The following is a 72,089-nucleotide window of genomic DNA, read 5'->3' as shown; positions in this document are numbered from 1 at the left end:
TTGAAGTCCAGTCTCTGTCATAAAGTACAAAATAATACCTTTTAAATGATATATTGGTCACTACATATAAAGGTACATTTTTGAAGTTATGGTCAAAAGAAGCAACATTTTTTTGTTATTTTATTCTCTTTATTTTTCTTGACCTTTAATCGCAAATATCTCCATTTGGCAAATATGGACTTATTGGTTTTTGCAAACAAACTCTTCATATGCTGACATAATATTTATCAAAATAAAGCGTGTTCCTACAAATGTGACACGATCATTATTCTCAGATACTCTTGTAAAAATTTCCAAGGACTATGGGTGATTTCTGAATGCTAGTGAACACGATTATTTCAGCAGATCGGTGTGCATTTATAATTTTGGTGTATTTTTCATTTTTTTAATTGCTATATTATGGAGTTTGGGTCAAAGTCTGTGATTTTTTTTTTTAAACTGTGCATAATACTAGTAATATCAGATTATGGAATTTGTTTAAAACATTAATTGAAGGAAACTTGAATGAAGAAAGAAATGCTGGAAAAAGGTGTGCGTATTTGAACATTTCATCATTCAGAGGACAAATGAGTGAACAGTTCTTGTTATTATTGCCCACTGTTGTAGTGAATTATTAAAGCAGACCACAAATTCTAACAGTTATGGCATCTGAGATGAGTATCACTACATCAGAATCTACTCCAGTTTACCCTGCTGTGCAACTCGCCTGTATTGAACTGTCAAAGATTTTTGTGCCGCATAACGTTTCAAATTCCCCCTGATTTATGCAAATGAACTAGGGCACTGATTTTTTAAGAGCTCACGGCAGCTTTGGTGAGGCTTTCTTCGTGCTCTGCCACGGTCTGTCAGTACATGTACCACAATATTGCATCACATCAGACATCTTGCAATATAATGGCACGCTCAGATTATTATTTTGAGCTTATCACTTCACAACAAAGAGATTCTGATCTGCATGTCCGCACAAACTAAAGCCAGTCAAACTTGAGAGAAAAAAAAGTCAGACTGCTGATGGTATGCCAGGAGCTCCGCTTTATTGTGTATGTGTGTGTGCGTGTGCGTGTTTGTGCAAGCATGTGATATGTAAAGGCAGATACAATATATAAAGCATACAGTAGGTTTAGGGTTGCTCTTTTTTTTTCTTTCAGCAACCTTCAATAAGTAAAATACCTTTAATCTTACTAGAGGATACTACTGAAAAACAACAACAACAATTTTGAACCCTTGGACGGTGTAGGTAAAATGTCACATTTCTAAACAGGTTGTTGATGCCAGTGGTATTGTCGGATAAAAAATAGTCAGACATAGACACACACACAAGCACACACAAACACTGTGTGATATGTATCATTTTGATGTCAGAGGTAAAGTCATGGAGGTGTAAAAATGTCACCTAGATAAAGTGTAAGTGACATGGGTCAAGATGTCTTAAGGTAACAATGTTAGCAGCAACACTTTGCCAGAAGTAAGCCTATGGTCCTTCATGTACATTTACAGTTCATTGATCTTGACCTTTACAAATGACCTTGAGGATTGACCTTTAATCCCACTCGCACCAAATTTCAAAGGATATATTACTCTAGTTCATTGCTATTCATCACACCAATTGACATTGTCACTGGACTTTCCTAGTGGCAAAGATGACAAAATGCTATAGGTATGAGCTAAATTTTGGTGACCTTTAGCCTTGACCTTTGCCCCTCCATCATTTTAGCCATGCAAGTACAATGAAATAGTTTATATGTTTGTATTCTTCTTACTAGTATCTCATCACATAGCCAAGAGACGGTTCAAATTGATATGATGGCTAGAAAATGAAATCTTTAATTAGAAGTATTGACCCTTAATCTTCGGCTTTGAGCTCATGCACCTACAGTTGTATCATTTCACACAAAAAAGTATCACTTTCATCCATCTCACCAAATAATTTTTGCCACTAGACATTCCCAGCTAAAGTTATGACCAGTAAATGAAATTTTTAGTCACAGGTCATTGACATTTGACCTTGAACTTTGCCACTGGACATTTCCAGCTAAAAATATGACTAGCAAATGATTTTTCAAGTCAAAGGTAAGTGACATTTGACCTTGAACTTAGTCCACCATCATTTCATCCACCTGGGAATAAAAATGTTAGATGTACAGTACAGTTACATGCTCATACCATGTGATTTCTCTAAAGAACATTTAAGGACAAATTGAATGATTGACAAAATGCATGACATTCAGTCTCTGTTCATGTTGCACACTGGCAAATATAGTTTATTCATAGTTTGCAAATATTTACAACTGGCCAACTGTAGTGCACTACCAATTTGTACAAAGTATTTGCATTTCTTACAGTCAAACATACCATACAGCCAAACCAGGCATACACAAAAAAGTACAATTCAAGACGCAAATATATTACATTTATTTTCACACTATCATTTTCTTTTCATAAATAGAAAGAATTAGGTATAAACACATGGCACACACACATTGATAATATTTATCATGAGTACTTTTTGAATTACGAAATCTTCTGCATCAAGGCTAGGGCAATCCATGAATTTGCTATACACAATGCTAATCATATGTATGTATGAAATTGAATATATTTTGACGATGAGCAGATGATTCTGATGTGTTACATTCTCATGTAAGGTGAAGGGGGTGGGGTTGGATACAGGGAAAGAAATCAATCAAGGTAGAGTATCTTATAACACACTGACAGTAAAGTTCATAACCTCACCCCCCCCCCCAACAAATACAACAAGAGATATGAAGATATCCTAGCACTTCAGTGTCTGCAGTATGTGCAACAGAGATACCATATATCAGGCAAGGTTTTCAATATTTTCCCTTTACTCTAAATCATCTGAAATCTATGACAGACACATATCTTTTATATTGTATGAATACTTTGAAATTTGCATTTATTCAATGATACTCTATAAACACTAATGTAAATGCAAATGTTACCCCCTCCCCCCCCCCCCCCCAAAAAAAAGCAACAACAGTCAGAGTGAAATGAACATCTACGGAAAGATTACTTTCTGACTCAGCACTGCTTGCAGACATCATTTTACATAACATCCTCAACAACAACACAAAATAACATGTAACCCTTCATGCAAATTGCATTCACAGTGAAAAGTTATACATCTGATTGATTCACAGTGCATAAAATACATGGCATGCATTCTTAACCCATTGAGGACGAGCTGATTGTGCTACATAACATGCATTTCCCATAGACACCTACTCGAGTGTAATAGGGACTAGTCTTCAACGGGTTAAGATGACACTACAGACATGTGACCACGGCAGCGCTTTGGGGAGTTTTGTAACAGGAAATCACCAATGGCTCTTTGACGGCGAAACATTCCGTGGCCTCAGCTGACCCATACTCACATTGATTTACTTTCATTTCACTCAACTTGATTAACAACGGCAATAAACCAAACTGCTATTGGGGGCAACTCTCACTTTAAGTGCACTTTGGGAAGATGATAAGTCACATTCTGGACCGAGTTTACTTTTCTCCGACATCACGTGATTTTACTAAAGATTAAAAAAACCAAGTATTATTTATGGTCGCAAGTCACAATTGTAAGAAACAATCTGATCGAGTTGCACTGAGACATTGACTTCTGTCACCACATGCAGCTTTGAAAATCATTGTCATAGCTTGCAAATACGCACTATTCCATGGGAGTAAACACATGAATCAAATGTCAAATGTCACAATCAGAGTGAAAGCCTTTCCAATGACCTAAGCTAAAATGAAACCTCCCCTGTGTACAGAGTGACTAAAAGTTGCACTTTGTGATAAAAAAAAATAAAAACTCAAACTCAAATTTCATCTTCATTGCATACTAAATTTGGCAAATCATTTTGTTTTTTAACTGGACAATAAAAAAAAATAGGAGGAAACCTTAGTCTTTACTGCCAAAGGCATGCGACAATGCATATATATCAAACAGCCAATTGTGCATAGCTTTATTTAAACTTAAACTAACATCTCTTGCTCACTTTAAACAGCTTATGTGAGCTCTCGATGAAAGTGAGTTGATTAAACAACTGTCAACACATGCCCACACGCCAGATCATGAGCTCTCGATGAAAGCGAGTCCATGTAACAACACATGCCCACATGCCAGATCTGAATGTGGTGTTTGAAACTGACAGATATCATCCATCAGCACACAGCTAAAAGTGATCTTATTTTGCATAACCTCCCCAAAAAGAGTCTGAGAAACCTGCTCTATGCTGCCTTCTTCTTCAGATAAGTCACAAATAAATTGCTATTCCTAGGACTTTGCCTTTGTTATCATATGTTTTGGGCAAGTTGCCCTTTAAAGGGGGAGTTTCGTATTGGTTGAGGTGAGGATTAAGCTATTACCTTGTGGGGAGGTACTTAGATACCACTCTATGAATTTTTAAGGAGCATACAATTCTAGGAGGAATTCAAAGTTTATTTGATGAGAATCGGTTTTGAAAGGGTATCCAAAATCAAAGCAAAACAAAGTGATTGTAACAAAAGGTGGCTCCCATCTTTTATTAGGATTGCTTTGCTTAGGATATCTCAGCAATTTCAAAATCAATTTTCATTAAATAACTCTGAATTCATTGCAACTGATTGACAAATTGCCCTACATCAACGTAAATAGGCAGAATTGATCAGTGCTTTGGTAGTAGCCATGCCACCATGATTTTTCTATCACGGCTACTACCAAAACACTGATCAATTCAGTGCTTATTTACGTCAATGTAGGGCTATGTGTCAATTAGTTGCAATGAAAACATCTCAACGGAAGAATTTCATGAATTTGAAACTCTGAATTTCTTGTAGTATTATATGAAGAGTTTGTTCGCAAAAACCGATAAGTCCATATTTGCTAAATGGAGATATTTGTGATTAAAGGTCAAGAAAAATAAGGAGAATAATAAGAAAATTTTTGCTTCTTTTGACTATAACTTCAAAAATGTACCTTTATATGTCGTGACCAATATATCATTTAAAAGGTATTATTTTGTACTTTATGACAGAGACCTTAACTTAAAATCTTCAAAAATGGACTTATCGGTTTTTGCGAACAAACTCTTCATATGCTCTATCATCTTTCAGAAGAAATTTCTCATTATCTTACATTAAAAAGTTGGAAATTTGAAGCCCCATCTCAACAAAACTACACCATCCCTTTAAATCACATGATACACGTAGAAGACAAGGGATTGGGGGGGGGGGGGATGAGGGAGATGAGACACTTTCCGTCACTTGACCTGGTATTTCTACAAACTGGAGTGGCAGATTTTGAGCACATAGTGGAACACCCCTTTGTGGTACCAGGAATTGACCACCATTGGGAGCAGGCAAGACCCGCATCGCCGGTTGCCTTCAAATACCCTCTTAGCTCTTGTGAACCCAAAGAGCGGAGATCCACGTCAAGTCTCAAGGGAACCATGATCAAGCAGGTCTCTCATCTCTCTAATGTAGTTACAGCAGAATGTTATGTTAAACTACTGGCGAAAATTCTGTTTGTGTTCTCGCAAGCAGGGCTGTAATGATATCTGCAATGATATCGTCAATCCTCTAGATGTGCTCACACACAGGAGTTATCTTTTTTTGTTTAGCTTTTTGTATTGTTATGCAAAATGATAAAAATACTACTACTACTACTACTACTACTACTACTACTAATAATAATAATAATAATAATAATAATAATAATAATAATAATAATAAAAATGATAATAATAATAAACTACAATAATAACAGTAAAAATAATTATGATAACAACAAGGTTTTCTTTATCCAGGGTAGCCTCTTCAGTGTTGCCACTGCTCTACCAGACAGTCCTGCCATTATCATTAATGCAGATGCTCAAAATGCTTCTACCAGAGCAGGAACTGCATTAGTCCCATTTCTCTTCCCCTTTTACGTAGAACAACAACAAAGAACAATGCCCTTGTTCTTTCCTTAGAATTTGTGACAAAAGACTATCCAAATCCAATATGTCTATTTCATATCGACTATCATTCTTCAATGATGGAAAACATGTATCACTCCTGTTTTGCTAAAAATAATGAAAAAAGGAACACAAAGAATTTAGACAAGCAAAGTTCTTGTCATAATGAGAAGCAAACATTTCTATGAAAATGGACAATCTTACTCGCATTACCTATCAGAGGTGCAGAATAGAGGCAAAAAGGCATCCTTGTCACCAAACACATAGTACCTGGTTAGTCCTCCTGGAGCACAGACATGAATAATCGGAAACAAAGCACAATGACCTTGGACATGTTAGCCTGCATATGCTTTTGTATGAGGCAGGAGTGCTGACGTAAACAAAACTGTTAGGGCAGCAAATTGATAAATGTCTCCACTGTTCACTTGCACTTTTTAGACTGGAATGCGAAGGTGTGACATACATTCCCATGGAATCTACAATGTACCCCCATTCATTTTGATTCTTTGGGTTTATGTGTGGCCATTACCTAATTTGTACCAAATATCACAAGGGAGTATGTAGTAGAGATGAAGAAAGGGTCCTTTGGGTATTTCCACAGTAGAAGGGATCACTCAAAGAATGTTCGGGTTTTTGGTCACATTTTGTCAATCCAAGGAACATACACTCACCATCAAGTTTAGAAATGGTATAAAACGCAGTGTTCAATAGAATTTTAGGGCTGTTCTTATGTTTTCTTATCAGTATCAGGTCATGCCATTGAAAAACTTCAAATTTTCAGTGAACATATTATTTGACCTTCAGTTGTTAATTTAAGATGTCAGTCCAGTGCATCATACATTCGCCCCAAAATTTTCATTTTATGGCAAAGATTCACATAGATTGCTGGTTTGAAGCAAGCTTGGGGCAAAGTTATCTCTCATTAAAGTGTTCGAAAACATCATATTGTATTGGGGTAACCCAACATCACGGAAATGATCCCTTTTACTGCAGAAACACCCACTTCTATACCACTTGATACACATCCAGAATGCAGAGCTGTATCTAATAATGCCATGGTAACAGAGTGACTTCATATCATAAATATTGCTAATTTTTCACCAAGTTTGGTTTTGGCACCATCTGATCAGGTGCCTGTCCCAATTTAAAGGGACACTGACCCTGGACTCGAGAGGGCGCTGTTGGATGGCGTGATGATCGCTGCAATTTTCATTTCCAAGACTGACAACTGGCAATCCACACAGCTTGAAACATAAGCCTAAAAATGACACCAATGATGTGCAAAAACTTCATAAATATTCAAAGTGAAATATAACAGCTGTGTTCAGCAGTACCTCCCAATGAATTCTTTTGTTCATATTTTACTAGGTCTTTTTTTTTTCCAGGAAAGTATTTTCTGTGCTCTGAATGAGAAACATATGATTAAAAAAAAGGCCAGTTGAGAAGATTACCCCAAAAAACAAACAAACAAACCAACCACAGGGATCAGAGTCATGTGATCAACATACAAGTACAATGTAGGATGTTAGTTAATCTACTGATATTCATATGCCATGACTTTCTCTTCAGGTACCTGGTTCTGCCTGTAGATGTATTCTGTGGTCTGCTACTTTTACAAGATGACTTTCCGGTCAAAGTCCCTTCCATGTAGTGTGAGGGTCAATACTTTTATAAATGTAATATTGTGACCCCCTCTAATCAAACTTTTACTCTTCCACAGTCAAAGACAGTGCAAATACCATAAACAATGACGATGAAAAGTACAGAAAGCCAATTAGGCACTCACAGGTTGTCTTTGATGCACCATTGCTGTACACACACAAAAAAACCCCAAATAAACAAACAAACAAGAAATGCAATGTCACAGCATCTTTGTGGATAAGCCATAAATACACCAATGTTCCATTCACACAAGCCTAAAATTACAGTAGCTCTTATTTAAAAAAAAAAAAAAAAAAAAATCAATGCGAACACCATTACCACCTTCTCCCATGTGGATGCAAAAGAATCATTATCTCTCAAAACACGCATCGTGACATGAACATCGATCCGGCTTGCTCTTTTTCTTTTCAAATTCTCGCCGTAGTTTTACCTGTGCGGTATGTGTGAATGACATATGAACATACCACTTGACATGTTTTTTAATCCCATTCTTCAACTTGCCATACTAGGTCTGCACACTGCAGGTCTGGACAGGGACCACATGCTTTGGTTATTGTTAAGGCATGTGCAGTCTGAAGATTCAATATGCGTCATTTGCAGATGAGTTATTTTTCTTTTTTTTTTTCTTCTTTTTTTTTTGGGGGGGGGGGGGGTGTAGCTTTGAGTGAATGGTTGCATTGAAATAGATATTTGCATTGCAATACAACAACCAATAACTCCTGTGTGTGAATGTGGCCTAAAGACAAAGGAGTACATAGGCGTTTTCACATTAGCCCGATAAAAATCCGAGCTCGAGATATTTTTCGCAATCGTAAATTAGCTCGCTATTTCATTTCCTATTCACATCAGCCCAAACATTATCAAATAGCGCGCTAGTTCGTATTAATTATCCTTCTATTTCGGAAATTTCCCGAGTTGGACTCAAGAAATTTTCTCAATCAATTAGCACACTTATATGTATTCACATTATCAAACAGCGCGATATTTCGTGATCGGGTTAATTTCCCAAGTCAGAAAATAGTGCGCTATTTCGAAACATCGGGCTGATGTGACAACGCCTAGTGACTGGGCAGCTACAGTGGAGAAAGTCCAACAACAGGAGGATGCAAGGAGCCCACTTTTTTGTGCCGTGTCGATTGTGCAAGAAATTTCACACACATACCTATGGGCAGGTAATAGAATGGGGCAAGCAGAGAGTCAGTTCACACACACACATTCACAGAGCTATTGTTTGGCTGTACCCTGAATTAATCACTCTGCAAGCAGCCAGTATAAACATTGACTCAACTTGTTGAGGAGTACATGCTCAAACATGTTGCACATGACATCTGGACGGAACAATTATTGTGAAACGACACACTGTTGGAATGTCATTTGAACTAGAAATCATTATAAAACACTCTCATATTTGCCGTCGATTCAGAGAAGTGGTCTCAAAATTTACCCTCATACTTCTGATGGTAAAAAGCTTCTGTTTACCAATCTTTTGAATCAAGCAGATGGCATAAAATCCCCTTTCTCCAGGGCATTACATTTCTTCAGTTTTAGTTGTTGTTTTTCATCCATCTCTTCAATCTTTTTTCTTTTATCAGTAGCTAACGTCCTAAAATAGAACAGCTGTACACTGATGTCACAACTGTATGCAAATCCTGTCCAGTCAACATTATGTGAAATGTGGGATTTGTAAAAGGTTCTCTCAATGACAAGAGTGAATAAATGACAAAGATAGAGGGGTGGGGGGGGGGGGGGGGGGGGGGAACGAGAGAGAGAAAAAGAGACAAAGTTGATAAAGAGAGCTGGCATGCAATGGTTCCTTTATTTACAACTTGTGACTGAGCACTATATATGGAGATCCGTTCTATTTGCCGATCATTGAGAAGGAATAGACCCTCGTAGCATAAGTCAGACTTCCTTGTCTGAAATGGTCATTGGGACCTCTCTGGAATAACACTGCTGTTGCTGGTCTTCAGCCTAGCTGCTTGTCCAAAAACAAAAATCTATTCTTTGAGAGGTTTCAGACCCTGAAAAAACCCGTATGTAAATCCAAATCAAAACACGGTCCAGTCCGTACAAATCGCACATTTATTATCCCAGAGTCTGAAAGCAAGCTTCAATCAAGTATCTCCCAAGCAATGTTCCCAAATCACACTTGGTGAATTATGGCTTGGAGGCATGTTTTGTTTTTCCGAAACAAGTGTAGAGCTAAACTCTGAGTGCACTTTAGGCAGTCTGAACAGTATCAGTTCTAATTCATTATTGAGGAGGACCATCTTAGCTTGACATTGTACGTACTTCTGCTATGGAGCTTGCCTAACTTGAATGGCATAAACATATCAAGAGCTGCATGTTTGAATGGCAGATTCTGCTGTTTGTGTCATTTTTTGTACGGAATGTCATTTGCAGTAGCAGCAGAAAACTTGTTTTACTATCTCATCACCATGTTAAACTGCAAACGTAAACATGTTAAACTGTAAATATGTTACAACTGATTGACAAATTGCCCTACATCGACGTAAACAAGCAATGAAATGATCAGTGTTTTTAGTAGTAGCCATGATAAAAGAAATAAATACGTTTCACAAAATAGACCTATACACAAGATCTTTTGTCAGCCTGAAACCAGTAACTATTACTGAAGGTCTCTGTCATATACAGACATGACATTATTACCTACAACATATTACAGTGTTTCTACTTCATAGGTTCACTGACATCATGAATCAGCTGACATGTGAGTACATGTACGTACATGTAATTTACATTGAGAGCTGTGTTTCAGTACGCATCCTCGTAGCGGAAAGACGAAGTGAAAAGAATTTAGCTGAACCACACAGTCTTTGATCAAGGCAGCTTTATCAAAGCATCTCAAGGCAACCACATCAAATATTTGACACAACATCCAAAATTGTTACAACGTCTGAATGATATTCTCATCGGTTATTTTTTTTAACTTAATTTCCTATTTTTGTATGTTACCGTCTTTTAAACACACACACACACATACCATAGCAAATCATCAGATTTCTCTATCCTTTGGATAAGAATGCATACATTTTATAGACAACAGGCTGAAGTTACTGCATACTAAACCATGTACTATGCTCTCTATTGTTATTTCGGCCGTGGCACACATAATTGTGGACTGCACATTCGACTGCACCACTTTAATTCAATTGAATCCCGTATAGTCCAGGCACTGATTCATTTAGTGTGTCTGACGTCGACTCAACCCCACACTAGGATCTTTCAAAGAAGACCCTAATCTGTCTTTTCCCATTGCAGCACATGGCTTTTGAGGCATCCCGCTCTAAACAGCCCCCCCCCCCCCCATCCCCCCTACCTCCCAATGTTCTTCCCAGGTCAGACTGGCCCTAATGCTTTTTACACTCCTCCCCTGCTGGCAGAACTTGCTGCTCCCTGTCTACTACTCAAATTAAGCCATCCCTCTTTTTCATCTCATCACTCTCTCCTCGTTCCAGTTGGGACATCGCTCTGGGGTTCAGGAGTCAACTAGAGCTCGGCTCAAAAGGGCTTTTTACACTTGCAAATTTTTGCTTAGTCTCGTACCAACGGTGGGGCTAAGGGGGGCCTTAGCCCCACCGTTAGTACCGGACTTTCCTTAGCCCACTTTCTGTTTACACTTGTTTTTGCCAAAGTGGGCTAGTCCCACCGATAATCCCGTACTATCTGGCCCTACAAAAAAGCAGGGACTGGACTAAGAAATACAAGTGTAAAAAGGTCAGTTTTCTCCTTAGCCCAGGACAAGAGCTTAGTACGGGATTTATTGGCGAGTGTAAAAAGCTGAAAAAATTGGTACAGGACTAACGATAGTCCTGGGTCAGAGAAAGTACGGGGTTAAGAAACACAAGTGTAAAAAGGGCTAAAGTGTATGCCAAGGTACAAAGTGGAAGCAGATGAAGATTGGAAATAGAAACATCCCAACAGGTGGTTACTCTTGTACTTCAGGATTTCATTTAAAACTAAATTGGTAGACAGTAACTATTACAGAATTACAGCTCTGGAAGAGACATACATTGTATTCTCTGAAGCTAGATGAAATAACTGACATGGTTTCTAATTAACTTTCTAAAAGATGCTCAAGACTTATTCATACATGATTAAAGGATCAAACAAAACTATAAGTTGCCTAGGAACTTTCTACCTTTTGACATACTTGCAAAGAAAAAAGTGTAAGCTCTGACAATAGTAACTAGCTTGTCCAAATCCCTACAAGCTACTTAAAATAAATGAAAGAGCCTAGCCAAGAGTTCATACGGCAAAGGATAGGGAAATAAGAAGGATTAGAAGATAAGGGTCATTCATTCACAATGTCGGCACATACCACAGTTCAACTAAATGCCAGGTTGACCAAAAAGTCTACACTAATGGGTACAAACTTAATACAATATGTATTTTATAACGTTTGGCTTGGTAACTTTGTAAGTTTTATTATTTGGGCCTGTTTTGTCATTGTTGTCTGAAAGTTTCTTAGAAGCCTATTCCTTGCTTAAGAAAGTCACACGGCTGGACAAATAAAGCTGCATTGATTTTTTACACGAAAAAAAAGAAGAAGAGCAAAACACTCATCTATTACTGTAGAAGTGAAATTTTTTACACGAGCAATATTTGTGCTTGGTTGGTTAAGATGACTTTTATGTGTTTTTAATTTTGCTGAATAATAACATATAGTACCAAGTAGTATTGTATATGTAACAACTACCAAAAAATAAATAAATAAATAAATGGATGCTTTAAGTTTTGTGCTAGATTAATGTTGCAAAAATATTCCACACTGTGAAAATTTTCTCTTTTACAGCATTTCAAAAGATCTGTGAAAAAAAAACCCTATCTTGATTTGTTAAATCGTTTACATTCTATCTGAAAGTAGACAAATGGCTCGACCTTTAAACAAATAACCCCCTTTTCTCATCACTACTGATAAAAAACAAACAAACAAACAGAGAAAAAAAAATAGAGTATACCATAGGCAACTTAATCAGAGCCTTCTAATGGCACATCTTATGGTATAAGACCAGGCACCAAACATACATGCACTTACTTGGGTTTACTTGGGTGTAGAGACGTAAAGTATCTACTTATGTGCCCCTCGTAACATATCTGTGTTCTGTTTGGTAAAATCAGCACTTAGACTAAAGAAATAACCTCCTTTGAGAAACCTCCCAAACGACACTAATATATAATATATATGGCGGATAGTTTTATTATGCTAGGGACATACGCCCTATTGATTGACAGCTTACATTACCTACAATGACAGGACTGTAGCTCTGATGCAGCCCCCACCAGCCAAAAAATCAGCACAGAAAAAAAAAAAAAAATCCAACTATACCCGTTGCCTCACTTCAAATCTATTCCGATTATTTATGCTTGACATATTTCAAGCAACCTATGAAAACAGCATACATTACATGATAAATGGTATATCCAATTAAAAATTTGCTTGGAAAACAAAAAAAAGTACCGTCTTGACGCATAAGCCTTGACACAAGGTGGCGCTGTTTTACTGTCAAAAGGTTTCATTCCTATGACTACAATGAGCCTTTCCAGATTCTATTTCAGAGTCATACAAAAGACAAAGAGGAATACAATTTTACGTAAAGAGTGTGCTGAAAAGTGCATAGTAACTATAATTCCTCAAAATCAAATGTTATGTGTGTTTGTTTGGTTGGCTTTTTTTTGGGGGGGGGGGGTTTACTTATCACTCAATACGTATCACTTCAATTCATAAAGCTCTGAGGTTTTTATGGGAGGATTAGTAATTTGCTTGAATCAGGCAGGTAAATTCTACAAAGAGAAGTCTCATGATTTCACTGAAGTTTTTGCATTTTGATATATCTAGCAACATGAAAATATCCCTCCCTGGGCACAAAAAGCATTTCCAAACCCAAAGTGGGATATATTTCACAGAATCGTCACCAAGACTACAATAATTATACCACTCTGGTTGTGGTCAAAGTGGAATTCCATGTACTTCATACAAAAAGATCACAATCCAGTTTGTTTTAGTTTGTACATGTAATTCAGTGTATCCGAATACAGTAGTTAGGTTCACATGCTGTTCCTAAACTTAAGTTTAGGTCAAAAACTTAACTCTTGATGATTAGCTTGTAGTTTAGCACCGTGTGGACGCACTTGAAACTTAGCAATCTTATAGTTTAGTCGATGAGCCACGAGACATCTTAGGGTTTACGCTCCATCCAAAAGCCATGGGGGGTCCCAACTTGTAGTTTCGCTCCGTGTAGACACAATAATCAACGAGCTTTGAGTTAGCATGACCTTCGCTTCTTGTTGGCTTCCGGGTCAACCTCCAGCTGCGCTATTTTGTATGGGCATAAGATCATAGTGAAGACTCTGCACTTCCGGTATAATCATAGAGCGGGATTCGCTCGTAAGTTGTATCTGAAAGTTTAGGTGCGCGTGTGGACCCGCGTCGTGAATTCACGAGTAGAGCTAATCATCGACAGTTAAAGGGACTGTACAGTACTGGTTGAGGTGAGGATTCCGCTTGTAATGTTTTGCGAGATATTCAGAAACCACTCTATGAAATGTTAAAGAGCATAAAATTCTAAGGGGAATCAAAAGTTTATTTGATGAAAATCAGTTTTGAAATGACTGAGATACCTAAAAATAAGGTAAAGCAATGAGATCCTAATAAAAGTCATGGCCTGTCAATTTTGTTAGGATCACTTTTTTGGATATCTCAGCCATTTCAAGACCAATCTTCATCAAATAAACGTTGAATCCTTTCAATGAAATTACATTCTCTTTTATATTTCATAAGGGGTTTCTCATTATCTCACCAAAAATGTTATAAACCTGACGTTAGGTCTCCACCAAAACTATACGATCCCTAAAGTTTTCGACCTAAACTTCACGTTTGGCAACTGCGTGTGAACGTAACTAATGATAGGATAAAAGAATGTACATTGGTGCAGGCTAACATGCTCTGCTGAGGTGAAACTATTAACCCATCAGCCCTGTCCCCCCACCCTGCTGCCCACTTCAAAAATCACAAAACAGCCAATGGCTATCCTGACATTCACTCATTCATGTGTGTGTGTGTGGCACAGAGCATGACAATGTACACATTTCTTTGACTGGTGCATATCATCATAAAAGTAGGACAAAACGCAGTTTAATGGTATTATACTATTCATTCTTGCAAAAGTTTGGGGAGGGGAGTATGAAGGAGCATTCATGATTCAAGCATGGCACTGCGTTTATTCACAACTGCTTTGGGTTGCTTACGTGCGTAGTCCACATTTTATATATTCTGTCTTCACCACCCATCATGTATTGTCAAAGTTTTTATTGTCTGAAACTGTTTTCATGCATTATCAACTGTAGCAAGCTACAATTAATGATGTCACAGGGTCAGAAACAGTCTTTGACTTTCCTTCAAACATACAAACGATTGAAGGAATAAAACAAAACAGAACAAAAAAGGCCAGATGAATTTGACAACCAACACTGTTTAAACAGGCACGTATCACATGAAAGCATTTCTTGTTATTGTCATGGCGATTATTCAGTGACATGATTGACAGATTGAGGCATTTATTGCATCCATCACAAAAAGGACTTGTGTCACATGACACAATATGGAGGAACAAGTCCTAAAAGGCTCTCTACGAAATAGATGTACACTACAAGGCAGTTTACATGTAGATCATCCACATCAGACAAAATCAAGGTGTGTCTTACAGAAAGAAATGAATGCATCAATTCTGAAAGAAAAGGATGCCAAATTCACCAAGGATGGCAAAAGCCTGGGGTGTGACGGCCATCTCTCGTTTGCACGGCTGGGAAATACTTCAAGCAAGCTCGTAGTACTTGCCAGTCTTGGGGTCAAAGTAGCAGTTGAGGCAGGGATCGTAGAGAAGGTCCAGCTCCTCTTCCCCGTCCGTCTCCCCTCCCGGCCCAACCCTGGCCTGGGACTCGCTGCTACTGGACTTATGTCTGCTCCCATCGCTCAGGAATCCTGCCATGCAGAACACACAGAGAGAAAGACAGGACTTGGTAACTATGGCACTGGTTAGAGAGAGGACGTACTGGATTTTGTCACTGCACCTTGAGCACATTAGTCAAGTGGAATTGGCGCATTATAAGTGCCCTGTATTATTAAGATTATTATCATTATCATTATCATCATGATCATCATGATCATCATCATCATCATTATTATCATTATTATTTCACCACAACTACCACTACTTCACAGGATTCCAATAATAACAATTGGTGTATTACAGCACATACAGAAATCATGATAGTTGCATTTCGTATATTCAGTATAAAGCAAACCGAAGTATGCATAATTTATAACACAAAATAAATGGACGACTACACAAATGAAAAAAATAAGATCATTAAAAGACTGGGGGGGGGGGGGGGCATGGGGTTGATGACCTTACAGGGAGGTTGGATGTCTCTGCAATATACACATTTATCAGTCTATTTCAAGCAGAAAACTCCCCGTCCCAACAAAAGCAAGCAAACAACAAACAAACATAAATTGGTTCAGTTCTTCACATGCATTTTACCTTTTACCACGAAAGGTACTGATGTTACAGCCTACTACATGGCTTGAAGTGGTAGGTGTGGGGATATTTCTTTCTGAGTAAGCACACAAGATTACCTTAAAAACATTTCCTCCCTCCACCCATAAACAACATTGGCATCACTCTTCAGTCTTGTGTACTAGCAGAGTGTGCTCAACAACTCACCAAATCCTATCACTAGTACATGTACATATGTAGTACGCATAATTTTTTCATGGGATGTTTCAGAGTATTTTCCGTGCTCTCAACCAGCCCCCACCCCCCACCTCACTACCACCACCAATTGACTGATGATCACTGTTTCAAAAAAAAAAAAATGAATATATATATATATATACACTGTATATATACATTGTAAGGGGCTAGTTTTGTTTTATGGAGTTGGGTCTCACATGACCATGATGCACAAATGTCAATGCATAGGTCGTTGGTTGAGAATGATAAGGGTATTGGGTTGCCACGAAGGCCATACGTACCAGGCACCTTACAGAAAGTTAACGCCCTTCTCATTCACAACCGACAAGGTGATCAGGAAGACTGTACACTTCTCTGAGAAAACAGTCATGGCACGACCTTCAATCAAGGTGGAAGTCTCTTGTATTGAAATGCACTTGCTATAGTGAAAGTATTCCTGTTTTAGCTTTTTATGTGTAATTCGAGGCACACATAATGTCAGCACTCTGTTGCTTATTTCCTGGAATACATCAAAGTCACCTTCAGTTTTGTTTTTCCCTAAACTTATTATTCCATTTCCAAGCATCACATCAGCATCTTCCAGAAAAGGCAACATTCAGGTACAAATAACTTGCTGGAAAAAGTGGTAGATTCCAATTTTTAAAGCTGCTTAACAGCGTCTGAGATTAACAAAACAAAAATATCCCTGAAGAGGTTTTGCTGCTCCTTTTAAAAATTCACACCAGAAAAAGAAAAGAAAAGAAAAACGTAAGAAAACATGTTCGCATGTTGAACTACGAAGATAAAAAACAATAAAATTGCAAGAACAAGATGACAATGCCACAGTCAGATTTTTGATGATGCTCGTTTCTTCAAGAAACAAACACCAATATACATCAATGTCATGTAATCAGCCCTACAGTGCATGTATAAAGTGGTGACACAACATTTGCTCCTGTGACAATTGCTTCGGTATTTAATATTTTCTCCAAGGACTTCGGGTTAGGGTTAAGGTTGTGATAAGGTTTTAGGTTAAAATTGATGTGAGGATTACGATTAGGGTTAGGGTTATGTTTGAGGGTAGAATTTGTGTATAGCATGTACATATTTCATGGGAGTAATTGACGCAGGAGCAAATGTCATGGAACCCGATAAAGGACATTTTGTGCATATTCTTGTAATATTAAAGCATTAGGCATCCACAAAACAAAGGGATGCATGGAAAGATGGAATGATTATCCATTCTGATTCACAACATCACTCAGCCAGTTGTCACAGGGCTAAAGCTTCACTATCTAACGGAAGTGAATGTTGAATGGAGACCACTGCCTGAATATTACCAGACTACAAAGTTTGAAGTACAACTGTAGTAAATGGTCCCCAAAGGAACAACTGGTGCATTAAATGCTCATTGTATGTTTTTGATGTATGCATGTATGCATCATGGATGTGATTCATGTAATTTAAGTACATTTATGTTTGTATATAATTTATGTACATTTATGTTTGTATATAATTTAAGTGCATACATGAATCTGTTCAGTTTCAGACATTATCAATGCTGTAAAAGTTGACATTTACGAGGTGTTGAAATTTTAGCACATTTTGCGCGACGAGAAAGTAGCGCCAAAATAAGAGTAAGCAAATATTTTTGCTTGCTATTATATTCCAATAATTAATGTCTTCATTTCACAGAATTAAAAACTTGCAAAACTCTTCTTACGCAGCCGAGCATGAAAAATAAGTGGTGCGAAAATATCCCCTTTTACAGTGGTCATTGTTACTGGCATTTGCAAAGCTTGTACAATGGAGATCATGATGTCACATTGTAATTCATATTTAACATAAGAAATACCAACTGTAGCAATTTAATTGCTTAATAATTCTAGCCTGCGTCAAAGCGGAAGGATTATAAAAGAGGTTTGTTCCTATGTGATAATCAAAGAGATTTTTCTCACTACTACCAGAGGGCGAAGTATACAATATCTACTGTCTGTAGTTACGTTCAGACGACAAGCCCTAACCTCCAGGTTAAGCTCTTGTCCCCTAACTTCGATGTGCGTCCACACGACGAAGCTTAACCTCGAGGTTAAACTCCTGCCCCTTTGAGTGTGTTGATTTTTGCGGCTCATGGTTAGAGCGCTAATCCTAAGATATCTCGTGGCTCTTAACATCGAGCTAACCTCGAGGTTAGCTAACTACGAGTGCATCTTCACGGTCCCTAACTATAAGCTTAACCTCGAGGTTAAGGCTTGTCGTCTGAACGTAACTTGTGATGGCATTTGGCTGCAAATGTTACCCTATTAGTGATGGCAGACCTCATTCTCTAGTATACATTTTCACAGTGGGCCTTTAAACTATTGAACTAGTTATTTTTTTAATGTGAGTATGCAGTCCTTACTTTGACTGCTCCTTGGTTGCTTGTATGCGAGCATTTTGTGTTAAGGGGTGAGCCTACTGCCTAGTGTCTCCCCTTGCACTCACAGAACATAATACTGTACAGGGCATATGAATAGCTTGCACTCTAGCACCTACTCACAGCTCTTTGGTGATAATTTATATAAATAATCCGAAAAAAAAATAACAACAACTATATCTTCTTTACCTGGTACGTCTTAAAAAAGCAAAACAAAAAAGTTAAGCAGGGTTGAAACAAAAAGTAAAAAAAAAATCTAGAAAAAAATGAAACTACCAAGTTAGAGTAGACAAACGGCTGCATACATTACCTTGTGCAATATACCCATATCCTTCTTTCATACTTTCTCAATATCTATCACCTAAGAGACAACATGGTCTTCTAGTGTTTTTCCCCCCTTTATTTATTGATATTCCACCTGCCCATAAGAACAACAATATTTGGGAAATGTGCAGAGTCCAGATTTTATCAGAAAGGCAACACAAGGAAATAACTTGAAGAGAATTGAAAGCTTTTGTATTACTTGGAGACTGTGCAAAGGATGCTAATTGGTAATGCTCAAGACGATTAATCCTGCTTTCATGGTACGGAGGATAAGGTTTGTGGCACTGACTCTTGATTAATAGTTTTGTGGTTTTTCATGGTAATGATAATTTTGTTCTCAATCCCACATTTTCTGTGCTTATGGTGACGTATGGATCCACAAATAACACCCTGATACAAGATTGTACTGTATACCCAAAATATTTCATGAGGTTTCTATTTTCCTGAATTTTGCAGGTCAGGTGCTATTTGCGAATTTAAAGACACGCAAAAATATTGACTCTGATCACGACATAAATGTGAGGTGCCAGCATACATTTCCCAATTCAGTACTGTACTCCACGATCGCGAATGTAACCACTTGCCAAAATCGTCAAGAAGTCCCCATTTGCGAAAATTTAGACTCGCTATTATGGCATAGGTCCTACATGTATGTATACAGTAAGTGCTTGTAGACATCCAACAATATTTCTCAGCAAAGGGGCAAAGGACATGACCCCTGCTTCCACTACAGAGTGGGTCTGGAGAGGTGATGAAGCAAGATGAATAAAGCTAACTGGAGAGACAGGGGAAACGCAATGGATGAGAGTGAGACCTCAGTCACACAGTGAATTCTAGGGTCATGACCTTTGACCCCAACACACTGACCCTTCAATTACATGACAGGCAGCGCCTTTGATCTCCTATTAAGGAAGGGGTAACTTGGCAATCAGATCTTTGAAAGCTGGCCGCACTCAAGGTCACTTCATCTCCCTCTCTTTCATTCAGACTTTGATAGAAAAATTGAATCAACCGTGTCCCTTTCTTACACTGAACTGGACAATCAAGAAACAAGGAAAAAATTTCTGAGAGTCGGGCAGCAGTGAGGTGTCAATTTAGCTAAAGCATTTGCCCAGCTCAAGATCTGAAGTTAGCACTGCAGACTTTATGATGGGTCATGGAGTAACACAGATCACAGACTATAGAATAGATAAAACAACAACAACAGAGCATCACATCCTGAATGTACAAGATATGATAGAGTGACAGAAATGATCATAATTCATGTCATAATTCTGCTTATTCGCAGAAATATCACTGGACATGCCACAGGAAATCCAATTGGGCTTTTTTAATTTTCACTGTGTTTGACAATGTATCCTGATCTACACTATCTTTCATGAAAAGAAGGAGGAGGAGGAGAAGGAGAGGGAGGAGGAAGAGCAGAAGAAGAAGAAATAGAAGAAACCATGTTGACTAAAGCCAGGCTGACACTTGCACGATTCTGTGGCACGCATTGGCACGACTCGAGTCGTGCCAGTGCGCAAACTAGTCGTAAACTGGCGTGAACTGTGCGTAGACCCGTCGTGACCTGCATGCCATGTCCGGACGAGAATTTTGAATTGTTCAAAATTTTGGTCACGACTTGCCACGACAAAATCGTGGCCAAAAGTCGTGCAAGTGTCAGCCTGGCTTTAGATACATACACATTTTTGTTATAGGCGGCATCCTATAATGAAAGGAGCAAATGACTTAGATGTGGAAATGAGAGGTGGTAAAGATTTTGGAAAGTTCCTGCAAGAAAAAATCTCTTCTGCATTATAGGAAAAAAATTTGAAATCTAGGGCAAAATAATGAAGGAGCGCTTCTGAAGCTGCAGGTCCGCTTGTTTCAGTGATTTCTCTTCCTATTTCATGACCAATCAGAAGAATTTAGCATCATCGCATCCACATGCATGCACTTCATCACTTCAAAACACTTGGGTTTACCTATCTGCACTCCCCATGTCAGCACTGGTGCCACCTGATTTTACCTTACAGCACATGCTTCCTGTATACATTGTACCTTTGAACCTCTGAAAGTTTGGACATTCACTACTCAAACTTATCAGTGATCAATTTTCTACTGATGGTCTTTGCTTCACAAATTCATCCTAATATTTGTCAAGACGTAACCAGAATTTTTCGTAATTACATGACTGCATCGTTGTTGATATAAATTTGATCTTGCCCAATGACTGTTATTGAATTTCACCCAAAAATCATCTAGTGATTTCATGATGTGTGGTCTTATGGCTTTTCATCTTGACCTTTGACTTTAACTATGAGTTGATGACATCATCACCTCAGCTGCTATGCCTGTGCATGTGGCTGCAACAAATATCACTGTTTGGTAGATCAATTCATTACAACAACTTCAAAATGATGTGCCATCATATTTTCACAATGCTGGTTTCATTATTCCTCTGCAGTATGGCAGACTAATTTGTGAGAGACTGCTGTACAAAATCAGGGAATGATAGGCCACATTCCAAGAAAATGCTATACAGGATGGACAATGCTAAAATAAAGAATGCGGTGGGGGGGGGGGGGGTTCCCCATTAGAGAAGTGAAAACGCTTTAGCTATTGCTGCAAAGGAATTGTATGGGGGAAAAAAAAAACTTATAATACATAAAAAACAACAAAATACTGATCACTGTTTTTAAAAAAAACAACAACAACAGAGAAGTACAGGTCTGGCTAAATGTGCCATGGGAACGGTGTGCCTGCTAAAGTCAGGGAAAGAAAACAGAAAAAGAAAGTTTCGGTGGACATGTGGTATAATATCAGTTTCAAAAACAGGGGTGCAGTCTTACGAGTTTGCCACCTGGTTTGGTTGTCATTCTTGATTTACCGGGATACCGGTGGATTACTTATCGCCACTCATCGCCACATTTTGTTGATACCATCCTACCTGTAATGGTTTGTGATGTGATAAGTGGATGGCTTCATGGGAACTAACGTCACGCTTTCAGCTGAAAACGATGTACAGCTTGATCAAAACAGGTGAATAAAACACATCTTCTTTCTCAATTCAGAACCCCCTTCACTGCCTAAACTACCCCCTCACAGACAAAAAAACAAAACAAAAAACAAAAAACACAGCACAAAACATATAATACATAATGGCAAAAAAATCTGGCTAAATATTCCCTGATGAAATTTCACTCACTTAAATCATTACAGAAACCGATTAAAGGGGAAGTCACTATTCTAAGAAGGCCAGTGACAGTTATCATCATAATAACATTGACTTTCCTGTTTTATCTCTACTCTTCTTTGGAAATCCGCATCCACTGAAACTTGCCATAAGAAACAAGTTATTGAAGATGGTGGAGTGCAGCAAACCATAGTGAGTGTGATTATATGGGTCCCCTATCAGCAAATACAACTGTACAACTCATTACTTATTCCATCCTCACAAGTATGAGGCTTAGCCATAGTTTTGTTAACCCCTTGACGACGGGCTGATTTTGCTACAACACGCATTTCCCATAGACACCTGCTCGAGTATACTTGGAACTCATCTTCAACGGGTTAATAACAGTATTCACTTGGGGAGCTGACTATGACACTCGGAGGAGTGAGTTCCTCATCATCATGCTACCCACAACCCAAACACATGAAATGCTGCAGCCATAAAGTAATGACGTGCTCCTGTCAATAGATGTGGTATATTTCGTGGTGGTTTGCTTTCTCTAGACATTTGATATTCATGACACTGGCAACTTTCAAAAATATTATCTCCTGTGACAAAAATGTGCATTATGTTATCTCCAAGGTGGGAAATCACTGTTCTCCTGAAAATGCTTATTTCTCATTTTGTCACCGTACTTCTTAATCACAAATTCAACCATGCATTACAGCATCTTGCACTATTTGTGAAATATACAGTACATATTATACAATAATTTAGAGAAAACGAAACACTGCACTAGCAAGATCACATGGAATATATCTTTAGAAAGTAAATTCCATCAATGGGGCCCTACCATTATTGCATACTTTGCATATCAAACCTCATGTTACACCTGTTAAACTTTCAGACAAACCTACGTATGTGCAGTCAGCTTACTCCTCTTACTACATATGCATACTTTTATCACTTTGATGATACCAACTAAATGAGAACCTCCCCTTGGCAAGAAATACTACAACAGCTTGCCCCTAGTGACTGTCTGTTAAAAGTATTAAACCAAAACTTTCCTCAACAGCAGACAGTCTGGGACCAATACAGAAATACGTTATTCGTATCTTTTGAGTTTGGCATAGGTACATTCTCTGATTACAGTCTTTGTATGAAAATAGTATCATATAACATTATTTTTGCAAATAAATGATAATGGTGCAGGCCTAGTCTGCATGAGTGAAGTTTACAGAAAAGATTTATTCCGATGTAAACACTTTACTCTTTCTATTCCAAGGTACATGAGTTTTACACTTCACTTTAATTTTCACTAAATCAATGAACAGGCGAGGAGGACTTTTTCAGCAAAATACCCCCCCCCCCCCCACGATTTAAAATAAAATATCACCATCTTGAAGGTATTTAAACAGAGCTCTCTGATAAAGCAGAACTACTGTTGCATAAGGATAGACATCTGAGTACTTAATTAGGTACTTGTTCAAACACAAATAAAATTGTTCCAAGCATGCACATTACAATCTTATTATGGCATTATAGAACAATCAAATAAACGTATGATTGCATGCCTTGTAATGTTTCATAAATGGTTTCTAATTATATCCATAAAAGATAAAAATCTGAATCTCCCATCTCAACCAAAACTATACCACCCCTTCAAGATCTGTGAGTTAGTTCAGTCGGTAGCGCGTCTGCTTCACAATCCTAAGGGCCCTGGTTCGAACCCGAGTCTGTCATGGACTGAGCAATGTTGTGTGTAATCCTACTGTCCCCTCTAGCAAGAGGCAAAACACTCTGTCCCTCAGATAGGACATAAAATGGAGGTCCCGTGTATGAGAGAGTCACAACTCATGCACGTACAAGATCCCACTTCATTCATTCATCGCAAAGAGCAGGGTGTTAAACCCGGTGAAGTGGTCCGGCCTCACACCCAACTGGACCCCATGGAAGACCAGCTTAGCTTAGCTGAATATGGGCTATCCAGCCATCTTCTCAGATGGAAATGAACAAACAAACAAACAAATAAACAAACAAACAAACAACAAACAAAGACTCTGCACTTCCATTGTAATCATCAAGTGGGGATCGCTCGTAAGTTGTAACTTAAAGTTTAGGTGCGCGTGTGAACCCATGTCGTGAATTCACGAGTGGAGCTAATAATCGACAGTTAAGTTTTCGACCTAAATTTCAAGTTTGGCAACTGTGTGTGAACGTAACCAGTGAATGCTCAACCTAGTCAAGACCAGCATTGGTAGGATTGGACTTTGGGCCCATTGGGAATAGGTGATACACTAGGCGTTTTCACATCAGCCTGATGTTTTGAAATAGCACGCTATTTTCTGACTTGGGAAATTAACCCAATCACGAAATAGCACGCTATTTGATAATGTGAATACAAATTAGCGCGCTAATTGATCAAGAAAATTTCTCGAGTCCAACTTGGGAAATTTCCGAAATAGCAGGATAATTAATGCGAACTAGCGCGCTATTTGATAATGTTCGGGTTGATGTGAATAGGAAATGAAATAGCACACTAATTTGCGATCGCGAAAAATATCTCGAGCTTGGATTTTTATCAGGCTGATGTGAAAACGCCTACTGAGAGGTAATCTACATCAACTGGCATTTAGGGCGCTTTGGTCTACAATTCAAATCTGACATTTTTCATATAATTGTTTATCATCTATTCACTGGAGTTTTGTATACATGTATCAACAGTCACTGTCCATTTCCTTTGAATCAACATGGAACCATTTTACAAAGCCGACAACTGTAGCTCTATGAAAGACTATTGTGAGTGCTTTGGTTAGGAGAAAAAAAATAGATTCATGCCACATAACCTTCATGGGAGACATAAGCTGTAAAACATTGATCTCTTTTTCTACATCACTCTGACAACATGCACACAATTCAACAGAACTAACTCCACCCATGGATCATTCTCCGGTCAATAAAGTCAATTACACTAAATACATGTTAATGTGATTCTACTAGGTAAAAAAGAAGCAAGGAAAAAATTTGGTGGGAGAAAACGGCGTTCTCATTTCCTCAAACTTCCAAGAAAACTGGCTCTGAGGAAATGGGCCAAAACAAACTACTAAAAAAATTGGAAATGGAGTATGGAAAAGTATGTTAATTTGGACAAACTCATCAAATTTATACAGTATACCCAGCACGCAGTGTAACTACCAATATGGATTTCAGTAACTCATTCACCACAGTCTTTATGACATAATCAAATCTATGTGTATAACAGTAGCAAAAATATGACCACCTATGATACTTTTGTGCCTTTTTTTGTTGTTTTTTTACAAGCAAAAAAAAAAAAAAAAAAAGAATGGTCCAGGAGCGGTATTTCTACGCACTCAAATGCTTGTGACCTGCCAGCTGCAAATACCATTCTTTGAATGTGTTTCTTCCACAACGTGACAGGTTTCCTCATTCTGAAGCAAACATGCCTTAAGATTACTCCTCACTAGACGTGGGAAATGAGAGAAATCTTTTTCCCTTTTTTTTTTTTTTTTGCCATTGGACCAGACAAACCCTTATAAATCTCAATCTCATTCATTACAAACAGACAGGCACGCACACACACACACACACACACACACACACACACACACACACACACACACATAACAAGTTTTATACTGAGCTCTTTGTACATCAGAAGCTCATATGAGCTCGCCACGCAGGAGTGACAATGAGTTAGTGTAAACCATATCATACAAAACAATAGAAGTTTCTAAGAAGCAATGCAAAAAGAAATTGACACATCAGAATTTGCATACTGTAAAAGTGGATATTTTCGCGCGACTAATTTTTCGCGCTTGGCCGGGTAAGAAGAGTTTCGCGTGTTTTTAATTCCGCGGAATCAAGACATCATGCATTATAGGAACATATGGCAAGCAAAAATATTTGCGTGCTTTTATTTTCGCGCTAGTTTCTGGTTACGCGAAATGCGCGAAAATTTCAACACCGCGAAAATTTCCACTTTTACAGTACATGAAATCTACACTGGTGCATATATCATCAAGTAATCTTTCCCACTCCCAGGGAAAAGCAAAGAGAAGTCCTTGTTGACTATACTTACAGACTGTACACTGTACATGACTGGAATCTTTAACCAAGGAGGTACTAGGCTTTGCCTAGTACCTCCTTGCTATAACTAATGCTCCTTGCCACTGACATAAATTATGATACCATACAACATGATCCATAGCAACAGATATATACAACAAAGGAATATTGCTTTTGCCGCTGGCAAATTAAATGCTCAATCTTGGTGGGGTATCGTTTTGCCAGAAGCACGGCTGTTTGGTTGAGACTGCCTAACGAGCATGGCAGATGACTACAAGTAAAAAATAATAATGATAACAAAAAAAAAGACTATTAGTCTCTGACAAAACAAGCTTGTCATCATGTTCGGATTGTGAGGGGAACATCAAAAGAGACGGTCCAGACACCTGTGATCCTAGTAAGACCATTTCATGCTGGCAGCATGATTGCTGACCTAGATTATCTAATCTTTAATCTTGCTGTTTTCACCATTAAGTCTTCTCTCTTGAATAACACACACTCTCTATCCATCTGGCCACCCATCTATCTTTCTATAGCTCTATGTTTCTTTCTAGTCATCTACACTTTTTCCGCGACCATTCTGCCGCGCAAATTTTTTTGACCGCACCGCTCGCTTACTTTTTGCTTCAAGTCTCGCACATCTTACGACACCATTTTCGCGAAACTCGGACATACCGTTACAACGCTGCACAACCTTTTATACATGCTTGTCAGATCGAAAAGGGCTCAAAAACATGATTTTGTGTACAAAGTCCATGCAAATAGAGTTTTCTGACCTTATTCATAAAGATATGATTATTTTCACTTTCAATGGCTGAAATCAATTAATTTTAGCATAACTATGCTTAAAGGACTGTACAGTACTGGCTGAGGTGGGGATTCATGTTTTGAACATTCCTAAGTGAGATAATAAGAAACATGAAAGAACATGTAATTTTAAGAAGGATTCAACGTTTATTTGATGAAAATTGGTTTTCAAATGGCTGATATATCAATATAAGCAATAATAAAAAAAGGCGACAGGCCACGCCTTTTATTAGGATCTCTTTGTTTCACCTTGTTTTGGGATATCTCAGCCATTTCAAAACCGATTTTCATCAAATAAACTTTTGATACCCCTTAAATTGCATGTTCTTTGACATCTCATAGAGTGGTTTCTGAATATCTCGCAAAACATTAAAAGCTAAATCCTCACCTCGACCAGAACTGTACACACCCTTTAAACTAGGTTCTGTAATAAATTTTGCGGAAAAAAGGTCGAAAAACAAAGAAATACATAAAAAATTCAGAAATTAATTTTGATACCAGATTTTTTCAAGTGCCTTGTTAGGAATACTACAAGGAATAATGTCACCAAAAATTAGGATGCCATTAGCTTTATTTCTGAATTAGATTAAAATTTATGATTTCACCCATATTAATCAATATAAATATAAGAAATTAAAAATTCATTTTTTCTTTTTAGTTTGGTAGATTACGCGGCAGGTAATGTACGTGCCAATTTTCAGGGCAATTGCGCAATCGAGGGCTGAGATCTAAGGGGGGGGGGGAGGCACTGGCCTGGTTCGGGTTAAAGGGAAATTCCAAGTGATTTTTATGTTTTCACATCATGTAGTACATAAATCAACAGCGCCATTTTAAGATTTGTGGAATTTATTGCGGTCCTTGATGGGAGAAACCAATACTCTGAAAAAGAAAATACACAGAACAACAATGATGACATGGGAGGCTCAGATATTTCTTAAATGTAGCAAAGTAATAATTCCATTACAATACAGCTTGCTGAAAAGTTCTCCTGTATAGAATTTATGCAAGCTTTCTTCATTTGTTCTGCTACCTTGAGCTCCACCTCCCATCCATGCACTAAATGGTGAAGCTACCATGCCATCATCCTTGTTCATTGCGATTTGTTATAGATTTTGAAAACATTTTCATTCCTCATCCCAATCAGTATGAATTCTGCAACTCTGTACCCAGTAACTAACCAATTTATAATCGTTCAAATGTAAAAGTCTAAAAATCATCTAGAGGTCTCCTTTAATTCTCTCCCTTTCTCTTCATTTTCACTTACTTGCATAGGATTTTCAGATTGCTTTCATTCTATCTTTCCATACATTCAGATCTATTGTGCATCTGTCTGTGACTACAGTATTCCAAGTATTAGGGAACAATAATAATACACATTTACATGTTTGTATACTGCATTGTTATTCCTGTCAACCTTTCAGAAGAAATGCATGATTTAAAGCGGAAGTCCACATGATTTTCATAATTTCACATCCTGTTGTACATAAAGGGACAGCTACCGATGTATGGATTTGTGGAATTTATTATTGTGTTGCTATTACTTTTTCGCGGCAAGAAATCTTTGAAAGTTGCCTCGAACATTCAATGCGTATAGGTGTAGACAAGAACTTTCATGTGCAATCTAATTTTGCGAATCTTGGCGCTCATGAAATTCGCGACATTGAAATGCACGCGAACATTCCTCCTTTTACAGTACTATGCCAAGTAAGGCTTCTACACTGAAACAACTTTGGACCCTCTGATGTATGCTACATGCAAGTGTGAATAGTGGCTAGACAAGCAATTTAAAGACGAACAGTCCTGGTGACACATATCTTGACAATCCCATTCTAGCCCTAGGGCTGTGCTTTGTCACAAATCACATGACCCCAGCGACCACATGCAGCCACCCTTGCATGATTCCTTCAGAACAACTGTTAATCTGCACCCAGCAAAATGCTGATTGATCTTTGGCAACATTAGCAGCAACAACAACAACAATACATAATGCCTGCATTCCTCGAGTTAAGGAAACAGATTTTGAAAATGTTGATGCTCACACGACAGGAAACCAACAGCATTTTCCTAGAAGTATGTACCTGCAAATGACTTCCATATAATGTAAACAACACATGTACTTCCATACGAGGAAAAAAAATGGTTTAACCATTTTTCGGTGCTACAGAAAATATCAAGCTAGAAAACAACCCCTCAAAATGGTCATAGTTTGTTACTAGCTTCAGCCCCAAACCATTCAGTTAAGATGCAGAGGAGCCCCCATTTGAATGACTCCTTTAGATTCACATTCCTCAGAGACGGTTTCTTTGTGAAGGATTATCAAAAATCCCCCAGCATTTCCAAGAATTTGAAAATTTCAATCTGTCACAACAACATATCCAAACTGAATATCACATTGTTGTTGTCTGACAGGGCTGTATTTAGGTCACCTAATAGCATGACGGACTTGAGATGGCAAAACAACGTATGTCAAAAATTCATGAAAATTGACAATAGTCACATACTTCAGTTTGTTTTAGTGTTAGAAATCTAGCTCCAAAGCAATTCTTGAAATCAGAACGCAGTCCGTTACTGAGATATGACACCCCCTCTCAGTGGGAATTGTTAAAATCTTGTTGGCAAAACAACGTAAGCGGTGATAGGCACGTGTTGTACGTGAACTTGGCAAAACAATATATCTACTGGTGATCTATATGAAATACATTATTTTGCCATCTCACGACCAAGAATACAGAATCAGCATAATATCCCTTTCATCCTCATAAGTGGAAAAAGTAATTGCTCCTCTACTTCCTCTGTATAAACCTGAACTTCTAAAGCACTAATCATTTAGAAAATGCCCTCCCCCGCCCCCCAAAGAAAAGATATTTCCAAGCAAAATTACATCCTGTAACTACTTTTCACATGAAAGAAATACAGCTGCAATTGATGTTTTGTAGTGCATGGTCACAAGTGTGAAAATAATGGACAAGGCATACGGTATGCAACATTCCTGATGGTGAGCTCATAGAGATATTGCATGGTCTTGATGGTCTAAAGTCAGAAATCTAAGGACACTGCAGCACACCATGTTATACCTGTGTTGCTCACACATGCTTAGGGAGCATACTTTCAAAATGATGGATAATTGAAAGGGTTGGTTTAAATTACCTGAGCCGAGCTCGTTGACAGGAGAAAGCTGGTTCTGCTCGTTCTGTAGCTTTTCACTCGGCAGGACGATTGGAGGGCTGAAGAGGTTGGACCAGTCTCTGTGATAAAAAGGAAAGAAATGACCAACTGTGGTTGTAATGACTGAAAACATACTATGAGTGACATATTACCTTTTGGCAGGAGGGAAATAACAAAAAAATAATGACAAGAGGGGCTGCAGGTGAGGTGCACAGCCATGTACTAGACTTCCTTACAATAATACATTATGAAGACTTCATTAACCCGTTGAGGACGGTTTGATTTTGCTACAGCACGCATTTCCCATAGACACCTGCCCGAGTATACTCGGGACTCGTCCTCAATGGGTTAACTACGGCTTGTCAATTTGCAACGTTATAGTAGCATCGTGTTGTGTTATTTTGGTGTCTCCAGAATCCCGCACTGTGCCATGCAACATTTGCCCACACTACCACTCCATTGTGTTTTGCCTCCCTGTCACCCATAGCCATAATAATTGCTGATGACAACAATGTATTGTATAAAAACAATTCAAAGAAAGAAAATGATAACAACTAGAGAAGCACTCTGAGAGCGCAGATCTCTGCTAAGCAGCTCATTTCCACCACTGATCTTGGTCTCCCATCTTGGTCTCCACATACATGCTGAAAATCACCAGATTTCCCAATATAGAAGCCTTTTGTTACGTCATCAACTTCCAGCCGCGAGGTTCACCTCACCCTAGCTGAAACTACAGCATGCACTTTAGCCCATGTATGCAAACCTCAAAATATGTGCAGCTTGCTCTCACAAGTTCAGTGACCCTACCTGCCAAAATATCGAAAATCTTTCATAAAATCCATAAAAATTCCCGATCACTACCAAAATTTAATCATCTGTTCTTTGTGTCACTCTCAACCTTTCCTGTATGTTTCATGCAAATCCATTACCAGCTTTTTGAGTCGTTTGCACAGACAAACAAACAAACCGACAAACAAACCAACTGACTGACAGATTGCCCTACATCGACGTAAATAAACACCTCGACAGAAGAATTTCATGAATTTTGAAAACCAACCAACACCAATGAAGACATAACCTCCACTCTTGGCAGAGGTAATGACATGATGATGATGATGAAGATAGTGGCAGTGATAACAGTGATATTGATGGCAGATGGATAAAAAAGAATGATCAGATCTTTACGGCACCTTCACACCATTCCATGGTGCCTGAGAACTTCACAAGATGACATTACCACTGTCACTAGAGTTTGGCTCATACTTATCATAGTCCCTGGGAGTTTGGGGGGGGGGGGGGGGGGGGGGGGGGAGAAGGATAAATGCTGTCTCTATGTGAGGGGTTAAAAGTTCATTTGGGACTCCCCATCATGGAACTCGCACACCCACAACCAAGAAAAACTTGGTTATGTGATTGCAATGTCGGATCTTCCAGGTCCCACAGTTTAGAACAAAGTACTTTTCCTTTTGATACAATTGATGGTGAACACGGGTTGGCATCACTGGGGGTAAGAATGTGTATCCAGACTTTCACGTGTGCATTTCCCATCACCGTCAACTTGGAAATCCTAAGGTCACTTTTCAGGGTTGTATTTGTTTTGTTGGTAGTGGTGGGTGGTTTCACAGTACATCACACATCTCTTACTTGGATGTTTTTCTAGACTTTCAAACTACAATTGTATGACTGTGTAGGCGAGTTCGTATGCAAACTTTCAGCACATGGTGTCAAAGACAGTAGTCCTAAATTGAATGGCAGCCACAGTCTATTCAGAAAGACTGTTTCAACTTACATTTACAACGATGATCAAAGCAATATTTTACTATGTCAGGGATAGTGGTAAAAGGTTACTGTAAAAGTGGATATTTTCACGCTCAGCTGGGTAAGAAGAGTTTTGCATGTTTTTAATTCCGCAGAATCAAGACACCAACTCGTAGAACATATATGGCAAACAAAAATATTTGTGTGCTTTTGATTTTGCGCTAGTTTCTGGTTGCATGAAATGCGCGAAAATTTCCACTTTTACAGTATCCTCTTTGTGATCTGCCCACAAACATGAACAATCTCTTATCAAATTCCATCACCTCTTGAGAGCATATATGAATGCCGGTGGGTAAGCAAAAAGGGTCACACACTACCCCACTACCAGAACTTTGACTGAGTGTCCTATACTCATTTGTATACAGGTGTTCACAGTCATGGATATCATTGACAGTGCTTGCACAAATATGTCTGAAAAATCTCAAACATCTGATAAAAGTCTGAAGTGCAATAAACTGGACATTTCAATGCACTTGAACTGGGAAAAAAAAATATCTGAAAAGTGGGTTTTGGGTAGAGTAAGTAAAAAATGTCTAAAATCAGATTAAATTCTGAACTCTCATGCTTCTGGGACATAGCAAAGTTTTATGAGCTCTTCAAAGCACTGATGTCTTCTTACCTTGGGTTGGACTGCATGAGGGGGTTTCCAGCAGGCTCATAGTTCATTTCTTCCTGGTATCCCTTGCCTCTATGCAAATTATCCTATGATAGGAAAAGAAAGAAAAGAGGAAAAGGAAGAACAATTTCAGTGGCATTGATGCTGGGGTAGATGACCAGGAAATAGGCAAAAACATTGAAAACTGATGAATTGTAAGCAAATGGCTGAAGACAGCATGACAGTCATACAGAAACAGGTCAGATTGTGTTTTTAATCTGTGACTCACTCTGCCAGGAAAGTTAAGCAAAGCTGCTATAATCATTTCCACAGGCATTCATGTTTTTTAGGCTGAAATAAATAATTTACACTGAGGATGCAAAAGGGACAGAACAGAAATGACTCACTTTAAATACCATTCAAATAATTCTCATGTGATTAATCTTTGCACGTTGCTCCAGTCACATAGCTGAGCCATATGTGGAATATCATCTGCACCTTACAATACTACTACTGAAAGTATCTAACAACTGCAGTTGTACAAAACCATGGAACTACAGCATATATGTTTCAATAAGAATATGATCGCTTACAGTCCAGAATCGCTCCACGAGCCTTAATATCCAACAGTCACATAACTGCAACTTAACTAAGTAGTATGGGTAGAAAGTGGTTGTCGTCTATATCAGTCTCTACTCCAAATCTGTTTACTCTAAGAGAATTTTCACTCCATGGTCAAATTGACTTATAGTTGATTGATATGACTGAAAGTTTCCATCAAATAATTTAGAAGAATTTCAAAGATTCTGAGGTTTGAACTTGGGTGTGATGACGGTTACCACCATATAGGCATATCGGATGAGATTATGGTGTGTAATTGGCTCACAGCTCTTTCAGCTAAGAATAAAAACATCAAAAAGGCTTGTATTTTTGTAACCAATCAGCAATTTTATGCCCCCTTGAAAAGTCAGCATTATCATCAACAGTTGACTAAGAAAAATTCATTTTAAATGTAAAGGATCATCACTGACTCGTTTTAAACACATCATTGAAAATAGAAACATACATGTACCACAAATTGGCTGATGACATCCTTGACTCATTCAGTTTGCGTGGGTGATTTTTCAGAGGCATCACAGTTCCATGCAAACATGTGAAGTTTTGCTGTGAAATTTTGCTGTTTCATGACACTCTATCTGTTAAAGTCAGCATGAATCAACTGTGGAGTTTCTCTTTGAGGCCGGCATGTGATGATCCAACCACAGGTAGGGTTTATAGTACAGACAAAGCAAGGACAATGAGAGAGTGCTGGCCAGACTCACCGGAGGTCTCCACGTGCTGAAGGTCGTGGTCGTGTCACCACTGGAGCTACTCTCGTCGTCGTCGCCGTAGTTGTGGATCTCGAAGCTGTTGTTGGCTGCTCCCTCGTTCCTCTCCTCGTACAGCTCCTCCAGCTGCTGCCTCCTCAGGCTGGCTAGCATGTTGGCCTCCAAGGAGGAGGCCAGCGAACTGTTGTTGGACTGGTACTTCCGCCAGTCATAGTCCTTGAGAGAAAAGAAATCAATCATTCCACTATTGAACTCATACACCAAGCCTGAGCACATCTCATTGGTCCTTAAAGGGGATGGCTAGTAACTGATCAGTGGGAATCAGTGGGAATGCTGGAGGATGATTGTTCCAATCCTTGTGGGATTCACTTAAGAGTACATTATATATCTATAGTTGTGTGAAAATCATTTGCTTCAGAATGGTCTCATATTCAAGTAATGTACAGTTTAATGTTTCCAGGTTAGCATGCCTGGTCAGTGACGGGGCATTAATCTGCACATTACTTGAATATGAGACCGTTCTGAAGCAAACAATTTTCACACAACAGTAGATAAATAACGTACTCTGAAATGAATCCAACAAGGATTGGAACAATCATCCCTCAGCATTCCCACTGATTCCCACTGATCGGTTACTAGCCATCCCCTTTAAGGCCATGCCCTGATTATAGTGATATTATAATTGCTATGGCAATATACAGTGCTCATAAAATGAACTAAATAATTAAACAGCTAAATATGTTCATCTTTGAGACAGAATCTAGCTACAGAAGATCACCAGCATTGGTAACACTCTGTTCTGCCTTTGCAAACAAACAAACACACAATATCTACACATCCACATGTGTACAGGTATGGCAATAAGGACCATGCGTAAAGTTCAGATCTAGGTACACACTGATGTCTGTTTTACCAAGGGAATATAAAGTTGATGCTGATAATAGACTCACATCAGAGAGGCGAGGGTCATCCTTTGGAATCTCCTTGAGGTGCTTAGACCTAATGCTCATCCGAGACAGGGACCCTCGGGGTGGGGCAAGATTCTGGGATGCCCCGCCCTGGCTCTCCGCCAGCGCTGCCAGCTTGCTGCGACGTAGTGTTGGCGACATGCTCAATGCAGGCTGGTTGGGCAGCCTGTCGCCCTCGCCTCTGGAGCTACTTCTGACTGGATCCCTGCCACCATTCTCTACTGCCCTCTTCGGGGAGTGTGAGCGTTCGATCGTCTGCTTGACCTTTAACCTCCCGCTGCCAGGGCGATCATCATCCAGATCGGAGTCGTCACTGAGTTGGGCATTTCGCAGGAAGTCTGTCTCGGGACTTATCAGGTCACGCGATGACCCTTTGGTTGGCTCAAAGTCCTCGCCATTATCAGCTTGGCCAATGTTTGTCGGTGTCTTGCTGTCAATTATTTGCTGCATTTTCATCTAAAAATCAACAAAATTAGAAATAATTGGGAAAAATCAAAGATTAGTTGTATGCGCCAGGTACCGCAACCATCAGTATTTCTTCATATCCTGTCATATTACTTGGCAAACATTCCAAAATAGAATATTTGTCTCTTTTGCCAGTTTTACAGGCACGAGTCATCATGATCTGTGTTCATCACACTGATGCAAAAATGATGAAATCTTAACCACAAATTCTAACGACACAAACTCTGTCATCCCACCATGTGCTGTAATTGGCAAATACTATGTCAGGGCAAAAATCTCCTCCATGTTTGACTTGACCTCAGTAATTAAAGTGAATTATAACAGAAAGAAGATGTGAGGCGTGACATCCTTGTCTACTGTGCATGCATAATAATGACCAAAATTGCTTTATTTGCAAATAAACGAGCAATAAATGTCAAACTTCAAATTAGAAACTAGAAATGTCGCTATGGCGACTGGTATGCCTCCGCCATAATGCATGATTCTCCTAATAGGTCTAGATAGTTCATGTGGACAATGTGTGATTACATTTTCACAAAACTGGCAAAATATTGAAATGACAAGTTTGTCACAAATGTGTTGAATGTTCACCTTCCTTGACCTTGGTTTAATTGGATGAATAGGAGAGCATGTATTTGGGGATTTAAGGACTTTAACTTGACTTTGACCCATTCATTCACTTAATGCAATGAGTAATTTTCATGGTACCGGTATGGAGAAAAAGTGCAATTTCTGTACTGAATAGTATTTGTTACCATGTTCATCTGGCCTTTGACCCTAAAATTCATAAGATAATCACTTTCAGGAAGAACATGCATAGATATGCAGTAAGTTTCACGATAAATTGAGCCACTTCCGAGATATGGAGGAAAAAGTTAGTTCAGCACTTTCACTTGATCTTTGACCTTTTGACCTTTGAGGCAATAAAAAAAAGAAAAAGAAAAAAAAACTCTCCAGAGAATTTCTATTAGGTTACACATGCATACACCAAGTGTAAAAAAAAGAATACTAATCCTGCTGGCATTGCATGAACATGAGGGAAATAGTAAAATTTTGAAGTGTTGCACTTGACCTTTGACCCCTGACCATTGACCCCATGAACCCTACATTCTCTAGATAATCACTGCCAGTCAGTACATGTATATACTATGTTCCATGAAGATACAAAAGATTGTACCTTGAACAATTTTCCAATTTACAGAGAAAAAAAAGAAGTTTTAATACTTTTACTCGACCTTTTGACCTTTGACCTTTGACCTCATGACCCAAACTTTCACCAGAGAATCTAAATTGGGTAATACATGTATACACTACGTTTCAAGAAAATATCTTCAGGCATTGCATAGATATGGTGGAAATAGTGAAATTTTATGTATTTGACCTTGACCTTTTGACCTTTGACCTTGAGCATGTGCACCCAAAAGTTGATAGGCACAACTTCACCCCCTAATACACATACATGCCAAGTTTCATTAAGATACCTCAACAGCTTTTGATAGTTACCTTGTCCACAAAATTCATTACGGACGGACGGAAAGACGGACGGAAGGACGGACGGACGGACGGACGGACGGAAGGACGGACGGACGGACGGACAACCCGAAAACATAATGCCTCCGGCACCACTTCGTGGCGGAGGCATAAAAACCAAACTTATTTTGTATTGTTTGTCTGATTATGTAAACCCTTACTTGTTCAGACAGAGTTTTTTCTTCTCATCAACCCTTTTGGTGCCAGGGACTTTGGACAGTGTGCACAAGGCTATGGGGAATTCTGTGCCAATTGGCATTCAAGGCACACAAATGGGTTAAATCAACTTTCAACACAGATTTGAGCACTTATGAGTCATGTAGAGAAACAGACTTACACTGTGCAGAGTTCTTAATATCAAGTTCTGCTGTAAAGGTTGAAATACATTCAATTACAAAATCAAGAACACAAAAAACACACACAAACACAGACTTTGAAGTTCAGCTGACCTGTAATTTCTTAGGGTCCAGCTGCCTAGAGTTTTCAGCTGCTCGAATTGGGACGGTATGAGGTGGAGACATGAATGTATAGAGATTACCCTTGTCCTTAGGCTCTGCCTTGGATGACCTGCACATAACAAATAATCAGCGAGTTAGAAAGGAAGTCACACAAAAGGATGGTACAGTTTTCTTTTCTTTTCTTTTCTTTTCTTTCATTTTTTGTACTCGGTACCTGAGTATACAATCAACTCTAAACATATTTGTGGCGTGGCATATGCTTGTTTTGTCTTGCTTTGTTGGCTTTTCACTGTTGAAGCAGAAATGGGATTTTGCATCTTATGACACCTGGTTTTATCGCACTCGAAAACTATGACAATGGGAGATATTCATCTTCGGTATGAACTGGCTTTAGATCACATCCTCCATTAAGTTTTAAAAAGTACATCACAGCATTATAAACTGTATAATTAGCAATTACGAAATTGTACAATGCAGCAGCTAGAAAACAATCAATAGGTGAACAGCATTACTGCCTACGTGGTGTATTTTAATATTTGTTTTTTTGTGTGTGTGTTTATACAGGGCTCGACACTAACGGTGGCCCGGTGGCCCGGTGGCCCAGGGCCACCAAAAAACGCACGCCGGGCCACCAAAATTTCAGAAATGAAGATTTTGGTGGCCCGATTGGGCTACCAAAATGCCAAGACAAAATGCCAAAGCAAATGTCGGACGTTTACAAATGTCTGCAAATGCTCCCACTTTATCATTTCAAACATAAGTTTTGACCACCTAAATAGGCATCAACTTTTAAACTAATATCAATATAAGCCTATTTGATAAATCCTAGAACTCGGAATAACGGTAAGATGATTGAATTTTCTATTCATTCATTTTAGACATGGGTACCTGTATCACTTCAGTAATACTTAATATCTATTCTTTTTTATGTTTAATAGGACCTATTTAGTTTTTCTTATGTTTTTATTTATATTTTTTTCGGGCCACCAGATTTTACTTTCGGGCCACCAAAAAAATAAAAATCAATGATTTTGGTGGCCCAGTCGGGCCACCAAAAATAAAAGTTAGTGTGGAGCCCTGGTTTATATTTTCTAGACAAGGTCCCTATTGGCAGAATTTAACACTGACAAAAATGTTGTTTCTCAGAACACAAAAATGTTGTTTCTCAGAACACAAATATGTTATAGATCATCTCTACAGTGAGAAATTATTAACTTTTCTCCTGAAAAGAAACACTTTTTTCTCATTCATATTATGATGATCTCAATCATGAATTTAGGCACTCGTGAAATTGTCTTACAAGTCTCAAGACATCAAATATCATACAGTTTGTCAAGTATATGGCATATACTGTAATTTCCACTGCTACTATAACTCACAACATATCCACATATAAACAGTTTTTTGGCTACTCTTACACTGCATTAGCAAAGTCAGATCTTAATTCTAAAGAAGAAGTGCCATGCTAACATATAAGTCATGAACATGGTATAATCACTATAAGCCAGAAATAAAGAGGAAAATGTGCCTTCATCGACATTCACACATTATATCAGAAGAATGTGACACTGTCCATTCATAGAGTTAGATATTTCTTATGAAACTACAGATGACTACAAAATTATACTCTTTGAAGCATTCACTTTTACAGTGAAATTGATTCCTATACCTGCTTGAAGACACCGTGGACTGGTTTCCTTCAGGTTCTGAAGTCTCTGCTGATATGGCCACTCCTGAATCTATTCAAGGCACAAATAGATATTCAACAAATATACCAAGATAAATGTGTGTCTTTTAGGGATCTCTCACCCCCCCCCCCCCAATATTTGGTGAATTTATTTAAACATAGTGGAAACTATGTGATAGGCAAATTATTCTCTCCAAATACTGAGGATACATTGTATTAGTGAGAGGGCAGGCTGAGAATAACACAAGTTACAACTTGATAATCAGATGTAGACAGATTCACACAGCAGTGACGTTTTGTCATGCTCTTATGCTATATTGCTTTTCACTTGGTGGTGAATGATCATGACGAAGAAAGGCAACTGCACCATATGAAACACTTCAGAGTTTAAAAATTGGATATCAACAGCATGTACACTTGCTAATTTGCCAAAGCAAATGCACTGCATGGAGTTGTTTGGATATAATCTTATCAATTTTAAATACCATTTGTCTATTTTGTTTCTTTATGGGGGGGGGGGGTATATTTAAGATTTTTAAAAAAAATCAGTGGCTGATAATGAACTTGCTGTCAAAGTAACAAATGGTGATGATTATTATAATACTCTGTCTCTATTTCAATTATATATGAAGAAGAAATGAATCAAATTGATATGTCATTGTGTAATGCACCAACTACTACTACTGACCCCTTTGTATCTACTACAAACACACAAGGGTGAGAGACAGGGGACTTTCAGGATCTGTTTCTTCTGCAAGTATTGTTCTGCCAGCCAACACAACTCAAATGGCACCTACCTGAACCACCCAGTCTTACGCTGACATCTGCACCATTCTTGACCACTCTCCCTTCCACTGATTGCACCATAGACATCCTTTGAGCCACAACATCAGCATCCTCTCTGACGGCACTCTTTGAGCCGGGATCCTCCTCGCCCCTCGTCGCACCCTTCTCAGTCATCTTTGGTCCGCCAGCACCACGCTCCTTCTTCTTCCTCCGGGGGATCTTGCTCCGCCCCGATGCCATTCTACCCTGCCTGCTCCCCCCGCCTTCATCAGACTCGGACAGGCTGTCCAATCGAGTTCTCACCCTCCCAGCCGAGTTATTACCCTTCATCATATTGCTCAGACCAGCTGACAGCATGTCTGCCGAATCGCTCTTGCCCGGGTGGGGGTTATTGTCTTTGGCGGCTCCGCCCGATCGGTGCCTGCCTCTCGCCGAGGCAAGGTCAGCGTCACTGGACTCATCGGCATCGCTACGTCCAGCCTCCCCACTCTTCTTGCCGCTAGACGGTCTCACTTTGACCACTCGTCGCGATCGTCCACCAGAGTTTTCCCTGGGAGGATGTGGCTGTCGATCCTCCATGATCCCAGAAGATGTCCAGGTATTGCTCCCTGCCAGGGTGCCTAGAATTAATCATATCAACATATCATCAAAATTTTTTGATGGCCTCCTAAAATATCATTCAACTGCTATCAAAATGTTGTAGAATGGCCTTATATGTGTCTAACAGCAACAAAAAACTCAAATCAAACAAATATTTTCACTGCACACTGGTGTTCCATACAAAATTCATTTCTATGGGGAAATAAAGACTGTATTTTTGTCATATTTCAAAAATACCAGTTTGCAATTTGGTCACAACACAAACATAAAATGAATGATTCTGGCTGTCAAAAGTGCTTTTTGTCTGCCATCAGCACCTTCAAGCATGGCAGTATTGCATAACAAGAGACCCGCGGGTCTAGCGCTCACCTGAGTATCGCAAGTTCACCTTTCACACAGTCACCAATCTAAATTATTCACAGCTCTACCAAAATTTGACCAGGCATTCTCAAGTAGAAGATGAAACTGTACAATAAGGGCCCAAATTTTTTAAGATTCCTTAATTTGGGGGGGGGGGGGGGGGGGGGATTGGGGCCCCCTGGGGCCCTCTGGGTGGGGCATGGTGCCCATTTTTATAAATTGAGATCCTGACCCCCTAGGGATGCTACCTGCCAAGTTTGATGAAAATACATCATGAGGTTTTCAGGAAGAAGATGAAAATGTACAATTCAGGTCCCCATTTGGACCTTCCCAACCAACCCCCCCCCCCCCCCCCCTGCCCCCAAGAGGGGCACCCCTTGATCTCCTATGAACAAACTTGAAAATACAGTCATTAATGTACTCACTCATAGTATTATCTTACCTCTATAACTTCTGATTCTAGAGAAGATTTTTAAAGATTCCTTCATTTTGGGGGTTTGGGGCCCCCCTGGGGGCCCCCTGGGTGGGGAATGGTGCCCATTTTAAGAAATTGAAATCCTAACTCCCTAGGGATGCTACCTGCCAAGTTTGGTGAAAATGGGTAATGGGGTTCTCAAGAAGAATATAAAAATGTACAATTTAGGCCCCATTAGGACCCCTCCTCACCCCCTCCCCTGGGTCCCAAGGGGGGCACCCCTGATTCTGCCATGAACAAACTTGAAACTACAGTCATCAATGTACAAACTCATAGTATTAACTTAGCTCTATCACTTCTGGTTCTGGAGAAGAAGATTTTTACAGATTCCTTAAGTTTGGGGCGTTTGGGCCCCCTGGGGGCCCCCTGGGTGGGGCATGGTGCCCATTTTAACAAATTGAGTTCCTAACCCCCTAGGGATGCTACCTGCCAAGTTTGGTGAAAATGGGTAATGGGGTTCTCAAGAAGAAGATGAAAATGTACAATTTAGGCCCCATTAGAACCCCTCCCCACCCCCCTCCCCTGGGTCCCAAGGGGGGCACCCCTAATTTTGCCATGAACAAACTTGAAACTACAGTCATCAATGTACTAACTCATAGTATTAACTTAGTTCTATCACTTCTGGTTCTAGAGAAGAAGATTTTTACAGATTCCTTAATTTTGGGGGGTTTGGGCCCCCCTGGGGGCCCCCTGGGTGGGGCATGGTGCCCATTTTAACAAATTGAGTTCCTAACCCCCTAGGGATGCTACCTGCCAAGTTTGATGAAAATCGGTCTTGGGGTTTTCAAGAAGAAGATGAAAATGTAAAAAGTTTACGCACGACGCACGACGGACGACGGACGACGGACGACGCACGACGCACGACGCACGACGGACGCCGGACGAAGGGCGATCGCAATAGCTCACTTGAGCCTTTGGCTCAGGTGAGCTAAAAATCCAATAAACAACCTAGGCATGTCCAAAGTGAAATTTTAGCATTTTTCACTTTTCCTTTGACCTTTGATCTACAAGTATGACCCCAAGGCCGAAAACTTAATCAAGAGAATCTGTACCTGGGAATACATATATACACAACGTTTCACAAAAATACATTCAGGCATTGTAGAGATATGGGGGGGGGGGATGGTGAAACTTGAGCACTGGCCTTGACCTTTCACCAGTGTGTGTACCCAAAAGTTGATAGGCATACCGCTCTCCCCCCCCCCCCCCCCCCACACTCCTACATACATATGCCAAGTTTCATTTGGATACCTCAAATGGTGCTTAAGTTATGCTGTCCACCAAATCGAATACAGACTGACAGAAGAACGGTTGGAAGGACGGACGCACAACCCCTCAACATAATGCCTCCGCCGACACTTCGCACTGGCAGCATAACAAAAGCATTGCATTGACAATATGGAGCATATTAGTCTTTTATATCACACTGGCCTCCAAATCTTTTCTCCTGTGGATGGGGAAGAGCTATCTAAAATGTATGGCAAGGATGGCATTCAAGATTTACTCTATCTTTCTGAATCTATATCCTCACCCTTGTCGATCCCATCAGGGTGCTGTATCTCTGTGCCTGGGTCTGACTGCTGTCGATGATGACCATGGACCACAAGTTTGTTGACCTCTCCAGCACTGGGTGGGGCCTGGCCTCTGGCACTGTGAAGGGGGTCTGTAGGGTCACAGTAGGCATTCACAAGCATGTTAGACTATTGTACTTCTACTTTAATACAATGCTAATTAGGGAACCTACCATTTTTTTATCATAATTCTTTTTTTTTTTAGCAATATTCATACTTACCTCATACTTTGAGCTTCTGATACACACAGATTAAACACTTTAAATCCAGCAGCCATGCTAGAACCTGACATACAGTACTAGTAATGTTTACAATCCACACTTATACTTCTTTCCCATCAACTGAGGGACATAATGGAGCAAAGGGCAGCTTGTTACACACATCCTGTACATTGAAGTAGACCATGGGTGCACATTGCCAGGTACACTGTATGCAATGTACTGTACAGCTCTGGCATTGTACAAGCACGGTTTACATGTAAAAAGCTTTACTGTTACTGATATTCTGGAGTGCAGAATAAGCACTTAAAGTATCATCCTATATCCACAGTTAACCACAAGTTTCTATAACACAGGGATTTCTACACAAATATTGGAAGAGAAACAAACTCATGCTGCAAGCGGTACGTACATGTAACTATCATCTACTGGTTCAGTGTTTGGTCTTTATCTTGGGGTATTAGACACTGAACTTGAGGTTCATACACCAACGGCTTTCTACCATCACAGAGCTACCTGATTGGACCCCAAATATGCAAATATTGCAAGAAGGCTAAAGATTTTCAGAGATTTGTTTAAAATTCTTCCTATCTTTATGAAGCCATATTTCCAACAATAGAAAGTGTGCCATCTGAGTGAGGAATCTGTCTGAATAACATTCAAATCAAGATTTCATTTTATGAAACCCAAACAATAAAAGCAACATTTGCACCAAGTCTCAATGGCTATTTACTGACTAATGATTAAAAAAGTGTGCATTGGTTTCATGACGATAATTTTGTGGCACGATTGCCATTTAGCAGAGATGACATGTAGAAATATATGAATCATCAAATACAGATATGAGTTCCAAAAGGTAATCAAATCTTTGGGAACCCAACAAGGCTACTGGCCAGAGTTTGATCTCACCTTCTGTTCTGTGGGAGCCGGAGTGTGATGAGCGACTGGTCCTGCTTCCAGTGGCACTGGAGCCCTGATAATAAAACAAGTTTACACTTCATCCACTGACATTGTTTTGACTTGCAACGTAAGTGATAATGATGTGACAAATGAATTTCAGTCATAGGTTAAGAATATCAGCTTGATTTAACAGCCTTCCCTTCCATTTTGATGGTAATAAGACTACCCCAAAACATTTTAATGTTAAGAATTGCTACATGAGCATTTTCCTTTAAATAAAAACAAACAAACAAACAAACTTGGAAATAATCAATTCAGTGAAAAAACAAGGAACATTCTTTAGTATACTTTATGATAAAGACAGAGTTTCCTTTACCTGATGGATGCTAACCTTTACTTTCCATATGGGACCTACAATTCACGAGATATTCACTAGCCCTAAACTGTACAATGAAGCAAAACTATCCTAATTGCACAGGGTTACAGAAACTAGAACCACCTCAACAAATGTAAATACTCCTTCCATACCACCTGAAAAAGAAAGGTTTTTGTCTTTAATCTTCCTTGATGAACATGAGAAATATGTCTCACACATCTACATCTATATCATGTGTACCAAGTTTTATAAATCAACCCCTACAGACAGCTTAACAGTATGATGGTTTCAATTGTCAAACTACACTGACTGAGCTCTTTGCTGATGGCAGTGCTCAAAGGTATACAAAAGTTTTGTGAATTATGCTATTACTGTGAAGATGTCTGTGAGCAAATGTCCAGGCCAACTAACCGCATGGACTTTACCAATCATATTTTAAATCTTACTACCCCCACCCCTTTCAGCCCCCGCCCCTTTCAGTCCTAACATGGTGGGGGGGGGGGGGGGGGGGTGTGCCTGTACAAAAGTAAAGAATAAAAGGTTTCGCACCTCTCTCTGCCCCGAGGCCGAAACCTTTCTCCCTGATGATGTGGAAGGTACGGGAACCTTGGTGCCGAAGGCTATGTGCATCGGACGGTCATCTTTGGCACGCAGGCTGGAGTTCAGATCTGGTGATGAGTTTGGGAGATTTGATCTTTTACATCAATTCAAGTTTCATTTTTCATGTTTGTATCCATGTATCTTTATCATCAGCCTTCTGTGTGCTAGAGGGATGTTTCAAAGAAAATATCTGAGAATGAACAAGATGTCATTCTTATCACCTGTACAGCAACAGAGCAATTTCAGTAGTAAACTACTGAATGTGAAAGTCTGTGCCCACTGCATTTCAACTCATTTAGAACAGCTTTACAGTTGGTGCCACTTTAAGTAATTTTCAAGCATTCTATATCAAAAAGATTCTGTTTAGCTCCCTGTATAATCAGAAATCACATGATAATGCTGCTCCCTGACAAACCTGCTGTGCCAGATGTGAGTCTGATCAGATTTTCACCTCTCTCCAATGGTTGAACTTTCGCAGATTCTTAATAACACAGGGAGGGAGCACTAGCAAAACTGCTCTACGTAATCCCTCTCTGAATGGCTTTATATCATTTGACACTGGTCATCAGTCATTGATCACGGCTGTCTCTGACTGGTGATCTCAACTCACCAGGTTCCGTGGAGGAGGAAGGCCTGCTTCCGTCGCCTCTCATCTTGAAGTCCACGTGCCTCAGCTTGGCCATGGAGAGCACCTGTGGGGAAATCGTCATATTCTGGCAGTGCAACTGGTGACCAGCAAATAATCAGACTAGACTTGATTTCTACTACACTTCTTATGATACGGAATGATAGTGCAAATGAAAGTGTGATGCAAATGGCACGGACATGAGCACACATGAACATGTAGAACAGACTCCATGAATAATAATATGACTACATTATGATGCCAAATGGCATTTATGAGTGCTGTGCAATGAAAGCTAGACAGAAACATGTCTAAAATGTACTTTTTGGAAGTATCACATCTAAAGCAAATTTCCTAGTAAAGCCCTGCGCCTTATAATGCCAACATGTGAAACAGCATTGCCGTCTCTCTAAAAATTAAGAAATCCTGTCTTGATAATTATGACAATGCACAGCTAGTATCTGCAATAGTAATAAACAGAGCTAGTATCCATGACATTATAAACAGAGGCTGCTGAGGGTCTACACAAACTTGATCACGAAGGACAGCAACAGTGATATATGAACAGCTAGATATCAGCTTAGATTAAATTCTTTTCTCATACCATGCCTTTCTCAAGAAAGGCACAACAAAACTCAAAATCATTTCAGACAAATGTATAGATAAATAAATCAACAAATCCAAAACATAATGCCACTAGCACTACTACAAAAGCATCTAGGCATTATTTCTCACTCACAAAATATTGCTTTATTCTCCGCAAATATTTTTAAAAAGTTGCTACAGGGAGTATCTTGATTCCTAACCAATTACTATCAGAGTCAAATATCTCAAAATTTTATTTGAAGAATACAAGAAAGAAGATAAAACAAAGGTGGAAAAATGAAGTGTAAGATGTATTATATTCATATACAATAGTTGTTTAGTTTTCGCAGGTAACATCACACATTTAACTACAAGTATGTGTTTACGTCAGTTGTACAGTCACTACAACAATCATCTAGGGGACAGAAAACTCCAAACACACAACGTGTATATCTAAAACAAGCCAGGTAAATAATAGAAAGTAGATAGAGCTGTAAAAATAAATGTAGACTATACAAATACTGTCACTAACCTGGGTCAGATGTAGGACATCTGAACTGAATTGGCAAGTTTTTGGGATTGACGAAATATCTCTGACACTGTTGGTCGGTGGATCGCAGTTATACAACACTACAAAAGGAAAGAGATACATGCAAGTGCATAGGATTAGGTAAGGTCTTCATTTACCGTAAGTATAGTCACATAATCAGTTTTCAGCATCTATGATTTCCTACTTGTGAATACTCATAATTATGAATAAGAATAGAAAGCAATTGGATACCACATTCTGAGGCATTTTTGCTGAAACTTAAGTGCAAAATCAAACAACAATCCAAACCAAATGTATGGGTAGAAATGAGCTGCTTGGCAGAGGTCTGTTCTAGTTTAAAGTTGCTACTATTGACTTCAGTTTCCTGCACGGCTCTGTTACCACACAAATGACAAACAAGTAACAATGACCGCCAAACATGTAATCTCCAGGTATGGTAATACACAAGCATACATGGGTACATGTATTCCATCCTACCACAATAGTTTGAAAACATGCAATCTGATTTTGACAATGGCATAAAATTTGCAATGCAGCCATGAGCAAAATATCAGAATGGGCGATTAATACATACACACACAAACAAATAGACAAACAAACAAGACATAATCTCATGCAGACACATGTACACACACACAATGCCTACCATCATCATCAGTGGTATCCGGCGGTTGATCCTTGAGAGTGAAGATCTTCCTAAGCTTGCAGGAGGCAGAGATGAGGAGAGTGTCCAGAGACTTGAAGGTCTGGCCTCGGAACAGCTCCCCAACCAAGGATACCATATCAATGGCTAGGTTTAACCACTGATGAAAAACAAAACATGAAATGACATTATCAATTCCAACAATCCCCATAAAAGAGTATAAAACCATGTTGATGGCCAGGTTTAACCACTGATGAGAAACAAAACATGAAATGACACCATCAATTCCAGCAATATCCATAAAAGTATCAATAGCTCAAAACATGTGCTTCAAAGATCTCTTTAACAGCCAAGTAACATTTGGCTCAAGTTGCCCTTCACTGACCTAAATGAATACTGATTATTTAGTATTTTTAGTAGTAACCATGATAAAATTCATGGGCATATAGTACATACTTGGGTTGGACTCAAACGAACAACCTCCCAACTGCCAGACAGGTGTCATATCCACTAGACTATAGAACTTCAGCTTGTTAGCTAGTGATAGTTCTGATCCCTTAGCCGTTAGTCTTTTCAATAACTCGATAAAAACGAATCACAGCTTCTGGGAATGTTGCTTTGATAAAACCTTGGTAGTGTATCATATAGGGAGCTCAGGTAATATGGCACATCTCTGGTGCAAATGGACCTGTACACTGTAAATGCTCACCACAGCTCTCTTCATGATAGTGAGGGGTACTTTGGCATGCAGCGGAGTGGCCGAGGTCTCCCTCTGGGCTGTCGAGAGGAACAGCCTTCTCTTGTTGTTGCTCATGTCACTGATCCTAGAAACACCGTGACAAATGTGACAGAAAGACCACACCAGAATACATTTATTAAAAAAGAAGAAAACTTGACATATGAGAGAACAGCTGATTTCCACTTTTTCAGCACTAACATTTATTACTCAATAATATTCATGGTCATGCTCAACAAAGAGACATTTTGCAAGTCGTTTATCTAAAGCAGAAACAAAAGCAAACTCAAGCTACTTCAACAGTCTCATTTTAAAAAATCTCTCTTGGTCTACTCTGAAAGAAAGAATTCTCAACTACCACTTTCAGAGATTGGAAGGGAGCATGAAAAGACTGTCCAATGGAGAGAGAGAAAAAAAAAAAAGATATTTAGTAAAATCTGATCTGTACATCAGTGAAGAGGATGGACGGCATCTTGCTACAATTGTAGATACATGAAATGCAATGATCACTGATACTAGATGCAGACAAGAGAATGCTCATGATGCAGTTCTTACCCAAGCTCCATGGAGAAATCTTGACCAAGAGGCACAAAGAACTGGATCACTAGGTGTCTCTGGATCAAGGCCACTAATAGAAAAATAGAGAGAATAATAACATACAACATAGGTATCCCACAATAACTTTTTTTTTTTGAGGGCAAAGACATTTTACTCACAATACAAATAGTGTATTAACACAACAAATAATGGTTAAAACATTTAAATGGAGAGAAGATCTGCACCAGGTACATTGTCTTCCATTAGTTTCCATTCTGTCCTATGTTGTTCATTCATTCACCAAGATCTATGGTAGATACAAGTGTATGTTTGAACTCTTTTTTCTCTACCACTAATGACGACATACAACTAGTATAAAAGTATTCTAGGGAATCAAGGAAGCCTACATGTATGTATAAACAAAATTCTGTATCAATACACTGAATGGTGATCTATCACTTGGTCTACTCCCACTTGGTCTAAGAGCCATACATCTCGACCCACATCATCTCATCCTGTTTCGTCTACAACCAGTTCGTCTAATGACCGACCATTAAGTCCAATTGCCACTAAGACTCATTACCAGTCAGTCTACTTCCTGATGGGCTATGTCCATTTAATCGAATACCCACAGTTTATTAGACAAAATGGGAAATTATCAAAGATAAAAAGTGCAATAAGACCATCTAGTCATTAGACCAAACAATGATTAGCCAAACTGGGCATTAGACAAAACTGATAGTAGACCAAATGAGTATAGCCGTAGTGGTGTTAGATGAACTGGGAAATGGACCATCAGATATTAGACCAAGTGGCAATAAACCCATTGAATATATGTATTGAACTAGAACCTTGTCTTAGCACAATTTACTGGGCCAAAGTCTCTCCACATGTTGGAGTATTACTAGTAGATAGGGGTCAGAGTTCATACTCACATGTCTGTTTGCTATCCTTGGGCAGCTGCATTTTGGTGGTGGTCGATGCTCCCTCCAGGGTGTGAATGTAGCTCTTGCATTCTTTGTCAAATGTCTATGTACAGCAATCAACAAACACACAGAAAAAGATGACAGCCTACAGCCAAGATAGTTGTTTGAGTATTCACACCTCCCAAGGGCACCACAGGTACTTCATGAGGAGATGGTGTTGCAAAAAGATAAAAAGCAAGAAAGTTCAATATAAAATTTAGTTCAAAGAAATGGAAACATTCCTTGACTGCTTGAAGCTTAGGGGTCATAAATATCACCTGAGACTAGTAAGTCTACTTCACCATGTAAATTGTGAAATTACATATCATGTGTAGCACCATGAATTCAACGTAACTGTTAGCACATCATATACATTATTGGATATTTCTTCAGGACTCTTACAACAAACCATGTTGCAAAGCACTATTAAATGGACATCATTTAAAAACTTGAACAGCACCAATGACTGATTGTTTGAAACATACAGCAAGGAATGTTCGTCAATCTTTCCTCCAGCATCTATTCTACTGTAGCATGGCTGCTGCTTTCCAATGCACACATTTGCTGAATTCAACTTCACATTCAGCATTCAGCACCTTATTTTGGGGTATCAATTTATAGACCCAACTGGGGTGAAGTATACTTAAGAAAGGGTCTTTGCAAGGAATACAAGTGCCACAGCAAAGCTCAAACCCTGTAGGTCTGGTGGATAGTGTAGCATTATATTCATATCCATACGACCATGGCACCTTCTCCTCCACCCTTACCGTCACAGAAGCTTGCAAGCAGCAGCTGCAAGTAGCATACCACGACAATGGGTTCAGAGCTGATAGTAATCTAGTGTTAAGTACATTTAATAACTCAATGTTCCCGGTGGCCACAGCAGCCCCGTTTGCCGGAAACATAGTGCACCATAGGTAGGTTGGATATTCTCCTCCGCCCCCCCCCCCCCCACCCCACCCCGCCACGTACTCCAGTCTTGTTCTAGTGATCATGTAGTTTTCAGACATCAGTCTAACAGCATCTGGTCGTGCTGGACTACACATATTTCTCGTGCCCCACTACAGACTGCCTCCTAGTTTGTTTGTTTGTTGTTGTTTTTTTAATGGCCTATTAAGTGCTGTCATGTTTGTTGCATTTCTTCCCATCTTATTATGGTCTACATGGTTTCTCATCAGCACCATGACTGCCGTGCACCGTTTTTGACAGTTTAAAAATCTGACACGGCATCGTCAGCAACCATGGTCTGTCACGTTTACCCATCCCGTCCCTCCCACAATGTCTCACGTCCAACCCATTTTGTCCTCGGTGGCCTGAAACGGGATTGCCTTGGCCGCTGGGAACATGGTGTAAACGTAGCATATAGTAGCCTACCTTTTGAATGGATGCCTGTCCAGCAAGTTTCCATTTCAGCAAGGGTTCTTTGCCCTGAGAGCTGAACACTTCCACAAACGGTCCACCCTGCAGGAGCAAAGCAACCATGCATGTATTAATATTGTGTTAAACACCTGAAGAGATCCTTGTCATTTGATTGGTTGTTTGACGTTGATTATTCGGCCCATTTCACTATGACGTCATCATCCGTGCAATTGTGGTTCCATTTACCGTGCAATTTTGGATCCATACGATTTGCTCCATTGCACGCTCACTGAGAGCCCGGCATATACTACGCGTATACATACGCTTGCGTTTTGCAGTGTATGTCTATATGCGACAGCGCGCTACCTAGCATAAAGCGCTCAGTGAGCTGAGCATTCTCGCGATTTCAGATTCTCTATTATTTCTAAATTGATAAAACATGAAAGGACAAGGATCTCTTTCAGGCATTATATAAAACAAATAATAAATGTTTTCATTCGTGTAATGGACAGAATATTTCATTCGGTGAAAGATGAAATATTTGATCCATTCAACTCGGCTGCGCCTCGTTGAATGGATCATTTCATCTTTCACCTCATGAAATATTCTGTCCATTGCTCTCATAAACATTCATTATTTGTATACCATTTTGCATGGAAAAGGTGAATGGTAAAAATTTCACTTTGCAGCATTATTCTTCTTTCAAAGTGTTGTTGCTGCATATTCCTAAAAGCTGACACATACATGTACAACGCTGCACACTGGCACCAGTCCGCCGGTCCCTGACCAGTAAAAATCACTGTTGGACCAGTAACTCTTTCAGGAATAGACTAGTAAAACATGAACAACTGGGTATCTAATGGTCCAACCTGCCTGTCGGACCAGTAGGAAAAATGGGTTAGTGAGCAGCCTTGCATGTACTATACATATTTGCTTGTGTAAAGCTGCTTTGCTCTTGACGCATAATGCAATTCTTTTTTTTAATCAAACCGTAAGTTTATTGCAATAATGCACAAATAACAGCCTCTTGATACAAAAAAAAAAAAATTATAATCCCACACAATCATATTGAGATATATTATGAAATCATAAATATCTTTGCAGGAAAATCATTATGATGCTCAAGATTCAATAATTAATGCCTTTCTAAGACGTAATGACCTCACAATGATCCTGAGCAGAGTATTTCAAATTCATCAAGAATGAACATTAAGCCTTTATGTGTCCAGGCATTCAGCTTAAAAAAAAATAAAAATAAAAAATAAAAATAAAAATATGATAACAATTAAAAAAAAAAAGAATTGTAAATAAACATTCCAACACCTACCTGAAATTCATTCTTGAACATCTTCACTTGTTATTTGCAGTACACGAAACGGTCAAGATGAGAACACTCAAGGTGGTTATGAGACAAATCTTCATCCCAGAACACTGGAAGAATACTGCTGGCAACTGGCATTGTGGCATTGAGCACAAATCAAAACTGTAAGGAGAACACAGATGTAAAAGAACAACTCTTTCATATATATAGATGCACATATAAACAATGTACATGTACATGCCAGACATCGTACACTGTACATTGAGGGCAGGTGAAATACACCATGTACAAATGTACATACATACGGCGTATATTATATCATAAATACAGGTAGAATGGTACTGGTAAATTACATCTACACATACTGATGTATGCACAAATATCAGTTCTTCGTATGGCACAATGTGCCTAGTTGATACCATTTGCTGAGTTTTGCTACATGTACATGTAGTCACATTGGGTGAACCACAAGGGGTCAGCACAGTTCATTTCATCCATTTTCAGGTGTGGGTCATTAGGGTGGAGCACTTAAACAGGTAAGAACCCTGCTCATTGCAATGAATGAATGAAATGGGATCTTTTATGTGAGTGGTTTGTGACTCTTTCACACACATTTGAAGGACAAAGCATTTTTGCCTCCTCCCAAAAGGGATGACATTATAACACAAAATATTGCTCCTAGCAAAGCTACACTCACTGGATATCAAACCTGAGCCATTTGATTGCAAAGCAGATGCATTACCCACTGACCCACTTCATAGCACTATTGAACAAACTGATTGGCTGCAGATAAAGCACAGTCCACTTGGGACAACATGTACTTGTACTCTAAATTGTCTTTTCAATGTACAAAGGATGACTTCGCATTGACTCATGTCACTTTTTTTCTTCATTTTATAGATTTTCACTTGCCTACTTTGATTCCGATAAACTACTCAACTTACACTTATGAGACAGAGTGATCACTCTACTCAAGAAAAGATATCAATACATTGCACATGCTGTTTCAATGAATATGCAACGATTCATTATTCTTAAATTGTGATCACAGTTCACAAGCTTCTGCTATATAATTTATCAATTACTGATAATGATAACCAAAAAACTGTACATCTTTCTTTACTGTACATCTTTCTTTATTATTACATTGTTTACTGAGCAGAGCAGACCTCGAAGTACACTGTACAAAGTCTCATGCCTTAGGCTGCGTTCACATAGAAGTATACGGTATTCGTCATTTGGTATTCGCTATTCGCTATTCGGGCACCCAGTACGCACCGTCAACTCACCATCCCATGCAGTGAGGATTTCTTCCTCCTACATCCCAGCAAATCTTATTAACAATTTCTAAACTGCATCAGAATGTCAGTCTACATGCTTATTTTTGCTAAAGGGCAAATCCAGACCAAAATTGTCATTATTTCATAAACGAGAGACAGTATACACTGCAAGAAAATCGAACAAGCTCGATTCCCACTATGCTATACTATTCTATGCTATTCGGTACTTTCGAATGATGCCCTCTTATGTGAACCTGTGTTAGGAAATCCTATTGTTCGATTCAAGCTATTCGCGTGCCCTCGAAAAACGAGTCCCAAATACCCGAATGTACATACTTCTATGTGAACGCAGCCTTATGCACGCACAAGCCCCACGCCTCAGGGGTCTTTAACTCATGAATGCTTACATGCCTGACAAGCTTTAACTCACACCTCACAAAAAGAACCCCCTCCCCCCCCCCCCCAAAAAAAAAAACAACAACAAACAAACAAACAAACAAATAAATAAACAAACAGACAAACAAAGAAACAAATAGGCAAAACATGGATTCCCAACCACCAAAAAGCAATATCTTGAAGCAAAAATATATGTGTACATGGGTAGTAAGCTGATTATGCATGTATGAGTACCACATATTTGACTTTGACATACACTACAGCAAAACCATTTTGATCATATGCATGTAAATACTAGTACATGATTATTACAACATTATTCAGTAAGAGCTGTCCTTGTTCAGTAGTGGTAGGTAGAATGTACCGGTAATGATCTATCATGCCCTAGTAATACTAATAGTTAGGAGTATTCCAAATAAGCTGCATGTGATTAAATCTCACATGGAGGATCAATGGCTACTGCTAGGGCCAGATTTGTCAGTTTGGTTTTTAGTCCATGGGCCAAGACCCGAAAAATGGGTTGTTGGTACCACCTGAGGTGGCACAACCTTTTTGGTGTCAGTTTGTTTGTCGGGCATAGATATGCTTATCAAGCTATGATAGCATTTCCAAATGAGTAGCTTAGTCATAATCATGCTTATCAAGCTATGATAGCATTTCCAAATGAGTAGCTTAGTCATAATAAATGATTTTTTAACCAATTTGGTCTCGTTTTTATATCCCTATACTTCTGAATCGAAACTAACCGCTATACAAAGAAGAGCACTATCTTCCGTATGTCCACAGGTGTTCTGTTGTAAACGCGGTGCGCTTAGTCTTTATTCAAGGCATCGAAGGTAATATCCAAAGGGTTATGCTGTCCACAGCTGTCACGCGGTGTGCTTAGTCTTTATCTAGACCAATGTACCGTTATCATATCTAAAGTTCCTCATAAAAGGGATTATCTATACTGTTTTTATACTACCCTATCAACAAATACATCAGTTTTAAACAAAAATCACTCTGTTCATTTACAATATTATTCATTATAATGTATCGTAGTGTACCGGTACATTGTTTTTGCATTATCTTATATTGTTGGATGGAAATAAAGCGACATTGGCGTGTATTATTGTTTTCACCATGGCGTTTTCGCCGCAAAATGATAAGTAATTGAAAAATACGGTAAAATTCACAAGGAATTGTTTTTTGTTGTTGTTGTTTTTAGATAAAAGGATATACACTGTATCATACGCTTTGGATATTCCCTTCGCCGTCTAGAATAAAGACTAAGCGCTGTGGACATCATAACCTTTGGATATTCCCTTCGCTGCCTTGAATAAAGACTAAGCCCACCGCGTTTACAACAGAACACCTGTGAACATACCATAGAGCTGCATTTTACAGCTCTATGGAACATACAGAAGACAGTGCTCTTCTTTGTATAGCGGTTAGTTTCGATTCAGAAGTATAGGGATATAACAACGAGACCAAATTGGTTAAAAATACATTTATTATGACTAAGCTACTCATTTGGAAATGCTATCATAGCTTGATAAGCATATCTATGCCCGACAAACAAAATGACACCAAAAAGGTTTTGCCACCTCAGATGGTACCAATATCTGGCCTGGCCCATGGACTATTTGTCATGAGGTCTGGCTGCTTCCTGCATTGAACAAAGTGATGATGCAGCATTTTCGCTTGTTATTGTCTTAGATCTAATGCGAGTCTCGTTCATTCAACTGCAGTGGACCGTGGCTGTACCGCCTGTGTTGTAATATTCAGCAAGATTATAAAATGAATATCGGCAATGTGTGGTTATGATGGAATGTACATGTACATTTTTATCGAATCTCAAGTTTGTCAATCAATGTGGGATAAAAAGCAAATAATCATCTCCTAACCTCTAATTCTCAGGCAATGGATACAATGACGATCTACATCGCCTCGGTTATCATTGAGGTGAGGCAGGGAGGGGTCTCTTAGCTCTTTCCACCTCCCTGGGTGAGGTGTCTATCAGGCTGAGCCGAAGGTAAGGGCTGACATACAACTCGTGGATCACCTGGCTTGGCGATGTTAGATTGTAGTAAATTATTTGTACCATCGGCCATCGCCCTCGCAGCTGATGATTATGTGCTTTTTATACACATTAGGTCTAACTTACAATTATACAACCTTTCTACCACACTGTACAATGTAGATCTATACAATAAGAATATTTAACACTGAAATTCACGAATAAACTTTCAGTACAGGCTACGTGATTGAGAAAATCCAGCACTATCAAAGGCCGTTGTTCCCTTTTCAATTCGAAGTTTCAGTGCAAAAATATCGCCGTCGAACTTGCATGGCCTCTGTTCAGCTCCCCGCGGTGCGGCTCCTTATTTGGATCGACCGCTGTATTTGCATTGACAATGCACACAAACCAAGTTGTATTGAACACCGGGTTGTATGAAACTTTTTAGAAAATGCATTGACATCAAATTACGATTCAGTTAAAATATTCATTCAAAATTTTGTCCTCGATTAAAACCATTAATGAACAGTGAATTTTTGCGTTTACCCACACATCCTCATCAACGACAACACTAACACTCGTAACAGTCAAAGCCAATTTATTTTTATGTGCTCTGCGCACAGTGCAGTGCGTACTAAGCGTTCTGTGCGTCAAAACTATGCGGTCGGTTTCAAAAAGGGTGGTCGATGTAGTAGAGCTACCTATATACTACCACTCATACTCATCGACCGCCTGAAAGAGACCTATTTTTAGATCGTCCACACTCGGCCTCCCCTATAACATCAAAAGTAAATCTTAATTTGAGGAGTCTAACATTACATCCAACGTTAAATTTAGAGTCTAGCTAAAGCTTGTGTACACACATCACACTGCACTCAGCTCAGCTTACCACTAAAAATACACAATTTGTGACCCTGCACCTCAAAATAAACAAAAAGTCGCCAGACATGAATTTTTAGTTAAGACCATATTCTGAAAGAGCAGACTTTAAGCTTTAAAATGATGTATAACTCAAATCAAATGGACTCTCCTAACCTACCTAAATATTGGAAAGAACGCACAAACTCAGGAAAAGTGTGAACTGAGAAAAGAGGCTCTGAAGTACAGTGTCTATTCAAGCGCTTTAAACTCTTTACCAAACCGTGCTGGCTGTGCGATGAATGGGACAAAAAAACAGGAAGTAAACCACCAGAGTAACAACAATGAAGGGATTCTCAGATTAAACTGAAATTAAGCATGCCTCATTGACACATTCTGTCCATAATCAATGTCAACTTTCAAAGCAGTACTCATTATAGTGGCAGTAGTACTATCTTTTCAAAAGTTATTAGAGTTGAAAGTGAAGAGTGTGGACAAGGTTTTTCAGAAATGAAAAAGGGATTCTAAAGACACACCTACAAAATCACACTATTCTACCAAAAATGTTCAAGATAAACTGCTAAATAACACACTTTCCTGCCCATTTCATGACACCAAATTTTAGCATAATGTAAAAGAAGACCCGCTCTTTCAGAAAATATGAAAAAGTCAAGTTCGGCTAGGTTGACCCATTTCACTTATTTTCAGTCCTCACGCAAAATCAGTGTGTACGACTTTATGTTCGTTTTGAGGTGCACGGTCACATTTAATACCAGTAATGTTAGACAAACTTGGCCTAGAATCAGTATCGCCACAGGCACAGCTCACTAATCGTTACATCCATGTTCAGCAGGATGATAGTATGGAGGTGTATCCTATTACCGAACGATTTTTATTTAATATCTCCAGACGGGCAACATTATGCTTCAATTTAGCTAAAGATCTCCCAGAAGATAATTAAAATATTGATAAATTTAGTTGTATCAGTATTATTTGAAAACTAAGCCACGCACTTAACAAAATCTGTATTTCAAATAACCCTTCCAAAAAAACTGTGTCTTTTTACCGACGCAAAACGTATTGTATTTACCGAACATGCCCCCTCTGTATGGGGAAATTTAGGCATTGCATTTTCGGTCAATGTTATTAACGCAGAATAACAAACACCAACATTTCAGCGATTATTACTAAAATTTTCTGTTTTTTGCTGCAGTTTAGCAATATTTTCTGCACCGGCCTCCCTTGTGAGATAACAGCGCGTGCGTAGTGCAATGGATGCGCGCGTATACGAGTTGTTTTAACGGGCTTCCATTGAAAATGTACGCATTCGGTGACAGGATACTGTTTGGTAATAGGATACCTGCCTATTTAATTATACAATGTATGATACAGAGACAGAGAGAGGTTAACATCTACTGACTAGAACTCTACATTGGCGTCATTGCATTGTAAACCTTAATTTCAGAAACCCCCTCTAACATTACATTTACAAGTGTATCAAATTTTATTAGACCATCGACATCGTCTGTCATAACTGTCTCATCTAGACATCTAAAAATTCTAATTCAATGTCTGTCAAACGTGATCATGGACATGTTGATATGCGCTGCTGCTGCAACACACATGCAAGAAGAGCTAAACTTTGCAGTTGTTTACAATACAGTTCTTTGGAAAGCAGATCTAACAGTTAGGCCGTGGATGTGGTGAATCCAGCCATTATAAGCATGTCTTCTCTATCTAACACGTTACTTAATTAGACTCACATTTACTGTGCGCAGACTATGCACTACTTTATACCGCAGCTAGCCCTCAATAGCATCCACCTTCACTCGGCTTAGGGACGACATGACCGAACTAGCAAATCGCATATAATGCTGCTGTTGTGTTATGCACGTCACGTACATACAATGTACAAAAATGTTGTACGTGATACAAGCCAGCATGCAGTGCAGCGCATCAAGCATGCAGTGTATGCGAACGGTGGAACGGACAGCAAGCATCCTGTTTCTATGCGCTACTACTTGACTGCATGTAATCCGGATAACTTGGGGTCGGGCTAACTCGGCCCACGGGACATCTCGTCCCACCCGTCGAGGGTGGGCCGAGTTGTCCCACTCGTTGGTATCGATAGTGATCATGAGCGCTCGTCTGTGTTTGAGTTTATTTCGTCTTTATGACGTCTTTTCTAACCGTAATATTTATGGAATTGTGCTCAGTGGTTTCTGTAAAGAATATTTGCCAACTTTTGGGGGATACAACGACGTAAAAATGAAATTTCAGACGTTTTTATCGCGGTTCGCGATCCCCATAGGTTCACGTTCATTTCGCGCGGTGGGCTAACTCGGCCCAGCTAAGTTTTAGCTGTTGTTTTGTCAGTAAATCTCCGTAAAACTATCAATTTTATCATGTATGAAGGTGTATTCAGGGTTCCTTTAACTAATTTCATCTTCGAGGGAATTCAATTTTGCACATGTTTGGTGAAATGTTGGATATTTGTTCGCATGATTTCATCTTTGCCGTGTCCGCACCGCACTGGTGGTCTCGCCACTGCAGCTCGCTCACACACACAGTGGCAGAGCTGAGCTGGCAGCGCCATGCCCACTCGGGGAGGCGCGGCGGCGGGGCGCGGAGCGTGGGGCGCGAGCGGCAGAGGGAGCAGCCGGCCACTCCGTATCCCCAGTAGAGAAGAAATCAAATTACACTGTATGTAGCAGATCATTCAATGTGAACTACATGAAGGTCATTATATGCATTTGATTTTAACTGTTAAATGTTTTGTTGTTGCTGCTGTTGTTGTTGCTGATTTTATGTATAGATCTGCGTTCTACTCAAAAGTTATTTCTGTCCAATAAATGTTACCTTTTTTCTTAATAAAAACAAACAAGCAAAAGTCAAAGGGGTGAGTCTGTTTATGGGCATTGCCGTGGAAATTAATAAATTGTTTGATATCCAGTGGTCAGTTATTTGACCTGTAGATATGGATGGTTTGGTTGAATGGTTGAGATCATGAAACCGCTAATGAAATGTAGTGCTAGCTAGATTGGCCTTGTTTATGATTGTAGGGCCTACCTTTTGTGTGTACTTTCAAAAATAAAAAGGAATTGTTTTTGTTTTGATGACATTGCCATTTTTGCCATGGGAATCCTTACCCTAATTTAAGAGAAAAATCCTCTGCCACCTGTACCTGCACGATAATGGCCAACCGTCAAGTTCTTTTTCTTCTTCTTTTTCTTTTTTGTAATTTTCTTTTTATATATGTACTGTATATACAGAGTATATCTCTCTCTACCTGGTACTTTCATTTTCAATTATCACATTACCAAGTATCATCTGTGTACAAAGCTTTCTTTCCACAACTGCATTGTAAAGTTCTGTATTTTTTTATGATTCTTCGTCTGGCTCTATAGATCGCCTACTGCCAATATTTCCGCTTCCTTTCCCCGTCTCTCTTTCACTCTTCCATCAACCCATTCTTTTCTTATGTGCGATCAATGTGTTTGTCAAGTGTCAAATGAGATTTGATTTGAAACACTGCATACTAGTACTTCATGTGAATTGCACACCAGTATTTTTTTTTCCGAATTCATATTTACATAGAACAACTAGTGTGTGCATATCTACACTGATGTTCAATGTAGACAAATTTGATATCTTTAATAAAAAAAAAGGTCTCAAGTAGCGCTGTACTATGGATTAAAAAACGTATGTGACAAAAACATATTTTTTTTTTAGAGTCATCACACTTCATCATCAGTGAATAGTGTGCATTCATAAAATGTGAATTTAATTCCACCACATTTTATAGTGTGTTATAACGGTAATACAACATTTGTTCCTGTGACCTTGTAACAATTGCTCTGGTGTATTATTTTCTCCAAGGACTTGGGATCAAGGTTAGGATTGTGATAGGAGTAGGGTTAGAGTAATGCTCCTTTGTAGAATTTATGTTTGGTTTAGCATGCAGAATTTCAAGTGAACAATTGTTGCAGGAGCAAATGTCATGGAACCATTACGACACTGACTTCAGTCCTACTTCAGTTAATAGGCCTACTTCAGTCGATAATTTGCTTTCTTCTAGATTTTCACCTCTTGACCTACCTGTAAAACATACATGCAGTTTACCAGATAGTTGCCAATTGATGAACTCTGCCCCAGGTGAGGTGCATCGCAGGAAATGAGATTATTGTACATATGTCAATCCAGATACACTTCATGAAATGTTGCATTATTGTAACACTCATTTCGGTGTCCAACATTATGCTCAGTCACTCCGCAAAACCAGACAATGTCCTCTCAAAACTGAATATTCACTATAGCTGTAGGGGCTGAAGAAAGCAGATCTGTTCTCGGTCAGTTCCTGTGGTAGACTCTTTCTTAATGCTACCCACTTACTTTTTCCAGGGTAGTTAATTTACATATTAAAATCATAAGATAGACAAATCAACCAAAACGAAAGGAGGAAAGTAGTTTCACCCGAGGACCGAAGGAACCGATGGAAAATAAAGGTAGGGCCTACAGGTGATCACAAGGTGAAGTTGAAGATGAATGGAAACAGATCAAAAGATTTTGAGGACGTAGGTGTGGAGGTGAGTGGAGAGAATTAGGTTGTGTGGAAAACTAAATGTGGATAATTCATTAGGGGTATGTCTGAAAAGTAAACTACAAATATGGAAAGCTACACAAAACAACAACAACAACAAACCAAAGCTACACAAAAAAATTAGTTTCTGGTCACATTAATGCTCTGACATTATTGTTAGGTGTTTTGTAGATCTTTTTTGTATTTATTGGTTTTCCACTGATTGCAATACAGTATAAGACAAATAACCATAAATGAGGGCGATAAAAAGAAACAGCATACAGGTCAATGAGAATGTGTGTCAACCTATGAACCTATACAATTACAAACTGAACAACATAATGATCTGAGATTGAAAAGAATGAAATAGCCAAGAAGCTCAACAAATTCAAGTTTGCTGTCTTACCGTGGGCCTACAGGCCATCATAATACAATTTTAGGCGCAGGTAAGAAAAAATGTGATATATTAGCAAATGTTAAGCTTTGTCGAAAGTTCTAGGTGTTACAAAAAAAAAAATCCCACTTTTGATCTTTAATGCCATGTAGTTCTAAAACTGGTATTACAGTACAATCTATAGTACATTGAATAAATATCACTTTGAAAACAGACTTCACCACAGTACTAGTAAATCATTTCAGACACAAAAAGGTGACATTTTCACATATTAAAACTTGTACTATTTCACAAATGTTACATATTCGTAAATTAAGGAGCAGTGTCCCAACATTGCGAATAGTGTCATCCGAGTCACGTGATAATTGCCAACAATACAGCATGCATCCAAATCGTTATTTTATGTGTGTGTTGTGTGTGTGTGTTTTTTTTTTTAAATTCAGTATCAATCATTAATAATAATAACGTTGATGCTGGGGGATAGACAGAAAAACAGCAAAATGACAACTGCAAACTGCATGAGGTTGGAATACATATTATTGAGTCATCCTGGAAAAAAAAATATCAGAAAAAAATAAAAGACAAAAAAAAAATCAGAAAAAAAGAAAAGACAAAAAAAAAAATCAGAAAAAAAAAATAGTCAAGCAACCCCCTATATATGCCCAGCCTTTAGCAGAAACCCTTGCCCTTTCACCTTGGCATTGGCTGGCGGTATAGGTAGCACACCAGCTCAGCCCAATTCACGCGATGTTGCAGCAAACACAGTTGAGTTGAAACAAGTTGCTCCCTCTCTAGCTCTCAGCTCAAAGTTCAAGACAATGGATAGGAAAATGCCAACTGACTACTGCATAGAATTTAATACTCACGCGAGAAAATTGGAAGTGCAGCAAATGACGCCTTTTCCTCCAATTTCAACCACCGCCCGTATCCGTAGCTACGTTTACGGAGTGGCTGGCTGCTCCCTCTGTGCCGTTCGCGCGGGTGCCCCGCGCCGCCCCGTGCCTCGCCGAGAGTGGGCATGGGCATGGCGCTGCTCAGCTCTGCCACAGAGATGTGTGAGCGAGCTGCTGGTGGCGAGACCGGTGCGGTGCGGATACGGCAAAGATGAAACCATGCGAACAAATATCCAACATTTCCCCAAACATGCGCAAAATTAAATTCCCTCGAAGATGAAATTAGTTGAAGGTACCCTGAATACACCTTTATACATGATAAAATTGATAGTTTTACGGAGATTTACTGACAAAACAACAGCTAAAACTTAGCTGGGCCGAGTTAGCCCACCGCGCGAAATGAACGTGAACCTATGGGGATCGCGAACCGCGATAAACACGTCTGAAATTTCATTTTTACGTCGTTGTATCCCCCAAAAGTTGGCAAATATTCTTTACAGAAACCACTGAGCACAATTCCATAAAATTTACGGTTAAAAAAGACGTCACAAAGACAAAATAACCTCAAACACAGACAAGCGCTCACGATCACTATCGATACCAACGGGTGGGACAACTCGGCCCACCCTCGACGGGTGGGACGAGTTGTCCCGTGGGCCGAGTTAGCCCGGATCCTCCGAGTAATATCCGAAATGAAAGCAGATCCGAACAATATTAAAGTCATTTAAGTGGAATTTCAACTTTTTTTAACACTTTAATCTCTTCCCCTCTTTATTTTTGTACAGTCAAAACTTTTAATCACTTATTTTAAACTGAATATGACCTATTATTTCACCTATATCTGATATCCTATTCCATTGTCTCATTCCTTCGGATATAAGTTATCCGGATCCGGGCTAACTCGGCCCGACCCCTACTCGGATACCGGATACACATAGAAGGCACTTACAAAATATCAATTACTGTACGTCGCGTGTCAAAAAGGGGGAAAAAGGTGTAGACTGACAAACGTATTTGCGATAACTATTTTCGGGTATCATTCTAGTGAGAAGAATAATACTATAGTATGATACGAGATGAATAGGGTAATCGAGTCCTGATATTAACTTTTTATTCAGATCATATTAATATCTGATGACTGAATATTGGGATCTAGGGAAATTACTTCCGGGGCAATTACCACGGCCCCTTCCCCTAACCCTAACCTTAATCCTAATCTAATCCTAACCCAAAGTGTAACCCTAACCCTAACCCTAATCTTACGAATAAAATTTATTCTAAACTTTTCACTAACCAGTATATATGGTTAGCCGGGGGGTAATTGCCCGGGAAGGGGGGTAATTGCCCTGATACGGAATATTGGCAAAGGGTATAGTTCTTTGTTCTAATCATCTAGTTGGAGGAAACCACAAAGCTGCGAGGAGATAAGTACAATTCAAAATGAATAATATAAACTAGTAAATGCTCAGTGATTCCAATGTTTGTGTTTCAACCACTTTGATAGTCTCGATCGTTTCATTTGAATACGTTGAATTAATTGATGATTCCTAAAGATGTTACTTCAGAGATATTCCTTTTTGAACACGAAATGGATATAGATAAGTCTGAAACAGAAGGAGTATAATACACAGGGGGTCTAGGGCAATTGCCCCCTGGGCAATTACCCCCTGGGCAATTACCCCGGACCCTTCCCCTGGCCCTAATCTTAATCATGAACCTAATCTTAACCATAACCCAAACTCTTAACCCTAAACCTATAACCCTATTTCTAACCCTAATCTTTACTCTAACCTTACCACATATTGCCCTCTGGGGGTAATTTGCCCGGATACGAAGACAGGACCGGTGCAACCGGGGGGTGGGGGGGGGGGGGGGGGTGGCGACACGCACGCAATTTGGATGATACTAAGGAATAGCACAATGTAGGCCTACTTTAATTCATTTACAAGTGCAGCACACTGTCTTACTGTTAGTGTAGCTTTGACGTTCGGGAAAGTAGGCCTACTTTTATCATGGCTACGCTTTGAAGCCAGTCGTGTACTCTCAGATATCAAGTGTGATCATGATGACATGTTATATCATAAAAGGACGGAATTTCCTAAACTTCTCAACATTCAAGCCTATACGACACTATTCTTATAAATATCGCCATGTATAGGTATCACATAAAATATACCGTAACCTGACCAGAATTATACATGGGCGGTATTATAACACAGGGACTGAATGAAACCGAAAACAATAATCTAACATTAGTAAACCTCAAACCTTGAAAGCGTAAGATATCCCACCTAACATTGATTTCTTGAGTTGCCACAAGGCTCCCTATATACAGACTTTAGTCATTTAATTAGTTCTGCCTACCAATTTATCAACTTGGTCGAATGCGCGTTTAAGTGTACTTTCCTTTTTTTTACCTCTCCAAGCACCCATTTTTGTATACACTATAGATTTTGAACTCTCATTCTTCAGTCTTGCATGGATAGTCGCAAATACTGTAAATCGTCTCTTAAAGATTGAGTAAAGTAACAAATAATATTTCAGTGACCAGCTCTTTGGAGAGACACTATCTATGTTCCTTGGTGGCCCGTTCGGGCCATCAAAGTCATCAAGTTTCTTTTCTTTTTGAGATCCGATAATGAAAGTTCGTGGTCCGAAAAATTAAAGGAAACATAAAGAATTAAATAATATATAAAAATCAAAATACAATCAACCATGCTATGGAAATTGACATGATAGAGAAAGAGTTGATCGCGTGTATTTTGACAATGAGATATTACAAGGGGAGGGGAGGTTTGCAGTATATAGGTAATCTTTGCCAGCGGACTGTTACATGGCAGAAGAAGACTGCCTAGTAAAGACCGAGTTGATCAGAGGAGGGAAGCGACATAGGGAGAGTGTATAAAGAAGAAAAGAAGGCAAATAGTGACAACTGACTGACTGAGGGGCAGCAGTGAGCTGGAAGTTGAAGTTGTATACTTGACCAGTGGAGACGAGAGAAGGGGGGGGGTTGAGAGATAGAGAGTAGTAACTTGGAAAGAATAGAGTGGAAACGTGTGGACAAAGAAGTAAAAGCTTAAGACATATAAGAACTGAAACAATTTTTAATAAAACATCAAAATAATTATTGAACTGAGGCATAAACATGAATTTAAACGACTCATGGAAATGCTTAAATCAAGAATAAGGTCAGGCCTAGTTCTATGCCAGGATAGATAACAATTAGCATTTGGCCGTGAACGTTGACTGTGAAAAAAAAAAAAAATGTTTGAGTCGAATTTGGCAGATACTAAGTAAAAAGCCTATAATGTGTAGCTATAATGTAGATTATCACATTCTCTATAGTTCAGGCGACAGTCAGGTCTTCGCGGCGATCTGACTGTCGCCTGAACTATAGCGAAAATGGGTGCAGTCGTGAGCACTCAGTCTTGAGTTATTGTACCCTATTCTGGATGAGAAAAACACATAGTCACGCTTACGACGTTTTGATGGCCAGATCGAGCCAACTAAACATTAATTGTAATAACAGTGGTGGCCCGATATCATTAGTCTGCAGGTCGCTCTATAGCCACCGATCGGGTCAGGGCTATATAGCCCTGACCCGATAACTTAATGTCGACCTTTGCATAAGATCACCACAAGTCTAAAGTATTTTTTTTTCTATACTAACACATTTCAACAATAACTTCTCATGGATGTACGACACTTAGAATCTCAGTAACTTATATATATATATATATATATATATATATATATATATACACAAGAAATAGAGGTATTGGAATAAACTTGAAATAATTAGCCAAAGTTATGATTCTATGATATTTTATAAACAGTTTCAAATTTGCTCTATCTTGTCAATCCGAACATACAGTATACAGGGTTATCTATATACGATGACAAGATCTGGCTTATTGACATGATAATGATGGTGGTGGTGGTGATGGTGATGATGATGATGATAATACTATATTACTACTACTACTACTCCTACTACTACTACTACTACTACTACTACTACTACTATAATGATGATGATGATGATGATGATGATGATGATGATGATGATGATAATGATAATAATAATAATAATAATAATGATAATTAATAGTAGTAGTAATAATAATAACGATAATAATGATAATAATAATAATAATCATCATCATCATCATCAACATAGTACCATCATGATGATAATAATACTGATAATTATGATAACAACAACAATAATGATATTACCTGTCACTCATTAGTCCTTTCAGGTCCGCTAGGGACTATCATGACCGGAAGATACAGCGCAGTATAGGCAGAATGATAGGTCCTGATAATGATAATGATAGACGCTGATAATGATTATGCTTTCTTTTTTCTATAGTTAGGCACACCATTAATATCTTATTGACAGAATGATTACTTTATCAAGTAAATGAGTTATGAGTGCATGTTTGAGATTTTCTTCTTGTTTCTTGTTTTAGTTTTAGTTTTAGTGTAGTTGGCAATTCACGAGTATGCCGTTTAGTTTTGTTTGTTTGTTTGTTTTCGCTGTGGATGTTAATGCAAAAGTGATTAAGGCATAACAATGTTTCAGTACATTTACAATTTTCTCTCTCTCTCTCTCACACTCACTCTCTCTCTCTCTCTCTCTCTCTCTGTGAAGACGGGCTTTAGCGTTTGGCTGTGGCCAAAATCAAATTCTCCATCTGCACTCCTTTGTACCGTTACCGTTTGACCCCTTCCCCTTTTTTCACTGTACCTGTACCTACAGACAGTTCTTGATGGCTTTCTGCACGTTAAAGGGGGGGGGGGGGGGGGGGTGGGGTGGGTCCAAGCCTGATTTCCGTTTACACGACTATTGCTAGGCATGCTACTTGTCATGCTTACTCTCTTATTACGGCCATGGCCGTCACACTCACAAGAAGGGTAATCCCCGCGGTTTGTTGCTTTTTTTGTTTCCTTCCTTTTTTTCTGTGGGAAGGGGGTACCGGGTGCGTATTTTTTTTAGACGGCACAGATTGGGGAAACTAAAAATCTATCGGGGACCCTATCCCTAAACCTGACCCTAATCCTAATCCTAACCCTAACCATCAAACCCTAACCCTAACCCTAACCCTAACCCTAACCCCAACCCTAACCCTAACCCTAACCATAACCATAACCAAAAACCCTAACCCAACGTTTTTCCCATAGGTTTAACACGCGCCATGCCCCAATCTGTGCCGTCTTAAAAAAAAACGCGATTGCGTAGCGGCGTACCGGTACGCGCGTTGCTGGTACCGCGTACCCGTATGCATGAACAGTACAGAGCGGAAGCAACGTGAAATTTATGCCACAGCAGGAACAACACAAGCTGCGACTTTGCTCTCTGTACTCTGACTACTGAATAACTGTAAACCAGAGTATAGAAGCGCACGCCTGTAAACTAGACTATCGTCATCCAGGAAGTCACTTTGAGCCGACTGTAGGTGATCCGAAGTCTTCACGAAACATTCTTTTGTTTTGTAGTAGTGATCTTGCGCTGAAACTTACTCGGACTTGTGAGCTGAAATAGCCTGTAGCGTATTACAGTACAGTAGTCAGTGTACGTAGTCAACGCGCAACGAAGCTCCCGCACAGGTGCACTGCAGCTGCACCACCTCGCCTCCTTGTTGACTGAAAATCGGACTGTTGAATTGAGAAAAGGTAAATTTACGGTGAGTTTGCTTTATGTAGACTACTACTGCCTACTACAAGTGAAGAGTTTGTTCGCAAAAACTGATTAATCCATTTTTGAAGATTTTGAAGTATGGTCTCTCTGTCTCAAGCACAAAATAATACCTTTTAAATGAGATATTGGTCACTACATATAAAGGTACATTTTTAAAGTTATGGTCAAAAGAAGCAAAAATTTTCTTATTATTTCTCTTTATTTTCTTGACCTTTAATCGCAAATATCTCCATTTTGCAAATATGGACTTATCAGAATTTTGTGAACAAACTCTTCAAGTCATCATCCCAGAGACTCTAACCCAAACAAAGTACCTTCTGATCTGGTGGAGATTCTCCCGCCTGAAAGTGAAACCCCTAGCAAACGGGAGACTCAAAGTTGATGTGTGCGAAGCGCGAAATTCCCAGGGTTCTAGATGCTCTCTGGCGCTATCTATTATCTAAGGCTTATTTTTTTCAACATACGATAGAAATATGTAAGAAATCCTTTCCAACGGGAGACAAAGAGCCAGGGTGGGAGAAATTAAATCTCAAACGGGAGAACAGGAGATTTTGCAAAAATGGGTTTTCGGCAGGAGAGTTGGAGTCTCTGTCATCCTGACAAACTGTGTCAGCCTGCAAAGTTATTTGGCAGACCCTTTTGATGTATAACAGGCAAATTCTAAATTGTGAAAGAGGAATTTTGAGCCCTTCTGAGAACTACACTTTTACTTTCAGCTTTAAAGGGATGGGACAGTATTGGTGGAGATGAGAATTTGGCTTTTAACTTTTTGTGAGAAACCAAGAAAACACTTATGATATAGTACAGAGCATACCATTTTAAGAGGAATTCAAAGTTTAATTGATGAAAATCGGGTTTGGAATGACTGAAACATCCAAAAACAAAATGAAACAAAGCGATTGTAATAAAGTGTGGGACATAAATAGAATCACTCTTTTTTGGATATCTCAGCCATTTCAAAACCAGTTTTCACCAAATAAAAGTTGAATTCCCCATAGAATTACATGCTCTTTCATATTTCAGAAGAAGTTTCTCATTATCTCACCAAAAAATGTTAGAAACCTGAAATTAGGTCTCAACCAAAACTGTACGATCCCTTTAAGATTTCTGTTTCTCCCTCTCCCCCACATCACTAACTCCACAACCCCTTCACTTGTTTGATTCTCTCTCCATCACTCTCTGTCTCAAAGAGTCATCGCACGATGTCCATGTCGGAGTTTCATCGGCAGATCCTGGAGAAGAGTCGTCCCACTCTCCTCAACGATCTGGACGCCACTGATGTCGTCCCACACCTGGTAGGAGATCAGGTCCTCACCAGGCATGATGAGGAAAAGATCATGTGTAAAGCGACCAGGCGAGACAAAGTGTCCGAGCTAATGGACATCATCCCGCGGAGAGGCATGAGTGCATACACATCGTTCCTGAACAGCCTGATTGCTACCGAGGGCTCTCAGCATCTCTACCAGTATGTGAAAGAAATGGAAGAGAAGTCCACTGCAGCGATTCAAGATGATGATAATGAACAATTTCCTCTAACGACAGGTTTGTGTTATTTTAGCACAGTGTATGTTAGTGAATAGTGAAAAGAGTATGATCGTGACAAACCCCTACGTAAAACATGTAGTAATGGCAATTGGTTTTGTTTTGTTTGATTTATTTCTATGTTCAATCCAATACAAATTCAATACAAATTTCAAAGACACAAAGACAAAGAATAACAAGTTAATTGGTTTAAAATAATAACATAGCATTACACACACACACACACACACACACACACAAAATTAATATTGTGCAGTAAGCATACAAAACATGAAAATAAGTTACATACTCACGGTAAGTATTTTTCCAGTAAACAATGAGAGATACATGTTATTGAATGCAGAAGACCACCATTGTGGGGCCTCGCTGCAATTACAGTGACCACAACCAAAAAAACCTGAAGGATGATAAGTTGCATGTTCTTGTCTTTGAGTCATTTTGGTCCAGTTTATTTCTCTCATTGTCTTGTTTCCAAATGTGTTTAGAGGAGTAATAATTTTAGGTCTGTTATGATTCAACTATAATTCTCTTTGATCAATATCAAATGAATACAATTCAATCATTTACAATGTCTTTGCAAAAGGGAGTTTCAGTCACACGACTGTATCTTTTTTTCATCTGACTTCCTTCTTGTTCTATTTTCTTGAGTATATTTGATTCATTTAAGTCAGCTTTTGAATGTGGACTTGATTTTCTATTGAAAACATCATGAGCCTTACAATTGTTATTATACTTGAGAGCGTATTCTACTATTGGTAATCATATCCTTGTTACAACAGATCTGTATTTCTCAAGGTTCTTTTCCATCTACATGTATTCAAAGGGCCAATGTATTCTAACTACACACACACATGTATGTTCTAGTACCGATGGTTCTCTGTCACTTCCGTTTGTTCGATTGTCTTTCTTGAGCAGAATGTCAGGACTCTATCAGTGTGGGGATGGGGAATGAAGAAGCAGCCACACTCCGTCCTGGTTTTCCTGTCCGCCAACCAAGTGATGGTCGCCAACCAAGTGATGCTCGCCAACCTAGTGATGCTCGCCAGCCGCTGCACCCAAACTTGGTACTTAATGACTTACAATTGTTGGAGCTTGCCAAGGGCCTTGGAGAGCACTGGGAGACTCTCGGTCTCTACCTGGGCTTCAACAAGGCTACTATCTATCAGTGCAAGGCAAACAATGTCTTGAGTGTAGTTCAACAAACATTTGACATGTTAAATAAGTGGAAATGCAAAAATGGCAGAGCGGCGACAACCTCGGCACTCTTGAAGGCATGCAAGAAAATTGATCTACTGAGTGAAGATGTATATGCATTCTTATATGATTTGTAGTTGTAACTACAGATGGTGTCTAATCATTTGATCCTCCAATTGCATTTAGTGTGTTCTGGACTTGTACAGATACGGTTTTCTCTGCACCCAGTATAATGACATGGGATGAGTTGAGACATACTGTCTGAGAATTTGGAGTAGAATAATGCAGTGCATGGTGGTAGAAAAAAAGAGAACGGAAAGTATGAAAAAAAAACTGAAAAAAAAGATGTAGCTGAGGTGTTATGAGTAATTTACACACACAAAAAAGGTGACAACCTGTGATGGTTCATGTTAATATATTAACACCAGAGGAGCATAATCCACTTGAAATCGCTTTGATTTCTTAAGGAGCTGGAGAGTCTCTTCATCATCTTCCATTGCTAAACATGTATTATTATTCTGAGAACTTCCAGGAAAAAAAGTATAACAAAGATATCACTTTCCAATGTGCAATGAAAAGAAAAACCATGACTATAAAGAGCATTACTATGATGTGTGAGAAAGCCCTTATCAAATGATTGGTGCCTTTTTAATGATCACTGTCAATTTTACGTATTGTTTTTATCTGACCAGCTTAATCATGAAGAATGTGATAATTAGTCCCACAGTGAACCTTCCTTCTATAGACTATCAGAATGGTAATTTGATGCCACAAGCTCTAATGAAGGTGTATGATAGACTGTGCCAAATATTAGGTTATGGTGATTTCACACTGAGCTGCCTATCAGTGTAGTAACTCAGCGATGAG

At 39.1% G+C, this 72,089-nt stretch overlaps 2 protein-coding genes across 2 annotated transcripts; one reads left to right on the top strand and one right to left on the bottom strand.

Annotated features, from left to right (window-relative positions):
* Positions 1-15,451: 15,451 nt before the first annotated feature.
* On the bottom strand, positions 15,452-52,410 carry LOC139713274 (protein CFAP20DC-like). Its single transcript, XM_071625019.1, has 19 exons — positions 52,390-52,410; positions 51,078-51,164; positions 49,674-49,767; positions 48,757-48,829; positions 48,175-48,289; positions 47,469-47,625; positions 46,805-46,902; positions 45,673-45,754; positions 45,012-45,130; positions 44,096-44,159; positions 42,929-43,060; positions 39,974-40,582; positions 39,159-39,228; positions 37,481-37,598; positions 35,019-35,492; positions 34,063-34,284; positions 32,765-32,847; positions 30,310-30,407; positions 15,452-15,618 (listed from the first exon to the last, which is right to left on the bottom strand). The coding sequence occupies exons 1-19, from the start codon at positions 52,408-52,410 to the stop codon at positions 15,452-15,454; spliced, it is 2,883 nt and encodes a 960-aa protein (XP_071481120.1).
* Positions 52,411-68,342: 15,932 nt separating this feature from the next.
* Positions 68,343-71,941, top strand: LOC139713267 (death domain-containing protein CRADD-like). The gene is made up of 4 exons (XM_071625012.1): positions 68,343-68,461; positions 69,677-70,028; positions 70,944-71,200; positions 71,915-71,941. The coding sequence occupies exons 2-4, from the start codon at positions 69,689-69,691 to the stop codon at positions 71,939-71,941; spliced, it is 624 nt and encodes a 207-aa protein (XP_071481113.1). The 5' UTR covers positions 68,343-68,461; positions 69,677-69,688.
* The last annotated feature ends 148 nt before the right edge of the window (positions 71,942-72,089 follow it).

Source organism: Diadema antillarum, unplaced genomic scaffold (genome assembly GCF_040938485.1).
Source record: "Diadema antillarum isolate AM-2024a unplaced genomic scaffold, OU_Dant_1.0 seq00001937_RagTag, whole genome shotgun sequence".
Taxonomy (NCBI): domain Eukaryota; kingdom Metazoa; phylum Echinodermata; class Echinoidea; order Diadematoida; family Diadematidae; genus Diadema; species Diadema antillarum.
This window is presented reverse-complemented; position numbering and strand designations above follow the sequence as displayed.

Coding starts and splice junctions, on each gene's coding strand:
- LOC139713274 (XM_071625019.1), bottom strand. CDS start 52,410: ATGTTCAAGAATGAATTTCAG. Junction 46,903..47,468: donor GGATACCACTGATGATGATG/GTAGGCATTGTG, acceptor TTCCTTTTGTAG/TGTTGTATAACTGCGATCCA. Junction 35,493..37,480: donor TGGACCCTAAGAAATTACAG/GTCAGCTGAACT, acceptor GTTGATTTTTAG/ATGAAAATGCAGCAAATAAT.
- LOC139713267 (XM_071625012.1), top strand. CDS start 69,689: ATGTCCATGTCGGAGTTTCATCGGCAGATCCTGGAGAAGAGTCGTCCC. Junction 70,029..70,943: donor ACAATTTCCTCTAACGACAG/GTTTGTGTTATT, acceptor TTTCTTGAGCAG/AATGTCAGGACTCTATCAGT. Junction 71,201..71,914: donor CTACTATCTATCAGTGCAAG/GCAAACAATGTC, acceptor TTATCTGACCAG/CTTAATCATGAAGAATGTGA.